We start from the raw sequence: 72,089 nt of genomic DNA, 5'->3' as shown, positions 1-72,089 counted from the left end.
ATGTGTACAATTATTAATTGAAACTTATAACAACATGAGTAAACAATCTACTCAGGTTAGTAGAAATATTGAAGAATAAGACCTCAATAAGGCCCCCGAGGCATTTACAATGCAAGCCAAACCTAAGGTCCCTAATCAGCCACTTCTAGTGATTCCGAGAGTCACCCTAATGAGAGTTAAATCGCATCTCCACCTCTCCGTTCTCTTCTCTATTTTTTTAAGTGTTATGCGACTGGTGAAAAAACATCACTATAGTAAGGACTTCAAAACATAGATCCAAATCATCACAAACCGTCGAACCAACTATATCCCGAACCCATCATTTGAAGCATTCGCCGAGAAAAGTACTCCTTCAATTTCTTCTCTTCTTCTTCTCATCATCTTCAAACACCGAAATTGCATGCTGCTATAACGCGAGAGTTCCCAACATACTAATCTAGACCGGTCAGGAGAAAAATCTATCCATCAACAAGTTGTATAAAACTCCAACAGTAATGTATCTGTCATAAAAGAAATCGATTTATTTGCTTCCTTCGAATTGTAGAAGATTAGTATTATCGCACAAAAAGTTTATAACCTAATAACCCACACTGTTCATCTCCCAACCACTGAATCTTGACCATTCAAACCATGAAAATCTAGCCATTAATAACCCACCAATGCTAATCTCGACCTCCCAGCAATCCTAGACAAAATCGTCCCTCTGCAAGTTCAGAATCCCCAACTATTGATCCTTAAAACAATCACCTTGAATAATCTAATAAAAAATCAACCCTATTTATCATGTGAACAGCCTGATCGTGTACCTGATGAACAATATTTAAATCCTAAACTTTCATACATGTTCATAACGTTAAGACTAAGAGCAATGACCTTAAACTACTTAACATTTTGTGAGAGAATTGAAAATTCCTTTTATAGCAAGGAGATCTCAGTTCTATGTCTTATTTTTATGTGTGAGGCACATACGTGAGATGTGGGAGCTGGTGATAGGGAGAAATTTGGGGGGCAATGTTTGTCCAGTGTGTGCACACTACGTACGTTAGGCATGAACATTTGAGTCCAAGTTCGAGTTCGAGTTCAATTAGAGTTCAGCTTGTTCCAGCATCATAAATTTATGAGTAGTCGTATGCACTTTCACATCTTATTTATCCATATTTCTGAATATTAGTTTTATTTTCAATTATAAAATCACAGTGTACATGCTTACATGTTGTTGTTTATTTTCAATTTAAAAAATATGCGAGTTACTTCTTGATTTTTTCAGAAAGTTCAAAAGTTAATATCTCAAGTTATTTTAGTATTAGAGAAAAATGAAATTTCAAATCTATTGATTATATATCTGCATTCCATATGTAAAAAATCAGGTTATGCTGCCTATTATGTAAATGTATAAACTGAGGGTTTTTTTAAAATAAAATTACTGAAAATAAGGATTTAAATATGATTTTTATCATCTTAATTAAGCTAAGGACTGCCTCGCATGAAAATCTCAAGTTTCACGTATTTGTTTGTCCGAAAATCTAGCTACGATGCTTTACACTTGAAATCCTATTCTGGAACTTGAAATTATGATTTTTCAAGGGCTTTTGTGTAATTTTTTTAAAATAACATATTTAATATTTTTATTTTTATGTTTTATTACTAATAATTCAAGCTTGCCACTTAGACGCTCGATTTGGTTCCCTAAAAGATATATATGCGATTATTTTGGAAACTATATTGGAATTGTTAAATATGTTGTATATTATAAAATATGTGATTCATGAAATGTCTCAGGAGATATTGATTAGATATTAAATCACTACTGTCGACCATATTGGAAAGGATATGATTCATAAAAAGTGATCATTTCTCTATCACAGACCCTTTGGACGAGTGAGTATGTTAGGATTACAAAATGTTCTCGTTGTCAAGTTCGGTTGGAATTATGTATTTACTCGACCATTCTGAATGGTTCCTTACTAGTGTGCCCTTTGGATGGGCACGTCTGAGTGAAAAAGGGCTCCATTTTCAGGCCAAAAGTTCTCTTTAGATAGGCGAACAGTATATAAAAAAGTTCACATTACCAAGTTAGGCATTATGATAGTAAGTGCTAGTTAACATCAGTAATGCCAATCTGGTGGTTTTAATGATTAATGGTATTGACGAAGTTGATTCATATTCACTTGCCATTACATTTATTATTTTATTAGAAAGCATGCATGATTCTAAACACATGATTTACATTCCAGTCTTTAATACTCTTATTTCGAAGAATATCTTTTTTATACGATTTTTTAAATTATTTTTAAGTGTAGTAAATTAAATAAGGTTATCTCACTAGGCTTTTAAGCTCATCCATTATTGTGGATATTAAATTTCAAAATGCATAGTATAGTTAGGGAATAATGTAGAGCAGAGCACTGGTCATCTATCTAAATTTACTTCCTTTTCCAGTTTAAAACAGTTAAAAAGAAAATGTGTTTAGTAAAAGAGTGGATAAAATTTTGGATTATTATAGTAATGTTTTGAATATTTTATTTTAATATATGTATTTTATGAAAGTATGATTTAATGTTAGGTAATCTTTACGGAATTGTGGATGTGAATGCTTAAATTATAAGTCATGACTTAGAATGCAAGATCAAAGTTTGGAAAATCTGAATAACATATTTCACTGTGTGGTAGTTGTGAACAAATGACAATGAGGTTTGGGGGAGATTACAGACAATCATAATGAGGTTTGGGATGATATGATTTGAACAGCAATGGGAGCTTACGCAAGCAGTAGAGAGAAGAGATTATGTACCTTCATTTCTTAGGAAAATGCACACTTCTAATTCAAAAATGAGATTTGAGGAAAATGTATGATTTTTAGTAATTTGAATTTTTTTTTCATATTTTCTCAATTTTGGAGTTTTAGAAGTTTAGCCATTTTAGAAATTGTTTATAATCAATTTAGGAATCCTCTGGTAAGGTTTATCTGGACTTTCTATTTTTTGTAAATTAGGCTTTAAAAGAGTTTTCTATAATTAGGATGTTAGTCTCTAAAAGAATTTTACTATTTTCTATAATTTGAATATTACTATTTCTGATAATTTCAAATTAAGATGTACGAGTGATATAATCGAGAAATCATACACACATTAGTCAATAAAATAACTAGATTTGCTCTTATTTTCTTGTGGACTCAAGAATTCTCCTTGTGGATTCAAAGTTTTAATCATTAAAAGTCTCACATATTATTTCACACTTCTTCTTACGTGAGTTAGTATCAGAGCAAAGCTTTTCCTTTGTTCAATAGCATCTAACGATGGTGTGGGCAACATTCCCATAAACAATGCTCCAGGGAACAATCTTATGATAACGACGTTATTTGAAGACTTCTAATAGAAAAAAATTGCAAACCATGCAAGGACTACAAGCAACAATTGACTATTTGGCAATGATGAATTAATCTAAGCATATTCAATTTCTAATCAGATAGTTTAAAATTCAAATGCCAATAACCAACAGAGTACCATAGAAGGTTTGTATCCACCATGTTGACTTAATAAAATCAGTTTAATAGTTATCCATAGTTCTACTCTCAACACTCATCAATCCCCAAAATGAGCTGCGCTCCGGCCCAATCCTGCTGACATCCATCTTGCTAATATGCTCCGCCAAACTCCTTGTAGTACGCTCGCTCTTGGTCATCATCAGCACCGACAACATCCAATGCATGCTGCTCTAGGTTACCTGCATCTATATCGGGTTTTGGTTGGTGTTTTAGAACACCGTCCTAGAGTGGGAGTGAGTGATCAACTTAGTGGTACCGTTAGCAATAGGCATCGAATTATCATACATAGGATACATTTAATGAATAGCGAACAACATAGAATCCTAAACACAATTATTAATATAAATATATGATTATGATATTATGCATGCTCCTCGCCATAAACCATCACTCCCTCAAACGACGACATTTGACGTTCGCAATGAAACAACACTCCTTCAAAAGCGACCTCGACTGCATAATTGCCACAAATATAATGCAATGTCGTGAAATATGTTAGCCTGGTTGATTAGTTAAGTTCGTTCATCTAGCAAGTTGGGAAAATCAGAATACCCTTAGTAGAGTTATTGCCTTAACCCGATCGTGCGGCTCAAGAGTCGTGGCCATGTAGCTCTCGCGACTCTCAGCCCTATCTTTGGGTCGTCAATTCCAAAAAGTAATATAAACATAGAAAAAATAGGTTGAGACTTAAATGTCCTACTCGCAGTCACTATAGGGAGGTCATCACCCCAACACCGGCCGACAGCACAGGTACAGTGTCTCGTACCACCGTTCCCAGCTCACGAGTTCAAGCGCTCAATGGACACTGTGAGGAGGCTCGTCACCCCAGCATAGGCCGACAATACGTGTATAGTGTCCCATACCACCATCCCCGGCTCATGAGACTTTATAGCCCGTAAATCATAGTTAATAATGAGCGCAATGGTCTTAGGGTACCTCGAGTTCCTACAGACGTGATCAAACAAGGATCATCGACTAGTAGTCAATGTGCCCCAACAGGGCTGAACCATAACTAATCGGCCTGAGAACGTAGTCTCGCGTAGTTCAACTACAGCCAACAACCTATAGTTCAACTATTCAGGCCAGATTACTCGTGGACAGATCCAACAAAAGGGGTCACCTGAGCAATTCCAAGTAATCGGCTCATCTATAAGGGTTTATGCAATAATACACAACATATATTGTCAAACTTAGAGATAGTTCACTCATGGTAGTATTAAATCAGCAATTTAAGTACATGGATAACAATATATCAAGTTTCGCTAACCCATACGGGTCATGTTCACCATGTTCCAACATATACAACCATAAGGGCAACCATGCACTGATATACAACAACTAGCCTTCCATGAGTTAACATAAGTCACATAATACAGCTATAAATCGAGGAAATCAAGCAAGTGGTTTAATGAATCAGCAATGTGACAACATTTCATGCTTTTACTCTTAGCACAATTGACATGTAACAACAATTCAACCAACAATCAGGAATTTACAACAATGCATATCAATGTTAAAGCACAGTTAGACCAGATCGGGAGACTAACAACCAACTAATATAGATTTGGGGAAAGTTAGATATTTGTACCCTATATGAGCATGTAGATGCACAAGTCATAGATTTGGGGTATTAGGTTCTAATCCCCTTCATTAATTTTAGCAATTTCTTGTTCATTAATCTAATTGTGCTGCCCAAATAAAAATTCAGCAACATGCATTAACAATGCACCACACGCATTCATTAAACCTATACTCTACGCGATAATCAACTACTTAAAGGTAATGGTCCTCACCTAAACTTAGCTAGAGATTGCTAAGATGATTCTAGCGACGCCAGGTTTGCAAGCTCGAGGTGTCAGGGCCTTACATTACATCGGATGGACATGGATCACATGCATGTTGCAGAAATTATAAAAATAGTGTGAGAATCCCTATATTACCTTAGATGAGTTGGAATTTCTCTTCAAACGGCGGAGAACAACCAGAATTTTTCGGCGGAGGAGGAGAGCGGATGCCGGAATTCATGAATTTCGACCACTGGGGTCACATGCAAGTGAGGTGCCCCCAAAATCTCTCTCCTCTACTCTCTGTCTCTCTCTCTCTCAACTACTAGAAATGAGGTTTGAGAGAGGAGGCTGGACTTTTATATGTCTAGATTTATTTCAATTGACCCTAAGTTTTAAGAAATACTTCCCATGTCCCTGTTGGACCCAAATCTAGTTGTTGGGGCTGTCCTGATGGCCCCTTAGCCCATCTGATATATGAGATAGCTGCCCTATGACCCGATAAAGGGTTGGGCAAAGTTTGATCGCAAACAGATGCAGGGTTTTGCTGCAACGGCCCGATTTGAGATTAACGATCACCGTTCCACGATCAATGGCCAGATTTTGTAGATGCAGGCCGAGAATTATTTCAACATTCGGTGTGAATTTAGAAGGATCTTCATACTCAAGTAACGGGGTTTTAAGGGCAAATTTCATAATTTTATTTTTTTAGGCCAGGCGACTTGCAGCTATCAAGCGCCAGTAGGGCAGTGCCGGAAGATGGTTTCTAGGTATTTCTAGGGCTTGGCGTCCGCGTGGGACCACAAGCCTAGCGAGCCCAAAGGTCTGACATAGTTTCGAGATTTTTAGATCTTCCTCGGGCGATACACGACCTGTACGGACAGTCGCCGAATATAAAGGGGCTACCTAGCTCTATGGCCCACGCTTGACCTGAGCACAACTTGATTTGATCTTATTAGTGGTTAAGTTTGACATTAATTAGTCCATAGCAGGCCCACATGTGCGACTGAATTATCCGATCCTACGTCAGTTTGCACGTGCGCCTCAAGACACTATTCCCTCTTTGGACGAGGTGTTACAATCTACCCCTCTTACAAAAAAATTGTCCTTAAAATTTTTACCTGCTCGTATTGCTTAAGAAGTTTGGGGTAGTGTTTGTGAACTTCGGCTTTTGTTTCCCAAATAGCTTCTTTTCTCCGTGGTGCCTCCATAATACCTTCACTAGCGGAATCACCTTGTTTCGCGAAACTTGTTTCTTCTTGTCCAAAATCTTTGTGGGCTTAAGGACATACGTGGCATTGTCCTTGAGTTCCATGTGTTCCCACTGAATAATGTGTGAGGGATCCGGAATGTACTTCTTAAGCATGGAGACGCGAAATACATTATGCATGCCAGCGAGGGGAGTAGGTAAAGCTAGACGATACGCAACCAGTCTTATCCGATCCAAGATCTGAAAAGGGCGGATATATTGTGGGGTAAGTTTTCCTTTCTTACCAAAACGTAGAACTCCCTTCATTGGCGAGATCTTCAGAAATACATGGTCTCCTACCTCGAATTTCAAATCTCTTCACCTTGTATCCTCATAATCGTTGCCTGATAATTTCGATCTTTTCAGTAGTCGTCTGTACTATTTCAGGTCCCAACAAACTTTTCTAGCCAACTTCAGCCCAGCATTATGAGCTCAGCACGGGCGTCCGTATAAGGCTTTATAGGGTGTCATGCCAATGCTAGCTTGGAAACTATTGTTATATGCAAACTCAGCATAAGGGAGACACCCATCCCAACTATCCAAGAAGTCAAATGTACACGCTCTCAACATATCTTCTTGTATTCGGTTCACCTGTTTTGTCTGTCCATCAGTCTTAGGGTGAAAAGTAGTGCAAAACTTCAACTTCACTCCCATGGCATCTTGCATTCGAGTCCAGAGCATTGAAGTAAATCGTGTGTGTCAGTCCGACATAATTTTCAAAAGGAACATCATGAAGTCGAACTATCTCTTTGATATATAATCTGGCTAAGTCGTCTGCAGAGTAAGAAGTTCGAATAGGGAGGAAGTGAGCCGATTTAGTCAACTGGTCTACAATCACCCAAATTGAATCATGCCCTTTCTTCGTTCTAGGCAAACCTGAAATGAAATCCATGGAAATGTAGTCTCATTTCCATTTAGTAAGTAACATGGGCTGTAGAAGACCTGGCGGTCGACGATGTTCTGTCTTGACTTGTTGACAAGTAAGGCACCAAGATACAAAGCCAGCTATCTCTCTTTTCATAGTGTCTCACCAGTAATTGCGCTTGAGGTCATGGTACATCTTGGTGCTTCTGGGGTGAATGGCTAGCTTGGGAGTTATGGGCCTCAGCTAGCAGCGTTTCCTTCAGCTTAGGATGATCTGAGACATAGAGATGGCCTTGAAAGTGTAGGCCTCCATCAGTGCATATTCTCCATTCAGAATCACTTTGAATGGCCGCAAGTTCTCTCATTTTTAATAACAATTCATCGCCCCTTTGGGCCTTAATGATCTGACTGTCGATCATAGGTTGGGCGTGAACATGTGCAATGACTTCATATGGTTCTTCTATTCTTAGTTTCAGCTTCGAACTCTTGCACAAACTCTATCATATTTCACTCTTCTACCATTAGTAGAGCCGCAAATTCGACAGCCTTCTTTCGGCTCAAGGCATCTACCACTAGATTGGCTTTACCAGGATGGTATGAAACCTCAAATTTGAAGTCTTTTAAGGTCTCCATCCATTATCGTTGCCTCATATTTAAATCTCTCTAGGTGAAGATGTACTTGAGGCTCTTGTGGTTACATAAGAGTTCAAATTCTTCCCCATACGGATAGTGTCTCCATATCTTCAAGGAAAATATGACCGCGGCTAGTTCGAGGTCATGTGTGGGGTAATTTTCTTTATGTTTCCTCAACTGCCGAGAAGCATAAGTAATAACTCTGTCCTTCTGCATAAGGATGCAGCCTAGACCTATGCGAGATGCATCGATGAAAATTGTGTACTTAACCCCTTGTTTAGGCAGAACAAGAACTGGGGCCGAAGTTAACCTTTCATTCAACTCCTTGAAGGCCACTTCTACCTTTTCATTCCAAGCAAACTTGAGGTCCTTTTAGGTAAGCTGGGATAATGGTCGGGCGATCTTTGAAAAATCTTTGATGAATTGGCAGTAGTATCCCTCCAATCCCAAGAAGCTTCTAACTTCTATAACTGAGCTCGGCCACTTCCAGTCCTGTATTGCTGCCACTTTGACTAAATCCATAGAGATGCCTTCTTTAAACACCTTGTGGCCCAAAAATTTCACTTCTTCTTTCCAAGAGTCGCATTTTTGAAACTGAGCGTACAGCTTGTTTCGTTTGAGCGTCTCTAGGACCGCTCGCAGATGTTCTTCGTGTTCCTTGTGACTCTTAGAATAAATTAAAATGTCATCTATGAACATGATGACAAACTAATACAGGAATATGGCCTGAAGACTCTATTCATTAGGTCCATGAACATAGCTGGCGCATTTGTGAGTCTAAAAGGCATAACCAAGTACTCATAGTGCCCAAAGTTGGTCCTGAATGCCGTCTTTGGCACATCTTCAGGTCTAATCTGCAGTTGATGGTATCCGGATTGTAGGTCGATCTTTGAGAAGTATTGAGCACCTCTCAATTGGTCGAACAGATCATTAATTCGAGGCATGGGGTATTTGTTCTTTATGGTGACCTGATTCAACCTTTGGTAGTCAATACACAAACGTAGGGAGCCATCTGTCTTTCTCACGAATATAACTGGGGCTCCCCATGGAGACACATTGGGTCAGATAAAACCTGCTTCCAACAATCCATCGTTTTAAAGTCGAAGCTTTTCCATTTCATACGGAGGCATTTGATAGGTTGGGAGAGAAATGGGCGTAGTGCCCGGCACCAAATCAATGGTGAAGTCAATCTCCCACCAGAGAGGAAGTCCCGAAATGTTCTTGAATACATCAACGAAGTCGTTCACTATGAGGGTGCAAATTAATGAAATATCTTCACGACCTTCTTCTAGCAAAGCATAATAGAGGACTCGTTGTGGGTTGCTAACATGTACTATAAACGTGAAGGGAGAGCTACTGTCTTCATATATGGTCATCGTTCGGTCCTCCCAATCGATTTCGGCTCTCATTGCGGAGAGGCAATTCATTCCCAGAATTATGTCATAGTGGAAGATCTTCGTGACTATGAGATCCACGTGTATCCTCTTTCTTCCAAAGTCTATGGGACATCCTCGGCAGACGGATGTAGCTTCGGTGAATGTTCTGGCTGCCACTATAATTCTTACCCCTGACATGGGAGTAGTTGGTAGGCCTAGACTCTTGATAGTTGTGGACGATATAAGTGAAGTTGTGGACCCAGTGTCCACAAGAAGAAATACCAGAGTACCTTGAACATGGGTTGTGACCTTAAACGTTGCAGTAGTCGTGGCTGCATCAATGCCCTCTGTCGTCAAAGCATGAACTAGTGCTTAGTGAGGTCGGTTGGGTTGATATGTAGGCCGAGATGGCGGCCTAATCTGAGGAGTTGGCTACCTACGTGGTTGTTAAGATGGGCCGGCTACCTACGTGGCTGCTGAGACGGGCCTGCGGCATGTTGAGGAGGTGCAGGTGATGCTAACTTCAGCGGACGGCTCACTCGCTGAGGGAGTACATACCCATGATCTCTCATTCTCGAAAAACAGTAGGCCTCTGAATGACCCACCTTCCGACAATACCCACATACTCGGTCAGGACGAGCGTGCGTAGGTGGTAGAGGCATGTGCTGGGGAGGCGGATTGGGTGACACTCTTCTTCCTGATGAGGACGATGATTGTCCTCTGGTTCTTCCTCTGGACTTGGCTTGTATATATGCCCGAGAAACCCTTTCGCCATCCTGCAATGACCGCAAGGACATTTCCACCAAATCTGCATAAGTCTGAATATTCGCACAACACATTTTTGTGCGAATCCCGACTCTTAAACCCTCAGCAAAACGCCTCATGCGGGTCTCTTCGTTGGCCACAATCTTCGGAGCATAATGAGATAATTAGGTGAACCGGTTTTCATATTCGGCCACCGACATAACTCCCTGCTGGAGGATCAAGAATTCATTTTCCTTTTCTATACAGTAGGTTCGCGGGAAGTATTTTTGGAAGAACCGCGTCTCGAAGTCCTCTCATGTCCACATAAAATTTTCAGGGACCGTTCTCAACACACTGTCCCACTAAACATCAGCTTCCTTCTTGAACAGGTACGATATCAACTACACCTGCTCGTCTTCCGAGCAATGAAGAGGCCGGATTGCTTTTATAACCCGGTTTAGCCAACTCTCGGCCTCCTTGGGTCTGTGAGTACCGGCAAAAGTAAGCGGTCTTAACCTTTGGAAGCGCTCGAAAAGATTGTGCGGCTGACGTTCCGACTTGGCCCGGCGATGACACATTCATATGATGGGCCATTGCTCCCACTAAGGTATGTAATGACTATTATTGTTGTTGCATCACGTGCAACATCTGCTCCATAGTGCCCCCAACTGGGGCGATCTGGTGAGTAGAGGTCTCGCCTTGGCTTGATGACACCCCAGGAAGTTGGTTCGACATCTCATCGTCCATATCAAGTTGACTGGCTCCGCCCTAACTAGGAGGCAGTTCATTTGGGGCGAGTCGCTCATGGTCGTCTCTCCCGCCTAAGGTCAAACGGACAAGACGGCTATCGCCTTGGGTCTCATTGTCCTGAAAGATAGTTTCTTAACGTTTAGGCACCAAACATCTGTGGACATATTATACAGTATTTATGGAGTTAGAGCAATATCATTTGGGCATCATTAGTTCTCCAAACATTCAACACATCACTTAATAAAAGTAGATTCATGCATTTCATTAGATAAAATTTGTCACTGTTACATATGCATGGCATTATATGTACAATGACATGGGATGCATAATTAATAACAAAATAGAAAAACTCCAACATTCACAACCCAAACAACCAAACTAAGCCTATCCAAGGCTATTACAAAAAGAGAAAACAAACACATACTACACTCCTAATCCTCCAACTCCAGTGAAGGTGGAGGTGCTCCCTTATCCTGTATGCAGCACAGGAGGGCCTTCAGAGTGCAAGACATCTTCTTGAATTTCTTTTTCAAATATTCCTGGTTCTCCACCACCTTGGCCAAGGTTTCCTGCTTGCTATGGATGGCAGGAGGCTCCCAATCGGAATCCCGAGCATCCACTTCCTCTTCTTGCTCTTCATCCTCACTTTCCTCCTCTTCAGTTTCTTTCTCTATTTTGTCCCCCAGCTCCTCTAGTTGGGCCATACGCTGCTTGGGGCCCATCTTCATATTGTTAAATGTGTTTTCGTTTATGGAGCGGATAGGGGCAAGATCATCCATGTGCAGTCTAAACCTAAAATTATGGGCAATTTTGCAAATCAGTCGGCTAAATGGGAGGGACTGATCCTCCCGAATAGATTGCACCGCCTTCACGATCTAGGTTAAGACAGGAGTGGGCAGGCACTCCTTATCTCCATGTCCTGCCCGGTATAGGAAGTCCACTATGAATCTAGTGCACTCCGTGCAATTGCTCGACCTGGGATACACGTTATACATGCATATAAGGTGGAGCAGGCGATAGTCAGGGGTTATGTGTGTCGTTTTGAGGCTGTTCTCTCACCTCCATTCAGCGGGTCGGCCGCATAGTAAACGTGTGCGGTGATCTCTCTCCTGCCTCTCAGTGAGATTAGTCTCACTAACATGAACAATGCCACGCTCCACTCCCATGATGAGGGCAATGACATCTACATCAACCATGGCTTCCTATTTGCCTAGGGGGATGATAAACTAGAGAGGTTTAAGGGTTGGTTCCTTCATATGTGCGTAAAAGGTTCGCACAAAGCCCCCACTAACATGAGAGTTTCCCTCAAATACAAGACCTTAACCATTTGCCAAAAGGTGGTCGATCACTAGATATTCTCCAAATAACTTCTCATCCACATGAGCTTCAAAAACAACCTTGCGTTGATGAAACTTACCGAGCTCAATGCCTACCGGTAGAGATCTTGCTATAGGGATTTGGGGATCAAGGTCCCACTTCGACCTTCACTCGGTGCTCGAACTCGCACTGGCACCCATCTTCTTCTTGGATTCTCTTGGACGACTAGGCCTGGTTTCATTCGGGGTCGCTCGCTTCTTTCCCATGAGAGAAAGGATCATAGAGATAAATAAAATGGAGGTCACCACCTCGAAGAAAGCCATAGAGGTGAGAACACTTTGAGGATGGAATGTATTTGAAGGAATGAGAGTTGTAAGACCTAAAAAGGAGAGTTTTGTGCTCAAATGAGTGAGAATAAGGGAGTGTAAGGGAGATTTAAGATGATTGGGGTTGAAAGTGGGTTAGGAATGAAGCATGTAAGGAAGAAAATGATCCTACGAGCTTGAAAATGGAGATTTAGGAGTGAGGAGGGGTTTAGGAGAGATTTGGAGGGGTGAAAAGGATTTGAAAATGGAAAAAGGGGTTAAAAAGGGATAAAGGAACTAGCAAAGGGGACCCTCACATGTGAGAGGGACCCCACATGACTGGGCCAGCGGCGATGCCCTACCATCAGGGCGGTGCCGCTGTGCCCCTTTGGAACTGGCGGCGGTGCGCCGCTGATTTGGTGGTGCCACTGAGCCTCTCTAGAGGTGTTGGCAGTGCCGTCGCCATTCAGAGGTGGCCACGCCCCTGGGATTTGTGTTTTCACTCTGTGGGACCCCCTGGACCCCATTAAATGAATTAGTTTGACTTCTGCATTGAAGATGGTCCACGTACTACCGTCCAAGAGCTGTTTTCTGCCTAAACAGGTTCCTAGACCGAGTGCACTGACTCAGATGATTTTGATTTGTTACAGGCAAGTCCTAGATTTATTCTACTTAAGGTTAAACTGATCCCACGCTTAGTGAAACCTGTTAGATTCATAAACCAGGCTAAGGAAGTCCCTCGAGTTACTCGGGCAGCTCGAATTTGTGTTGCTTGTTCTGGTCAGTTCAGGCCTTCGAATCTCTAATTAGAAGTGATTTAGATCACTTTATCTATCCCAAATTTTTTTTCTTAGTACCTTAACTAGGTTACAAAGGTCGATTTCGCCATTTAGGCGAAATCCTGGGATCCTAATATTGATTCTAAATTCTCGTCACTCCCTCCTAAATTAGAGTGCGTCGTGTTGAACCTGTTACCCTAGGCCAAGCTTAATCCAAATCATGCTCTGATACCAAACTGTAGCACCCCAAAATTTAAGGACCTAGTAGCTACTTAGCTCCCGAATTTGTGAGTGCCACGTGTGCAATAATGAGTCACAAATGCATATAGTTAATCCACTATTAGTAAGCAATGATGAATTAATCTATGCATATTCAACTTATAATAAGATAGTTTAGAATTCAAATGCCACTAACCAACAGAGTACCATAGAAGGTTTGTATCCACTACATTAACTTAATAAAATTAGTTTAACAATTATCCATAGTTTTACTCTTAACACTCATCAATCCCCAAAATGACCTGGGCTCTGGCCCAGTCCCACTGACATCCATCTTACTAATATACTTCGCCAAACTTCAGGTAGTACACTCGCTCCTCTTCGTTGTCGGCACGGACAGCATCCAATGCTTGCTGCTCTAGGGTACCTACATTTATATCAGGTTCTGGTTGGTGTTTTAGAACATCGTCCCAAAATGAGAGTGAGTGATCAACTTAGTGGTACCATTAGCAATAGGCATTGAATTATTATGCATAGGATACATTTAATGAACAGCAAACAACATAGAATCCTAAACACTGTTATTAATGCAAATGTATGATTATGATATGATGCATTCTCCTCACCAAAAACCAACACTCCCTCAAGCGACGACATCTGACGTTCACAATGAAACAACACTCCCTCAAAAGCGACCTCGACTGCATAATCGCCACAAATATAATTCAATGTCGTGAAATATGTTAGATTGGTTGATTAGTTAAGTTCGTTCATCCAGCAGGTTGGGAAAACCGGAATACCCTTAGTGGAGTTATTGCCTTAACCCGTTCGCGCAGCTCAAGGGTTGTGGCCATGTGGCTCTCGCAACCCTTAGCCCTCTCTTAGGGTCGTCAATCCCGAAAGTAGTATAAATATAGACGAAACAAGTTAAGACTAAATGTCCTACTCACAGTCACTGTAGGAAGGTCGTCACCGTAACACAGGCCGACAGCATCGATACAGTGTCCCATATCACCGTTCCCGGCTCAAGAGTCCAAGAGCTCAATGGACATTACGGGGAGGCATGTAACCCCAGCGTAAGCCAACAGCACAGGCATAGTGTCCCATGCCACCATCCCCGGCTCATGAGACTTTATGGGCCGTAAATCATAGTTAACAATGGGCGCAACGGTCTTAGGGTATTTCGGGTTCATACAAGCATGATCAACAAGGTTAACATACAAGGATGGTCGACTATTAGTCAATCTTCCCCAACGGGCTGAACCATAACTAATCGGCTTGAGAACGTAGTCTTGCATTATCCAACTATGGCCAACAACCTATAGTAAAACTATTCGACGCAGATTACTCACGGGCAAATCCAATAAAAAGGGTCGCCTGAGCAATTCCAGGTAATCGGCCCATCCATAAGGGTTTATGCAATAATACACAACATGTATTATCAAACTCAGAGATAGTTCACTCATGGTAGGAATAATCAGCAATTTAAGTACATAGACAGCAATATATCAAGTTCCGCTAACTCATACGGGTCATGTTCACCATGTTCCAACATATACAATCATAAGGGCAACCATGCACTAATATACAACAACTAGCCTTCCATGAGTTAACATAAGTCACATAATACAGCTATAAATCGAGGAAATCAAGCAAGTAGTTCAACAAATCAGCAATGTGACAACATTCCACGCCTTTACTCCTAGCAAAATTGACATGTAACAATAATTCAACCGACAATTAGGAATTTACAATAATGCATATCATTGTTAAAGCATAGTTAGCACCAGATTAGGAGATTAACAACCAACTAACATAGATTTGAGGAAATTTAGAAATTTGTACTCTACATGAGCATGCAGATGCACAAGTCACAGATTTGGGGTATTAGGTTATAATCTTCTTCATTAATTTCAGCAATTTCTAGTTCATTAATCTAATTATGCAGCCCAAATGAAAATTCAGCAACATGCACTAACAATGCACCATACACATTCACTAAACCTATACTAGGCACGATAATCGACTACCTAAAGGTAATGGTCCTCACCTAAACTTAGCTGGAGATTACTGAGATGATTCTAGCGACGTCGGGTCCGCAAGCTCGAGGTGTCGGGGCCTTACATTGCATCGTATGGACATAGATCACATGCATGTTGTAGAAATTATGAAAATGGTGTGAGAATCCCTATATTTCCTTAGATGGGTTGGAATTTCTCTTACATTGACGAAGAACAACCAAGATTTTCCGGCGGAGGAGGGGAGAGGACGCCAAAATTCATGAATTTCGGCCATTAGGGTCACATGCAAGTGAGGTGCCCCCAAAATCTCTCTCCTCTACTCTCTCTCTCTCTCTCTCTCTCTCTCTCTCTCTCTCAGCTGCTAAAAATGGGGTTTGAGAGAGGAGGCTGGACTTTTATATATCCAGATTTATTTCAATTGGCCCTAAGTTTCAAGAAATGCTTCCTATGGCCCTGTTGGACCCAAATCTAGCTGTTGGGATTGTCCTGATGCCCCCCTGGCCTATCTAATACATGGGATAGGTGCCCCATAACCCAATGAAGGATTAGGAAAAGTTTGATCGCAAATGGATGCCGGTTTTTGCCGCAGCGGCCCGATTTGCGATTAATGATCACCGTTTCACGATCAACGGCCAGATTTTGTAGGTGCGGGCCGGGAATTATTTTTAACCTTCAGTGTGAATTTAGAAGAGATCCGACAGTTGGAACGCCCGGATATGCATACTCAAGTAGCGGGGTTATAAGGGTAAATTTTGGAATTTTATTTCTTTAGGCCAAGCGACTTGCAGCTAGCAAGCATCAACAGGGCAGCACCGTTAGATGGTTTCTGGGTATTTTCAGGGCCTAGCGTCCGTGTGGGACCCCAAGCCCAGTAAGCCCAAAGGTCTGACAAAGTTTCAGGATTTTTATATCTTCCTTGGGCGATACACGACCCATACGGACAATCACCGAATATAAATGGGCTATGTGACTATACGGCCCGTGCTCGACCCGAGCACGGCTTGATTTGATCTCATTAGTGGTTAAGCTTAACATTAATTAGTTCATAGTAGGCCCACACGTGCACTAAATTATCCGACCCTACGTCAGTTCGCACGTGCGCCTCAGGACACTGTTCCCTTTTTGGACAGGGCGTTATAATTAATCAACTGTAACGTTTAATCCAGGCATCGTCACAGAACACGGCCTATTAATCTTTATGTCATAATGGTTTTAGGGTCAACCGATTTGCTTTGTAAGTCTCATAATTCCATTTTCAGAAAAACACGTGCTTTTAGTTCAAAATTGTGATTTTAGAAAATTTCACTATTTTTAGTAATTCTAATTTTTATCATATTTTTTTTCTTTTTGAAGGTTTATGATTTTCTTCTTTTTAGAAATTTCTTGTAATTATGCTAGTAATCCTCTAATAAGTTTTATCTGAACTTTTTATTTTTTTGGTAAATTAAGCTTTAGAAGAGTTTTGCTAGAATTAGGATACTAGTCTTTAAAAGAACTTTTCTATTTTGAGTAATTTTAAATTATGACATATTTGTTTCTTTATTAGTGGTGTAATTGAGAAATCATACGCACATTGTTCATTGACACACCCAAATGTTCTCTTATTTTCTTGTAGAGTTAAAAGTTCTCCTTCTAAATTAAATACCCAAATGTTCTCTTATTTTCTTGTAGAGTTAAAAGTTCTCCTTTTAAATTTAAGGTTTTAATAACTTAAGGAAGACAAGTGACCTTTCTCTTATCACTTTACACTCTTCCCCTGCATCATACTTAAAATCTAAACACCCACCTAAAGAAAATATGTAGCAGAATTAAACCTAGAAGTGCATTGGGTTTGGTCTAATTCAGGTTAGCCCAAGCCTGACCCATTTAATAGACAGGCCAAGAAATCTGACCCTAACCTAACCAGTAAAACCTTATGTCCTGATCCAATCCACTTAAAAATTCTTGAGCCTGACCCGGCCTAACCCATTTAGTTGTATTCAGGTTATGTGCAACTGACCCACCCAATCTGACCTAGGATGCCAAGTGTGCTCAGCTGCAAATTGTTACTGCTTCCTTATACCTAAAGGTGTGTTGTTAGGTTAGATCATCAGGTCCGGTAATTTACTCCGGCCATCGATGCAATATATGGATGGGTTAGGTCAGGTTAGGGTGGTAAATCTGAGCCTTATTTAAATCAAGTTGTGTTTTACATAGGATCTCGGTTCGGGTCTTGTACAACAACTCTCCTTGCGTACCATGCAGAGGCTTTATCTATAACTTTCCTTGCACTATTCTGCCAAAAAAAAAAAGAAAAAAAAGAAATGAAATAGCTTTCCAACGAGGAGAATGCTCAACAAGAATCTATATTATATAGGGAAATAGAAATTAGCTGAAAACAACATTGGCCCACTGGCCCACAAATAGATAAATGGATCTGGTCAGGATCATCTTAGCTTACACTCAACCAGACCTAACCCAAGCTTATCTGATTTGCGCCTGCACCTGACCCGTTTTCCACAAATGTGACTGTTATGATCATCTGATCAAAAGGCCACGGTGACCTAACACAGCCCACATATATTCCAGGTGCCCGCCAAACCAATCAAGATAATCAAATTAAAATTGGTTCGCTGAATAACGTGATGATCCGGTCCCTGGTCACACCCTTTGAAGTTCCTATGCCATCTCCATGCTGGAAGATACATTGAGCCGTACGTGCCATGTTCAAGACCATGTCTACAAATGTTTTGGGAAGAGAGCTTCTCAAACACTCCTCATTCAATCCCTTCCATGCATCACTCATCAAGCCCTTGATGTATCCTTGCGCGCTCTTGTGGGATCCACCCTTTTCTTTCATGCGGCATTGTATGGCCTTCGGTACATCCCCTCTCTTCATCTCAGCCTTCAATTTCAAAAAACATGACTGATGAGCCCTATCTATCAGACCACCTCTTGGATGGACCACAACTTAAAAAATGCACCATCGAAATGATCTATGAGCATCTGAGCCGTAGACTGGTTTTGGATGGTAATCAAAAGTTACAGGCAACCATAGAAAGATGGTCCATTGGTTTGATGGTAAAGATCATTCAATGGGAATGTCAATTTATTGATTGGTGATGATTGATACATGCACTGGGAGAGGATTTCTAAATATTCCACGCGTATGGATCCCTACAAATTTACACGTGAGCTTAATTGCAAATATGAAACACGTGAGTGAGATCTGAGCTTTCCATAAGGTTGGAAATGATGATTATAATTTTTTTTTCACCTAACCATTCATTTGTTTTGGTATGCTGTGGCCCACCTAAGGTGTGATGGCCTTATAGTTCTACTAGAAGATTTAAACAGTGGATCTCACATGATGTAAAGATCAGATATCACACACGTGCTACCTTGTAACACATGTATTAGATCTGGACCATTTATAATTGGGTGGTTGGAGAAAAGGTTCAATTAACCAAGGACAACATCTTACGGGTAGAATGCCTCCAGACGGAGCGTAGGATCATCCACCCACTGTATTTCTGGCATATGGGCTTAAACATATAAAGGCCAGATCTTACACATCCGTGCCGTATACCTTTCCATGTGCACATATACATATATGTATGTATCCAAGCCGCTGTGTAAATACAAGCCACGTACCTCAGAAGTTCCCAGGTCATCGCTAAGCCGAGTAACCAGTGATGACCAATAAATCAGATCTGAGCCGTCCGTAAACTGATCAATCAACTCTTTGGTCATTGGGCACCCTTGAAGAAAATAGGCATGAACCATGGCCACTGGGCCACCCACAGATATCCAACCGTTCATCAAGTATTCATCAAGGGTTGGCGTGTATCCATTACTGAACCACTTTGCTTCCACTAAGTATGCTTTACATAAATTTTGCCACTGAATTAAACAAGAATAGAAGATGATTAATTCGATAAGTAAAATTTAAAAGGAAATGAAATGTTTGAAATTTGAGAAACAATCTCATCCTATATATATATATATATATATATATATATATATATATATATATATATATATATATATAATATTGGATAGATCACTTTGTTGGTGCTCACATGGATCACTTTTTGTGCTAAATCTTCGGATTTATCAGATCCTCTTAACCCTCCCATCCATGGCTTGAAAATGGATGGCTGTAAAAGAGAAGGCCATCTTATGGATGGAAATGATTACCGTATCAGTGTGACTAATGGACTGTCCGGAAAAATGGTTTGGATGGTCCAAGTATATATCCTGATGCAACTGGAGCATTATAAAATGAAAGAAAAGTGAAATGGTACATCTCTCTACCTCTTTTTTAATGAATGGTAAGACGTTGCATCCATGATCTTTTAAGGTTTCATACGTAATTTCGTTTGCGAAGTTGTATAACGCCAGGTAACATATCTTCATATAGTCTGGAAGGACATCCAAATCCCTGGTGTCCCACCTGAAAAAAATGAAAACCATCAGTCGGTTAGGATCATTTGATGAGCTTGATTCTTGGGCAGTGGACCGTTGATGAATGGATGTATAAGTGTGTGATATTATAAAGCCCCTTTTACCATCCAACGGTCAACAATCCACTTGCCTTTCGATCCAATCCCTCCAATATATATATATGTGTGTGTGTGTGTGTGTGTATTTTATTTTTTATTTTTTATTTTTATTTTTTGAACTTTCTCGCCACACCCCACACACGCACGTACTCACACATTAGATAAGATGCAGAATAAAAGGAAGCAATGTCTCCCGGAGCACAAAAGGTGGGACCCAAATTTAAGTGATCAAAGCCGTTTCATTAAGTGCATCAATGGACGGTATAGATGCTCGAAACATTGAGTTTCAGTCTATACTCAATGTACGGGGCCTTTCCTACTTAATAAAATAAATAAGGATGGTCTTACCTTTCAACTGCCTCTGTAAAGAGTTCAAGTTCATCTAGTGATCCATACACATCGTACATATCATCTATCACCGTTAAAATCGAAACGAGTTTGGTGATAGCTATCCTGCACTTTGAAAACTGGGGCTCTGAAGAAATCCTCATCGCCCACACGTAATTCTCCACCAATCGATCCCTTGAAAATGGAAGCTTCTCGGCCAGACCCAGCTCCCTCCACCACCTGATGAATCATAAAAAATCATATTCCGCAATGTACCGAACCATTTTTTTTCCTACCATCGTTTTCTTTTGAGAAAAATACCACTGTGGACGCCAACTTTTATCCAGCGTCTTTTATGAAGAATCCAAAACTTACCTTCCCAACTTAGACCTTCCACGTACTGCCGGAACATTTGAAGACAAAATACCCCTGCTTACGCTACCTATAGCTACGTTATATCCGTAGCCATGGGTGTACCGAAACAATAAATCACTTTGCAAAGCAGGGGTATGTTCGTCCTCAAATGCTCTGTTCGTACGTGCAAGTCTAAGTTGGGAACGTAAGTTTTGGATTCTTCATAAAAGATGCTGGATAAAAGGTACGGTCCACACTGGTAATTTTCTCTTTTCTTTTTCAAGCTACCAGAAATGATCCAGTGTAATCAGGTGCACAATTGCCAGCGTATACGATTACTAAAGACGCTCTATCTAACCGTCCAAATGTCTGAATGCAGCTAGGACCACTGGATCATGTCCAAATCACTGATAGATAGGATTGTTGGTATCTGGGGTGAGAGGGTTACCTTGATAACTCCTTGAGATCATGCTGGTGTTTGGATTGGACAAGGTTGAAATCCAACTTGGCTAGTTCTAGCAAAACCAAACTCTTTCCATTCTCTCTCTCATGCACATCTATGTAGTGTTTTGCTTCTAGCCTTGGCATCCTCCAATGCATGGGAATCTCAAATGCATGTTGCACTTGCACCGTTAGATCACTGTTCATGCTCCCCATCAAGCCCTTGAGATGCCTTTTGCTATATTCCTCAGCTTCATCTAACACTACTTATCCATGCATTCCAAGGAATGAAGCTTCATACAAACTCAGTAGCCCTTTTGCATCTTGCCTCGCGCGTGCATGCTTTGAATTTCCCCTCCTTGTCCTTATATTTGTTAAAGTTGTCTGTTTTTTTTTTTTTTTTTGACAAACACATATCGAAGTTACAAGAGAAAATTTTTGATACTCTAGTGCTTTGTGATGAATGATACACAGTCACTTAGAAATAAGTCACAAATTGCAAACGTGGATCCAAGTAATTAAAATTTAACTGTCCAAATTTTGATTGCCAGTTTAGATGTAACGAAAAAAGAAAACTATGCTTCTGTTTTTTAAGTGCCAGTTTAGACGTATCACCATCACCGAGTGTTGCAGGAAGATAATTAGCACCGTGTATCCGTTTAACATGGTGGTGATGATGCTTGCTGATGGAGGCGACCGATTACAATACTGATTGATTCCAGTTCCATGGCTTGGTGGTAGACAGGCTATATATATATATATATATATATATATATATATATATATATATATATATATATATGGGAAAAGGTACTATGCGCTCGACCTCACGAGTCCGTCCCATGGGGTCGAGCTGTGTGGGCCCCACCGTGATGCGTTTCGAAGATCTACTCCATCAGTCAGATGCACCATTCCATCATGGGCCTAGATCTCAAAAATCAAGTCAATACGTGACTTTTGTGGGCCACACCACATACAAAAGTGGGGAGGGGCCGTGCACCATTAAAACAATCATAATCATTTTTTGGGCCCACCGAGATGTGGTTTGCAAATCCAGCCCTTCCATTATGTGTGTCCCACTTGGATGAGGGTTCAGACCAACTTTCAGGAGCATTCAAAACTCAGGTAGGCCCCACCAAGTGCTTTTATATGTTTTAACGGTGTCTTCACATGATTTTAGATGGTATGGCCCACTTGAGTTCTTTATACGGCTGATTTTTGGGATATCCCATAATTTAGAGGGGACCCATCAAATGCACGGTGTTGATGGTCAACACGCATCACGGTGGGGCCCACACAGCTCGACCTCACGGGAGCTTATCGTAAGGTCGAGCACATAGTACCTTTTCATATATATATATATATATATATATATATATATATATATATATATATATATATATATATACACATATTTGAATGAGTAATGCCCACCTTTTCACGTGAGCACCCGTGCGAACATTCGCACACGTATCTTAGGCACAAAATTTGAACGGTCCACGTGATGTGTCACCCTTTGAAACTTCATTAGCCAAATTTTCAGTCTGATCCAAAACTTTAGTGGGCCATACTAAAGAAAAATGCAAATTAATGAAGGAATTTTTTTTTCTTTTTTCCATGGCCCACTAGAGTTTTCTATCAGGCTTAAAGTTGGGCTTATATGGTTTCAAGGGTGCCGCATCACATTGACTGTTCAGATTTTATGCCTAAGACACGTGTGCAGAGGTGTGCACAAGTGCTCACATAAGAAGGTGCAGGTGAGCATTCCTCTCTCTCTCTCTCTCTCTCTCTCTCTCTCTCTCTCTCGATATATATATATATATATATATATATTAAACTGCTTGATTTCATTTCAAAACTATTAACAATTTACATTCGGACTAACTAGGACAACAAAAAAAACAACATTTGAGCCAACCTATCATGACAAACACCGAGAAGGAAAAATTGAAAAAACTGGAAAAGGGCAAAGAAACTTGCTGCTTACTGCTCCCTAACCGACCCCAGATCCATCTTGTCCAGGAAAAGAAGCCCCCTAACCTCAGGTGGAAGGGTAACGAGCTGAGAAAACCTGGAGGAAGACTGACTAGCATTGCCCAATCGGGCCATAGCATCCGCCAGATTGTTGCCTTCTCTAAAGATATAAACAAAACTCACCTGCCCCATGCCTTTCGGTCTCTCAATCCTACGGAGCCAGTAGGTCCATTTCTAGCCAGGGTTCAAGATACCATTCAACACTCCCACAACCAGTTGGGAGTCTGATTCAACCAGGATTTTTGAGTGACCAGAGATAAGACAATGGGAGAGGCCATCATGGATGGCATGCAGCTCTGCAATTGTGTTAGAACCTTTGGCGCCATACCCAACCAAAAAAGCAAAGAGAAACTCACCTTTATCTCCCCCACAGACACCACCGCCACCTGATTTACCTGGGTTTCCTTTAGACGAACCATCTACGTTGATCTTAACCCATCCCGGTAACGGCTTCAACCATTTAACCATTGAGAGCTGCTTGGAGGGAGAGTGAATCCGCGCTGAATTCTGAGTCAAAAACATCAATGAAGGATACACTACTGACCTAGATGAAGCAAAAACAGAGCAAACAAAATTGGGATTGCTGTTGTGGGCTATCCACCATCTGACCTGGGCGGAAGTAGACACTGGCCTGCCATCAAAGATAACAGCGTTTCTGGCCTTCCATATAATTCCCAGATGATCAAACAGGGGACTAGCTTCTAGATCGAGTGGAACCACATTCCAGAAACGGGAGCACTCCAACATTGCGTTAGGCGGGCCTCCATAAACAGGGCCGGAATTAATGTGATCCCTTACATGGAGCCGAAATGGCCCCACACCTCGTGCGCCAGCTTGCTTCCCAGGAAAAGATGGTGAAAGGATTCCACCGAGGAGGACTGATTATCCATGTCCCCACAGCAAACGCACTTGGATGATAAATGGACCCCTTTAGCTTGGATGGCGCCATCAATTGGAACTGCGGCCTGCAGAACTTTCCACACAAACAGAGAGATTCTAGGGGGAAGGTTGGCATGCTATACCCACCTACCCCACCTTTTCCTCGGCCAGGAAGATGTACAAATACCCCATGCCGATTTGACGGAGAAAACACCAAAGGGGATTAAGGGCCAGAAGGGGGTGTTTGGGCCCTCAAAGACACAAAAACCTGTAAGGAAAATGAAATTTATCAACTCCTGCGGGAGCATATTGAAGACCGTAGATGGAGGGCGAGGGCCGTTGACATTCAAAAATTGGGAGACCTTCATAGGCTGTAATACCGCAGGAACATGATACGAGAGAAGTTGCTAAATTGGGCCAAGTCCCGTCCAGTTGTCATGCCAAAGATTACATTGACCCTCTCCAAGTTTCCATTGAACCTAGGAATCCATCACAGGGAAACAATTTCTGATTTTCTTCCATAGGGGGGACGCGAAACTGGAAAAGCGGGGAGGGCCAACTGGGGACAGCTTACGGTCGTGTTTGACATGTAAGAACTCTGTTTAGTGGGCCTTACTGATCAACGGTCTGAATTGTCATTCAGTTGGACTGGATGATTAAGTAGAACAGTGGGCCCCACTTCAGGTGATGCACTGCGCAGTTTATCTGCGTAGCTTTGCATACTATGGCTGGAATGCTATAACTGTCTTACGCAGATAATAATTTGAGTTGTACTAGGATGCTACAATGTGGAGCATGGGAGAGAGTTGTGATGGGTTTCAAACTCCCACTCCACAGACTCTATAAAAGAGAGCTGGGTCCCCGATCCTACACCATGGCAGAAATTCGAGTCCTATCTTGTGAATTGCAGAAAGGGTGTGAAGGAGAGGAAGATCCTAAGCTCTACAGGAATTCTGGTATTCTTATCCGGCTTCCATGGCGGCGTCCCATCTAGGTAAGCCATCTGAACCCCTGATCGCCATGTCCCTTGCACAGACAGATTCGTGGGCCTATTCCGCATATAGATTAATTCCCACAGTTGGTATCAGAGACATCTGTGCATAGGTATGGTTGATCTCATATATCAATTAGGGCCTTCAAATTTGAAACCCATACAGCAATTAGGGCTTTCGAATTCAAATTCCATATCAGATCAGTATCAGGGATTTTCGAATCCCTGAATCCAGAAACAGTATAAATTAGGGATTTCGAATCCAAATACCAAATTGGGAACTTCGAAACTAAAACCCTAAATCCAGTTAATTAGGGAGTATTTGAAACCCTGATTCAGTTAATTAGAGATTTTCAAATCCCTCAATCCAGAAACATTTAATTAGGGTATCCCATCCAGATTCGAATTAGGGATTTCAAATCTCAAATTCGAATATTGGGGATCCAGATCTCAAAACCCTAAATCGTGAAAAAATTAGGGATTTCAGATTCGGAATCCCCAAATCCGTTAATTAGGGATTCTCAAATCCAAATCCAGCATAACGAATTAGGGATTTCAAATTCCCAAATCCAGATGCCAATTGGAATTTCAGAACCCATCTTCCCCAGATTTAGGTGTGGAAATCGTATCTTATGGGCTACTTACCTCTGACATCGAGGAGCGACAGCCATTATTGACCCTCGGATCAGCAGACGAAGGTCATGGCTCGCTGTTCCCTATCTTCCCTGCTTCAGGAGCCATTGACAGCGTTTTCAGGTCCCACCTTCATTGCCGACAACCATGGAAGCTGTTTCCGTAGCTTCTCTGTCCGATTTTTGCGTCGGGACTGCCGGAGAACAAGACGGGATCATGAAAGATGTTGGTGGCTGATCTTCTTGGCTGTCTGCTCGTACAGCTGCGGTAGCCGAAGATTTCATCTCCTTCTATTCAGCTGTTGCGTGCGACAGATAAAAAAAGGCCGAAATTTTTTTCTCCTCTTTTCCCTCTTGCGGCAGACGATAGGTCGTGAATCGACCTATATTATATCGGATCAATAGACCCGGTTACAATCCATTCGGATCTGTACCCGCAAATAATAAGCTGACCGATTCTCCTTTGCTGGGCCTGATGAATTGATGGGCCAAATCTGGGCCCACTCCCCTGTTTTTGGGCCTAGTCTTATATAAGATTTATAGGCCCGATTTTCATTACCATTGATGGGCCACACATGTATATGATTGACATTGGAGTTTACACTCTAAACATTGATTAATTGATCTAAACCATCCATGATGTATTCTATAGGCATTTTATAAAACATTCACTAGGTGGGGATCAAGGGTGTGTATACACTATCGTCGAATTAAACGGATTGTTGATTATTACCGTCCACCTTATGATAATCTAATTATGAGTGCCTTAAGGATGATGTATAGATCATTCAGATTAAATCCTGATATAGCCCCTATTTAGGCCCATTACCCATCCTTAATAGTCTTACAAAGACCATTGGATCATAGAAAGCGAAACATATCTGACAGTTTCTCTCTATAGTTCATCTATTTTCCAATGATCAAAACCGACCATCTTGTGGGCCATATCAGAATAATTTAGATATAATCCATTGAGAGGCAGGATTATAATAGCAATCCTAAAGTCTATATTTGTAGTTTTGGATTCGGTTGTGTTAGCCACCATAGTGACCTCAATCAATGAAAAATTTACAAGTACATACTTATAACATTGGGATAATAAGGATTGCATACAGTTGCGTTCACTTTTTCATGTGTACGGTAACGAAAACACAGACGATTACCGCTTGACAGTCATGAACAAGTGAAGTAAATGGTGCTGATAATATAAAGCTGAAAGACTCATCTCACCCACAGGTGTTGAGTGTCTCAGATTTACATTACTTACATCACTTAGTTTCATGTTCAGGAGAATCACTAGCATATTGTTATTCCCTCCCACAGGAGGAATGATGATGATGTAACAGATTCTTACTAGGATGAGATGGTTAGGCCCATCGTCATCTAGATGATTCAGTTGATGCCTCCCTTAACAACTGAATTGATTAACTTTGCCTGATATTTGTTTACATTCACTAAATTGCTTTGTGAAATTATAAACTAATGTGAGTATACATGCATCCCTTTTATTTCAGTCTCAATTCCAACTAACCAGAATCAAGTCTCTACCCTTAATGGATCTAATTACGCTCAATGGAAGAACGTCATTGAAGTTGTACTAGGCTGTCTTCAATTAGATCTTGCCTTGATAACACCAGAACCGCCAAAGCCATCTGATAATGCCATTGAAGCTGAATATAATATATGGGTTACATGGTTTATATCAAATGATACATGCCTGAAAGTCATTAAGTATTCAATTTCTGAATCGATAAAGGGTGCCATGCCAGAAACAGATAAGGCCAAAGTTTTCCTGACTGAAATGGGAAAACGATTCAAGAAATCTGATAAATCTGAAGTAGGCATTCTTCTAAATAAATTGACTCGTTCGTCCTATGATGGAAAAGGCAACATCCGTGAATATATTGTAGAGCAGATCGAAGTTGTTTCTAAGATTCGTACTCTAGGGCTTGTACTCACTGATGATCAACTGGTTCATTTGATCATGAACAACCTACCTCCCCAATTCGGTACGTTCCTGGTAAACTATAACACTCTGAAGGACATGTGGACATTGGATGAACTCATCACTCAGTGCGTCCAAGAAGAAGACAGGATTAGATAGATGATAAAAGCTTAAAATGTTAATATGGTGACTTCAGGACAAGGGCATGGGCAAGGGAATAAAGGTAGAAGGAAGAGGAAACAAGGTTCTAATAATGGATTCTCTGGTCCTCCATCTGGAAACCATGAGAATTAATCTGGAAATGGATCTAAACGCAAACGGGTTAAAGGCAAAGAGTGCTTCTTTTGTAAAAAGACGGGTCATCTAAAGAAAGACTGCGAAGGTTTTAAGGATTGGCTCATAAAGAAAGGTAATCATTCTGTTCTTGTCTGTTTTGAATCTAATCTGACCGATGTGTCAGTGGATTCCTGGTGATTCACATATGCACTTCTATGCAGGAATTACTACAGGCCAAGCCACCAACTGATGCAGAGCGTTCAGTATACGTAGGCAATGGTGTCAAAGTTGACGTGGAGGCAATAGGAGTCTATAGGCTTAAGTTGAAGTCTGATCATTTTTTGAATTTAGTAAATACATTCTGTGTGCCGTCTATAAGGCGCAATTTAGTTTCAATTTCCTGTTTAAATAAGTTGGGATATTCGTTCCACTTTGGAAATAAAAGTTTTAGTATTTACTTTAATTCGATTAAAGTTGGAACCGGCTCTTTAGTAAACAACTTATATCAGTTAGACTTGATTGTCTCTCATGTTTATAATATTAATACCTTGCATGGAAATGTAGTGGGATCCAAGCGAAGACTAGACTATGAGAATTTCTCCATGTTGTGGCACAGGCGGCTATGCCATATATCTCGTGAGAGATTAGACAAGCTTGTGCGAGAAGGAATTTTATATTCTCTAGACTTCTTTGACTATAAAGTATGCATTGATTGCATAAAAGGGAAACAGATTAGAACGAGAAAGAAAGGTGCAACTAGGAGTGTAGAGCTATTAGAGGTTATACATACAGATATCTGCGGACCATTTCCTATAGCTTCATGGAGTGGCCACAAATATTTCATTACCTTTATAGATGACTACTCTCGCTTTGGGTACCTATACCTTATCAGTGAGAAATCAGATGCCCTGGATGCTTTTAAAATCTATAAGGCCGGGGTTGAAAATCAACTTGATAAGAGAATTAAAGTTGTCAGATCTGACCGTGGTGGTGAATACTATGACAGATATGACGAATCAAGACGCAATTCAGGGTCATTCGCTAAATACCTGCAGGATTGCGGCATTGTTGCTCAGTACACTATGCCTGGTACTCCAGAGCATAATGGAGTTGTTGAGAGACGTAATCGCACCCTTATGGATATTGTGCGAAGTATGGTCAGCAATTCAACATTGTCAGAATCTCTGTGGGGTGATGCGATCAAAACTGCAGTTCATATATTAAACAGGGTTCCCAACAAAGCAGTAAGCAAAACTCCTTTTGAGTTGTGGAATGGAAGAAAACTAAGTCTCCGATATCTACATGTTTGAGGCTGTTTTACTGAGGCCAAAATTTATAACCTGCATGAAAAGAAGCTTGATCTTAGAACCATAAGTTGTTTCTTCATTGGATACCCAGAAAGATCAAAAGGCTATCGATTCTACTGTCCTTCCCACTCCATCAAGACTGTTGAGACCGTGAATGCCAGATTCATTGAAGATACTAAAAATAGTGGGAGCACGAACATAAGAAATTTTGTATTTGAGGAACAATTGACTATAACTCCTGTCATAGTCAATCCAGATCACGTGAACATTAATAATGTAGTCGATTCTGCAATAACTGCAGAGCACCACGTAGAACCTCGTATACAAACCACTGATGAGGAAAATCAAGATCAGACCCAACAAGCTAAACCATTAAGAAGATCTGAAAGAGAGAGAAGACCTGTAAATCGAGACGATTACATCGTATACTTACAGAAACACGACTTTGACATAGGGGTGGAAAAGGATCCTGAATCCTTTACACAAGTCAAACAAAGTGCTGATCCTTCTCGTTAGTTTGATGCTATGAGAGATGAGTTGAAATCTATGCAGGACAATAAAGTATGAGATCTTGTAGAGTTACCTATTGGAATAAGGCCGATTGGTTCTAAATGGATATTTAAAACCAAAAGGGACTCCAAGGATAATGTCGAAAGGTATAAAGCCCGACTTGTTGCTAAGGGTTTTAACTAGCGTGAAAGCATTGACTTTAAAGAGACTTTCTCATCGGTATCCAAGAAAGACTCATTCAGGATCATAATGGCTCTTGTAGCTCATATGGATTTAAAGTTACATCAGATGGATGTAAAGACTGCATTTCTCAATGGGGATCTGAATGAAAATGTGTACATGTTGCAACCCGAAGGTTTTGTAGCTACTGGCTCAGAACATTTGGTTTGCAAACTTAAGAAGTCCATTTATGGGTTGAAATAGGCATCGCGACAGTGGTACCTTAAGTTTCATGAAGTAATTTATTCATATGGCTTTGTAGAAAATACTACAGATGAATGTATCTACATTAAAACCAGTGGGAGTAAGTTCGTTATGATGATTTTGTATGTTAATGACATTCTGTTAGCTAGTAGTGATACCAGGATGTTGAGCGACACCAAGAAATTCTTATCTCAAAGGTTTGAAATGAAAGACTTTGGTGTAGCTTCTTACGTCATTGGCATTGAGATTCACCGTGACAGAACACTTGGACTGCTCAGCTTGTCACAAAGGGCCTATATTACTAGGGTACTCGAAAGGTATGGCATGCAAAATTGTGCTTCAGGAAAGTCGCTCATTATGAAGGGCGATAAATTTAGTTTATTTCAGTGTCCAAAGAATGATTTAGAAAAGAATCGAATAAAAGAATTTTCATATGCATCAGTAGTAGGGAGTATCATGTATGCTCAAGTCTATACGGGACCGGACATTGCCTTTGTCACTAGAATGTTGGGAAGATATCTATCTAATCCAGAAATGCAACATTGGATAGTTGCAAAGAAAGTATTACAGTATCTTCAGAGAACGAAAGACTTCGGACTCACATACAAAGATCTGATCAATTGGAGTTGATCAGATATTCAGATGCAGACTTCGTAAGCTACGTTGATACTAAAAAGTCTACTTCAGGATACATCTTCATGATGGTGGGAGGAGCTGTGTCGTGGAAAAGCGTGAAACAATCCACCACAGCCTCATCGACTATGGAAGCTGAATTTATTGCCTGTCATGAGGCATCTAATCAGGCACTATGGTTACAGAGTTTCTTCTCAGGTTTGCGGGTACTGGAGCATATCCCGAAACCATTGAGAATATTTTGTGATAATTTGGCTGCTTTTCTTTCTCTAGTAACAACAAGCATTCGTCAAGGTCAAGACATATCGACATCAAGTATCTTGTTGTAAAGGAAAGGGTTCAGAATCATCAAGTGTCCGTAGAATTCATCGGCAATAAGCGGATGATTGCAGATCCGCTCACTAAAGGGCTCCCTATCACGCCATTTCAAGAGCATGTAACATCCATGAGAGTCATTGATCCCACAGATGTTTTCAGTTAGTGGGAGTTGAGCATATTTTGATTTTCACAAACACTTAGAGATCTCATTTTATATAGTTTGTTTGAATGATTTTGATATAAAGATTTATTTCTGTTTATTTATATATATGCGCAAATTTTAAGTAAGTAGAACTATAGTTGTGTCTCGTTAGAGACATGAAAAAGCTTCAGGACCTCTTAAGGATAGGCACATATTATCACACTAAAGTATGTAATCCTTATACCACATTTCCTAGTTCGTGATTTATGTCGTTAAGATTAAAAGTATTTGTGATCGCGCTTATACTCACTTCGCCTAAATTAAATGTTGTGATGACTACCACGTTTCGATACTGACTATCTTAATGAACCAGATTAAATAGCATTACTCATACTGTCCAACTGTTTCATTGGTTAACCATTTAGATATTTTCTTAAAGGATCAAAACTTGCTTTCAAAATTATTCTATATAACTATCATTGACGTTGCTCAATGCGGCCTAAGTGGGAGAATGTAAGAACTCTGTTTAGTGGGCCTTACTAATCAACGGTCTGGATTGTCATTCAGTTGGACTGGATGATTGAGTAGAACAGTGGGCCCCACTTCAGGTGATGCGTTGCGCAGTTTATCTGCGTAGCTTTGCGTACTAGGGCTGGAATGCTATAACTGTCTTACGCAGACAGTAATTTGAGTTGTACTAGGATGCTACAATGTGGAGCATGGGAGAGAGAGTTGTGATGGGTTTCAAACTCCCTCTCCAAGGCTCTATAAAAGAGAGCTGGGTCCCCGATCCTACACCACGGCAGAAATTCGAGTCCCATCTTGTGAATTGCAGAAAGTGTGTGAAGGAGAGGAAGATCCTAAGCTCTACAGGAATTCTGGTATTCTGGTATTCTTATCCGGCTTCCATGGCGGCGTCCCATCTAGGTAAGCCATCTGAACCCCTGATCGCCATGTCCCTTGCACAGACATCCATGGGCCTATTCCACATATAGATTAAGTCCCACATGACATACATAAATTCACTCCACAGGCTGCCCATCTTCCTAAATTTAATTGCCCAAGCCATTTTCAGGGAGAAAGCCTTCATTACTTTTGAAAATTTTCTGAAACCGAGACCCCCTTCCTCTTTGGGTAATGTAATCAAGCCCCAGCTTTTCCAATGCAACTTCCTCTTTCCATCATTCCATCCCCAAAAGAAATTAGCAATGCAACAATCCATGGATTTGAAGACCTGGGTAGGCAAGTGGGCAGTTGCCAAGGAGTGAACCAGAATGCTCCCGAACACATGCTTCACTAGAACCGCCCTACCGGCTTGAGAGAGGCACCTAGACTACCACCCCCTGATGCGGCTATCAATGCGATCAATTATATGTTGCAATGTGGTGGCTTTCAACCTACCAGCAGCCATAGAGACCCCAAGATAGGAAAAAGGGACCGACGCCTTTGCAATGTCGAGAGCTCTCTTAATGGCTCTGACCCTTGGGGTTGGGAACTTGTCCGCAAAAAAAAAGGAGCTTTTGTGCAGGTTTATTCTCTGACTTGAGGACGCTTGATAGGAGTCCAAAAACCCCTTGGTAACTTGAAGCGACGAGATCTCTCGTTGAGGAAGAGGAGGGTATCATTCGCATATAGGAGATGATATATATATATATATATATATATATATATATATATATATATATATATATAGATATAGATAGATATAGATATATGGTTGGGTTTGTTAACCCATTCAGGTGGGCCCCACGGTTAATCTGTATGTAAAATCCACTCCGTACATCAGATGCAACATCCCGCGTAGGCATAGGGTCCAAAAATCTGCACCATTCATGATTAAGGTGAGCTCCACCTTGGTCTATTTTCCAAACAAAGATAGTTTTAGGCTAGTTCATTGATTGTGTAGTGAGGCACTCACCACCCTTTACACTGTGTGAAAACTTTGTGGTGCCCACCATGATGTATATGTTTTATCCATGCCACCCATCTATTTTTTTTCAGATCATTTTAGGTTTGAGACCAAAATTGAAGTATATTCAAAGTTTAAGTGGACCACACCATAGGAGACATTGGGAATTGAATGAATGCATTGAAAACTTATTGGGACCCACAGAAGTATTGATTCAAGCTGATATTTGTGTATTCCATTTATCCAGTTCCCTGTGAGCTTATTAACAGGTTGGATAAGAAATAAACAAGTGTGGGTCCTAGAAAAGTTTCAACACCGAACTCATTATCCTCATTACCTTCTTTGATATGGTCCACTTGAGCTTTGGATATGCTTCAATTTTGAGTTCATGCCCTAAAATGTGCTGATAAAATGTACGAACGGTGTGGATAAATCACATATATCAAGATGGGCCCCATAGAATCTCACATCACATGGTGAAAGGTTCACGAAGCCTCACATATATCAAGATGGGCCCACTGTCATGCATTTCCAAAATCCCCTCGGACCATCAGGTGAATGGCTTAAATTTAGGTCTATAAAAGAAAAACTGGCCCTAAAATTGATACAGGTGGACCACAAGGTTAGAAATAGTGTATAAAATGGCAATTACCCTCCAAACTATTTTCCTTTAGTATGGCCCACCCATATAACGGATGGGCTTGAGTTTTGGGCCAGTGGCCTAAATTTAGTGTGGCATCTATTACTTTGAATGGATGGCAAATAAACATTACGATGGACCCTAGGAAGTTTTTAATTGTGGGGATTCAATCCCCACTGTTTCCAGTGGTGTGGTCCTGCTAAAATTTGGATATCTACTTCAATTTCAGTGCAATGCCCTGAAATGAGCTAGCAAAACGGATGGTTGGAGTGGATATTTAACACATACATCACGGTGGGTCCACGTTTACGGCTGAACCAAACTGCACTACTAAACAAAGGTACTGATGACACAAAATCTTGAGGATCGTAACCACGTTTTGAAGACGTTACTTTATCCTCAACGGACCTCAACCACGCTTAAGATCAGATCACGTAATTTCCTTTGAATTGCCAACCTCCATCGTATGTGAGACTACTAATTTTTGGACCCATTATTGAGACAATAGATAATGTGGGATATATATATATATATATATATATATATATATGAGAAATGCTCACACATTGTGACACTGCGGTTTGGTCCAACCAGCCGGCATTTAATGAGAAAAAATTTCTCTCAAGTACCATACAAGTTCTCATTAATTAATGCTAATTAATGTTAAGAGAGAGGGCGTTTGCTCCACCGTAGCTTTTTTCGCGAGGTCTTTTGAAAATAATCTCTAGCTTGGGTGGGCCCCACTTTGGTGTTAATGTAAAAATCCACCCTGACCATCACCTGTGTCACCCCATGTTAGACCTAGGAACCAAAAATCAATTCCATCCATGGTTCAAGTAGACCGCACAATTGGAAATAGTCTGCAAAAATAAGCTCACTTTCCAAAATGATTCCTTTGATGAGGTGTGCTTAAATGAAGTATGGCCGTGATTTTTGAGTTCTACATGTACCCTTTGGTATGGCATTCAATGATTGGAGTGGATTTCACTTACCCATAACTGTGGGTCCTGTAAAAATCAAAAGTAGAGGTCTCGAGGAGTAGAATAAGATGACACATCGGAAGGTCCTAGTGGCCTACCTAGATCAAAAAGTCAGTACGATATTTTGTCTCGAGACGTAGAATGAGATGACACATCCGACGGTCCTAGTGGATCTCACATGCACATCACTACATCACGATGGGCCAGTAAAAATAAGGTTAGGCGTCCTGCCGCTAAATTTCTTGGGCTCCGTTACAAGAACAAGGGCCGTATTTTAAATTTTTTTTTTTTTTTTTAAAAGAGCTTGAGTATTAAGTGCAGCCTTTCCTCATGCACCACAGTTCGGCGCTGGTCATGCTGCCCACCTTGATGTAGGTATTATATATCCAGGCTGTCCATTGGTTTTTTTCAGCTCATTTTAGAACATTAATAAAATAATAATAATAATAATAATAATAATAATAATAAAGCAATTAGACATCTAAGTGGTCCACATCATAGGAAATAGTGGATATTGAACTCTTGCCATTAAAAATTTCCTAGGGCCCACCGGAATTTTTACATGGCATCGGTCACAAAGACCTTGATGAAGTAAAATAAAAATAAAAAACGAATTTGCTTGATCCAAAACTTTTGGACCACAAAAAGTTTTTAATGACCACTAACCACAGTTTCTGTAGTGTGGTCCATCTGAGAATTTTATCTACTTTATTTTTAGAATCATGTCCTATCATGAGCTGAAAATACGGATGTAGGGCATGAATATACAGTATCGTATATCAAGGTAAGCCCAGGGTCAGGGATGCACAGTAATGCCTGAGAACAAGTTGCACCTAAATTCTTTTTTTATTTTTTATTTGAAAAACACACCTTTTCTCTCGAAATCCCAAAGAAGTTTAATAGCGTAAGATAGAGCCAACCTTGATTTTTGATATGGCCCACCGTGTCATGTATGTAAAATCGACTCCCACCGTCAGATGTGCAATCTCATTGTAAGTCTAGAGCCAAAATATAAGGCAGACTTATAAGACAGGTGAGCCACACCAATATAAAAGTTGAAGTAGAGATGTCCACCTTTGATTTTTATAGGACCCCAATCATGATTGTGTGACATCCACTCCAACCATTAGATGAGACAGAAAAGGCTAGGTGACGGACTTAAAAATAAGATCAACGTGTGATTCAAGTGGGCCTCATCAAACGAACCATTTTGGAGGGTGAGATTTTTCAGCACGATGTTTCTGATTGTGCGGTCCACCTGAACCACCAATGGGGTTAATTTTCAGTCCCTAAGTCTAATATGGTCAAGTGTATTTTACATTAGCACCTATTTTACATTAGCACTACAATAGGGCTCACCCAAGCCAATGACCATTTTGAAACACGTGTTTCAAAGGTAACGTGAAGCAAAGTCCTGCCTCTCTTTTAACATTAATTAGCATTAATTAATTCAAAGTAGTTGAACCGTCTATATATATATATATATATATATATATATATATATATATATATATATATATATATATATATATATATATATATATATATATGTGGGAAGAGGTATTATGCGCTCAACCTCACGAGTCTGTCCCATGAGGTCAAGCTGTGTGGGCCCCACCGTGATGTGTCTCGAACATCTACCCCATCAGTCAGATGCACCATTCTATCGTGGGCCTAGGTCTCAAAAATCAAGTCAATCAGTGACTTGTGTGGGCCACACCACATACAGAAGTGGGGAGAGGCCGTGCACCATTAAAACATCTCTGTGCACCATTAAACCACAGAGATGTGGTTTGCAAATCCAGCCCATCCATTATGTGTGTCCCACTTGGATGAGGGTTCAGACCAAGTTTCAGCAGCATTCAAAACTCAAGTGGGCCCCACCAAGTGCTTTTATATGTTTTAACGGTGTCTTCACTTGATTTTAGATAGTATGACCCACTTGAGTTCCGTATACGGCTGATTTTTGGAATATCCCATAATTTAGAGGGGACCCATCAAATGCACGGTGTTGATGGTCGACACGCATCATGGTGGGGCCCACACAGCTCGACCTCACGGGAGCTTATCGTGAGGTCAAGCGCATAGTACCTTTTCCCTATATATATATATATATATATATATATATATATATAACCAAGGGATGAATTTGATTTTCAGCTCATAAGCCTAACATGGGGTGACACAAGTGATAGTCAGGGTGAATTTTTACATTAATATGAAAGTGGGGCTCACCCAAGCTGGGGGTTATTTTCAAAAGACCTCGCAAAAAGTTACGTGGAGGCCCCATCTCTTAACATTAATTAGCATTAATTAATGAGAACTTTTATTTTACTTAAAGAGAAATTTTTTCTCATTAAATGCCAAGTAGTTAGAGTGTCCTAGTTGTGTGTTAGCATCTCTCTCTTTTTGTTACCTTTGTCGGTACACCCAACTGTCAATTGAATCTCTCTCTCTCTCTCTCTCTCTCTCTCTCTCTACAGGGAATAGGTTCTATGCTGTCGAGCTCATGGGAACTTCTCATGAGGTTGACTTATGTGGTCCTCACCATGATGTGTGTTGAAAATCTACGCCATCAGTCAGATGCACAATTCCATGGTAGGCCTCAGGCTTAAAAATCAAGTCAATCCATGACTTGTGTAGGCCACACCATGTACAAAAGTTGAGAGGGGTTACCCTTCCATCAAAACATTCATAATCATTTGTTGGGCACGCCAAGATGTTGTTCACAAATCCAGCCCATCCATTATGTGTGTCCCACTTGGATGAGGGATCAGACTAAGTTTCAGATGCATTCAAACTTCAGGTGGGCCCCACCAAAGGCTTTTATATGTTTTAGGCATGTCTTCACATGATTTTAGATGCTATGGCCCACCTGAGTTCCGTATATTTTTGGGATATCCCGTAATTTCAAGGGGACCCATCAAAGGCATGGTGTTGATGTTCGACATACATCATAGTAGGGCCTAAACAACTCTACCTCATGAGAAGTTCCCATGAGGTCGACGCATAGAAACTTTTCATATATATATATATATATATATATATATATATATATATATATATATATATATATATATATATAAGTGGTAAGTTCTGAATCTGCATTGATTTCTGAAATTTAAATCTAGTAACATCAAAAGATAAATATCCGATGCTGGGCATGTTCTTTCTTTTTTAATTTATTTATTTTATTTTTATTTATTTTTTATTTTTTAAAGCTTGTTAGTACATCCACTGTCAATTCACGCTACTCCGTCTGGAATATCATAACCTTACATATCTGACCCAGCATGTTGAATTTGGACCAATGACTTTTTTCTCAACCATTAACTTGATGGCAGCTGTTTAGATGTCTAGGACCATCTGGTCCTTAACATGCTATGGTGACGCAGGGGAGGACGTGAGGTCGAGCACCGTCTTCCTCAAGAGGATAACTATTCCGAATCCACGGAACTTCTCTGGACTCCTCACAGAGACTTCTCGAATTCACGAGGAAAGAAAGCAGAAAATAGAAATAAATTCTAATAAATTCGAAATTGATTGATGAATTATTGATCATTCCATAATGTGTGTCCTTACACCATTAATATAGAAAAAAAAATAAACTAAAATTCGTAATTACCAAAAATAGCAAAATTCTAACTCTAATAAAAATCCTAATTCTAATAAAACTCTTCTAAGGCCTAATTTCTAAAAATAAAAATTGCAAATAAACTTTCTCTAGAAGAGTCCTAGTATAACTAAAATTTATTTCTAAAAGGAAAGAAAATCTAAAACTCTAAAAAATATTAAAAAATCGGAATTACTAAAAATAATAATTTTTTTCTAAAAATTCGTTTTTGAGCTGAAAGCGCACGTTTTCTGACGAAACGGACAGATGCGACCCACTTTGTGGGTCGGTTCACCTCGGATGACCCGTTTCAGTAAAGATTGATAGGTTGCATGCCCCATAACAATACCCGGATCAAAAGTTATGGTTAATTCACCGTCCATCTTCTTTTGTCTCAACCATGCTGGGAACGTATCTGTGATACGTTCTACATCAGACCCCTCCACTTGAAAAAAACTCGTCCTCGAGTTACGCAAGAGACTTGGCACATGAGTCTGAGATAACTTCTGACGCCGATGTTCATTAGCCCTTTTTTTGTACTTGGCATTAAGCTCTTGAGCTGACATAATATACGTACTCATGTTTTCCTTGACTTGACTAATATTGATCAGTTCCTTCACATCTGTCTTCAAGATCTTATATTTTTTCTGATAATGTGGGCAATTAGGTGGACTTGCCCCTGCGATGGGATCAACATAATTTTGCATATCTCGTATGGGAGGTAATTTATTAGGGAGTTCATCGAGCACAACCCCCTTGAACTCCTGCGATACTGGTTCCAAATCCTTTAGGATATTCACAGGCTCCACATATTTTTTCTCTTCAACTACTGCATATATGTCTCCCGTTTCCTCAGATTGTTTAACAAAGGCCTGCTCAGTCATGAGAGATTGTCCCTCCACTTTAGAAGTCTTGAGTTGGCTTACCGTTCCCATAGGGGTCACATGTTTTCCACTGATGAATCCTGTGGTTTGTTGCAACTCCGTTTTGACTTGGTCACCTCTCGCCGACAAATAATAGGAATTCTCTGCATAACCCTTTAATGATTGATTATCTTGCCAATAATTTTGATTTTGTTGGAATAATACCTGATCGTAATTGGTAGGGAAGAATCGCATGCACAATAACTTCTTCATCCGCGACCACATGCGGATTGGCGCCTTCATCCGTCTCATTCGCTCGAGTTGAAGTTGCTCCCACCAATCTGAAGCTCTGCCCGTCAACTTGTAGGCCACGAGTTTAACTTTCTTTTCTTCCATTATGTTCATGTAGTCGAAGAAACGTTCGACTTTAAGCAACCAATCGAGGAAGTCCTTGAAGTAGAGTTGACCATTAAAACTAGGAAAATCGACTTTCATCTTGAATTCTTGGTCCATCCGATCCATCTGATCAATGGCTCGTCTAGGATGCTGTAAAATCATGTCGCTAGATCCCACTTTATTAGAAGTGATCCTGTGGTTCACTGATAGCGTCGCCCTACGATCAATATGATTACGAATTCTAGCAATTGTTGATGGTGGATCACCACCATGAATACGGAGTTGCCCTAGGGCCTCCGCCAAACGATCCGTCATGCGATCGATGGAAGCTTGCAACCCTTGCATGGCTTGTCGATTCTCTCACCATGCTGCTTCGAAAGCTGCCACCGTTAAAGGTAAATTCCCTGGAGCACCGCCCATGGGATTGTTGCTCGACCCGTCGTTAGAAGCCATCAATCCGAGGAGAAACCTCGCTTTGATACCAAACTGACGCAGGGGAGGACGTGAGGTCGAGCACCATCTTCCTCAAGAGGATAACTATTCTGAATTCATGGAATTTCTCTGTACTCCTCACAAAGACTTTTCAAATCCAAAGAAAGAAAGAAAATAGAAATAAATTCTAATAAATTCGTCAATTGATTGATGAATTATTGATCATTCCATAATGTGTGTCCTTACACCATTAATATAGAAAAAAAAATAAACTAAAATTCGTAATTACCAAAAATAGCAAAATTCTAACTCTAATAAAAATCCTAATTCTAATAAAACTCTTCTAAGGCCTAATTTCTAAAAATAAAAATTGCAAATAAACTTTCTCTAGAAGAGTCCTAGTATAACTAAAATTTATTTCTAAAAGGAAAGAAAATCTAAAACTCTAAAAAATATTAAAAAAATCGGAATTACTAAAAATAGTAAATTTTTTTCTAAAAATTCGTTTTTGAGCTGAAAGCGCACGTTTTCTGACGAAACGGACAGATGCGACCCACTTTGCGGGTTGGTTCACCTCGGATGGCCCGTTTCAGTAAAGATTGATAGGTTGCATGCCCCATAACAATACCCGGATCAAAAGTTATGGTTAATTCACTGTCCATCTTCTTTTGTCTCAACCATGCTGGGAACTTATCTGTGATACGTTCTACATCATATGGGGACCATTTTTTGGATGGTGCCGATTGGCATGCATTAGTGCCATGTATATGGCTGCCTGATTTTAATCGATCACGGGTGGGATTTATCTTTTTCTTATAAGCAACCCAGCAAGAGCCTACCTGGGGTGACTTCATAAGCATGCTGTCGTAGAAGTCTAAATCGTAGGGCAGCCGAGCAAAGATCCTAATCGGAGTGGGCCATATAAACATAATCTAGCCCTTCTTTCATCTCCTTCTCGAAATGGTATCCAATTCCAAGTCGTTGGATCAAGTTACTTGAATATAAATCCAACGATCAATCATCAATGAAGAATTCACTAAAAAAGAAACTCACATTTATCAACATTTTCACTGAATATTATATTAGGCAATCGATGAAATAAATGAACTAAGAAAACTATTAGCTCATACATACAATTTAGGTAAGTGGAAAGGGCCTTAATCCAAAGGTTGAAGTGCTCAATTATACTATTGCAATATGTGGGGGATGAATTCTAGCAAACCTCTCCCTATAACTTCTCAATGAAAAATCTAGTTTTCCATGTGTTGTGGATGGGATACATGTGAAGCTCCTTGCTATACACACGCAATGTACCTTGAGTTCAAACCATCTAAATATTGAGACCACCATATTTTACATGAAAAGCATGATCCTAGTTGGTAGATTAGTGAAGTTGTAGTAGACGGTGAAGATGAAGAGTAGTGAATTTTCCAAATAGGATAAACGGATATCTGTCAATCACAAATCAAATTCTTTAATCAACGTGATTCTGAACACACGACATATTTTCATGGGTTCCCACGTGGATTTGAATTTGAGGTGAATATCAATGTCACGTGCAGCAAGGGCGACTAGGGTCCATCAAAACACTTTGCTCATTTGTGCACTCAAAGTTGATCTTCTTAAGCAATTTAAAACCATCTAAGGGACCAAGAGTAGATGGTCCACATCTTAATTTGAAACTTGAAGATCACACCTTGGATGAGGGATGGGTAAATTTTATAGAGAGATGGAAAAAGTATAAAGAAAAGACAAAATTAAAAATAAAATAAAAAGGAAAGAGGGAAGAAAAGAATAAGAGAACTGACTTTAAAAAAACTGTGGCTCTAATATATACCATATAAAAATAAAAAGAGAATAGAGAAAAATATTGTGACAGAGAGCAAATGACTGAGTACATACAAAAGGTGATGATAACTCGATGGAGCATTGAGAATGAACACGTGTGCGGATGCACACACGCATACATGATGTTTGTATATATGCATGCATGAATAGTGAAGGTCTCAATACCAACTGATTGGACTACAAGTTACAGTTCAGTTCATCCTGTGGATAACTTCCAACCTTTTATGTGCGTGCAACATCTAGCCACTGAATAGGTTGCACCTATCATGAGAATTGGTTTTCCTCCTTCTTCTTCTTCTTCTTCTTCTTTTGTAAAAATCAGCCTCTTCCACTCATTGAAGAGACCACATTTGGATTTTGTTATTAATCGATAACTAGATATTATTTTCTATGGTGTGGATCACCTGATAAGTAGACGGGGTTGATTTCTACTATAGGCAATCCTTGTGATAAAGTCAACCTATTCAAAGGGTTGGAGTCACGTGCACTTAATATGTTGGAAGTCATCAGTTGGGTGGATTATAACTAATGGTCAAACCAACTGAAGTATAGACCCTCATCATATAAGTGCATGTCCGACTATGTGGATTTAAAAGGATTTGTGAGTACTTAATTTTAATTTTAATTTTATTTATTTATTTATTTATTTATTTTGTCATTTGGTAGTAAGGATTTTAAGAGATTTTAATTTCTGAAAAAATCTCTCTCTCTCTCTCTCTAGGAAAAGGTTCTATGCAGTCGAGCTCATGGGAACTTCCGAGTCGAGCTATGTAGGCCCCACCATGATGAGTGTCAAACATCAACATTGTTCATTTGATGGGTCCCCTTTAAATTATGGGATATCCTAAAAATCAGCCATATATGGAACTCAGGTGGGCCATACCATCTAAAATCATGTGAAGATATGCCTAAAACATATAAAAGCACTTGGTGGGGCCCACATGAAATTTTGATGTATCTGAAACCTGGCCTGACCCCTCATCCAAGTGGGACACATAATGGATGGGCTGGATTTGTGAACCACATCTCGTTGGGCCCAACAAATGATTGTGAATGTTGTAATGGAGAGTAAGCCATCTCAACTTTTGTATGTGGTGTGGCCTACACAAGATACGGATTGAATTGATTTTTAAGCCCTAGGCCCACCATGGAAGATGTTTGACAGGCATCATGGTGGGTCCACACAGCTCAGCCTCATGGGAAGTTCCCTTGAGCTCGATGTCATAGAACCTTTTTTCCCATCTATATATATATATATATATATATATATATATATATATATATATATATATAGGCTCACACAAGTAGTTGGATAATTCAATTTGGTTCAATTATATTTGCATTAAATAGAAAAATACTTTTCTTTTTTCGCATGTAATAAACCTCATGAGAGGCCACATGACATCAAGTTTTGTTTTACACAAGTACAAATCACATTTATTGTAGAAAAATATTGAACCACCGATTAGGGAAAAATTATATTTTTATATCTTTCACAGGCTTATAAAAGACAGAATTTCTCGCACGTATAGCAATTCACCGGACCATGTCACACTCGTACAAGTATCCCAGTATCCCATCTTCTTTGGAAAAAGTTTCCTCAACATTTTTTCTCTCTTCGTTTAATGCTCTCTCCGCCCTAAACATGGAAATGGATGTGGATTGCTTCCCAAAGCTTTCTCGAAGAACTTCATCAATGGGAAGCTAGGTGGGGGCCACTGTTATCTTTGCCGTGTCTATCAGTTTTGCTGAATCAGGTAGGACATATGAAAAAAGCAAAGTAGATACAAAACTTGTGCGGACTGCATGATCGAAAATTTTGAGAATTGAAAGTTGACCATTTAAACATTCATAAGGCCATTTAAGTTTTGAATCAAGATAGCATTTTTATATTTTCAGATAGTCCTAATGCGAATGATCTTATGAACAGTATGAATGGCCTATAAACATCACGGGTGACCCAGGGAGGTCCGACGAAACGTCAATCCACCGCCCAATTTTATCCAAGTCAACCATCCAATTTGCAAGATTAATTTAGGACATGAACCAAAAGAATGACGGAGATCCAAGGCTCAAGTGGATAGATTGAATGCCCACCATAAAAACTCATTGGGAGCTCTAGAAGTTTTGGGTCAAGCTGATATTTTTGTTTTCCTTTCATCTAGGTCTAAATGACCTTATGTATAGGTTCAATAGAAAATAAACATCATGGTTGCCACTAGGAAGGTTTCAATGTTAGGTGTCAATATCACCACTTCTTCTATAGTGTGGTCCACTTAAGATTTAGATCTGCTTAAGCTTTGAGATCACATCCTAAAATGTGCCATAAAAACAGATGATCGGCATGCATATACAAAATCTTTATCAAAGTGGGCTCCACACGGTAAGTCAAGGTGCTACGGGGTAACACCTAATCCCCCTCTTTTTTAAGAATGTATACTTATGTACAGAAAAAGCGTGATATGAGAGAGGGAGGCCCGACCTTGATTTTTTTACTGGGGACTACCGTGATGTGCATGTGAGATCCACTCTAACCATCGTATGCATAATCTCATTTTAGGTTCGGCACCAAAAACTTAGAATGAAATGTGATTCAAATGGGTCACATTAATGGAACAGTTGAGATGCTATCTAAACATTAAATAGCATTAATTAATCAAGCTAGTTGGACTGTCCATTCATCATTCGGGCCTGGTCGGACCCCTCCCTCGAGCCGAATTTAGGGACCCAAGTCATGGGCACTACAGGACCAGCGGACCGGGCAGCCCGGCCCATTGACACCTGCCACTTGGACGGTATTAATCTGGCACGCGTGCCACGCTCCATCAGAGCCCTTCCGTGAGAGAGAGAGAGAGAGAGAGAGAGAGAGAGAGTGGTGGCGTGCTGAGACTGGAGTGGTCCACCACACAATCCTCAATGGGTAGGCGCCATGTATACGTGTGGGCCATTTGACGATCAGGTCACCCAATTAGTGGCTAGGATATCTCACACGTGTGTCCACTTTGGCATGTCTAAGCTACTAGTGGCATTCCTAATCCTAGAGTCAAATTGACGAGGCGACCTTAATTAATATCTCGTTCGTTGAAATCTTGCTAGTTTCACCCGCGCGTGGGAGCCACTGCTTATGCTCAAGCAGTCACACGTGCCACTACGGGACACGTGTGCTTGATCGGATCTTTCCATCAAGTGGTCTGTACTCGGCACGCGTGACTGAGATGTGTATTTATCGACAAGCGTGTAGAATTAGCTAAACACGATTGGGCAACTCTATCGACTGTTTACATTTTGACCATTCCTTGTACGGCCACTAACGGGAGAGATTCCCAGGTGAACTCTATTTCTGTTTATGGCCATCCAAAGTGGGGCCCACGAATCGGAACGTTGAATTTCATATGCTCACGTGCCACGTGTATTTTTTTTGGGGCCTGCGTATCAACCATCAAGCTCTCCGATGTATCAAAGTCTCTCCTTTTTGGAAACGGATTGGCTACTCCCTCTGCCACCAGCCCCGTGGCTGATGGTCGGTGCTCTGTGGGCCCCACAATGGTGTATGTGTTTCATCCATTTCGTTCATCCATGTTTACAGGTCATTTTAGTGCTTGATACCAAAAATGAGAGAGATATAAGTTTCAGGTGGAACACACCACATGAAAACAATAGTAATTGGACATCCACCATTAAAATCCTTCTAAGGCCCACTGTACTGTTGTTTATTTGACATCTAATCTGTTGATTAGGTCATAAAGGCCCAGATGAATGGAAAAAACAAAAATCAGCTTGATCCAAAACTTCTATAGCCTCCAAAATGTTTTTAATTGTAGAAACTCATTCAACACTGTTTCTTATAATGTGGTCCATTTGAGATTGGGATATATCTCATTTTTGGACTCATACTGTAAAATGATCTATAAAAATATGTGGACGGCATGGATGAAATACATACATCATAGTGGGGCCCACAGCACCGACCATCAGCCATTGGCTGGTGTCAGGGTGAGTAGCCAATCCGTTTCCCTCTGTTTTTGTCTTTTGAACGAAAAGGGAGCGTTGGGGGCGAATTACCTGCACCTGTAGGCACGGCATTTTCGTGCATCCAGATTGTATTCCACACATGTGGCACGTGTGAATTATGACTTGGAGCGGACATCTGGTGGAATCATCAGTTGATTGTCCTGTAATAAAATATTTCTTTGATTAGACTATCCTAACCGTCTGATAAATGGGTCTTTCTTCACTTAATGGTAGCCGTTGCTATTTTTGCCTGTAAGTGTACATCTGTATGTCATTGGTTAAAGGGCTACAATTCTTCAAGCATCGAGTGGGTGGGGATGGCACAGGATCCACTGTGCTGTTTTGCACTCTCCACAATGCAAGTGACGAAGGATGAGTGAATCTGGACCGTTCATTTTATTGTATCTAGCGTGGATTGCCTATCTTTCAAATTTCAAAACGGTCGGACAATCATGAACACTTGTGCCTTACTCTCCCTCATTTTACCGCAATGAATATCGATTAAAAAGCACCGTAGAGGCAGCCCCACATGGGAGTCCGCGTGACATGCATTCTGTCCATTAATTTCTCTTAAAATCAACTAGTTGGACAATGCATTTTGAGCCAACTAGCTGGGCATTTAATTAGAAAAAATTTCTCTTAAATATAATACACACACCTAGTTTGCATTAATTAATGCTAATTAATGTTAAGAGAGGGCGTAAAGATTCTTTACGTTAGCTTCTCAAGAGGTCTTTTGAAAATAATCCTGGCTTGGGTGGGCCCCACTGTAGTGTTAATGTAAAATCTACCCTGACCATTACGTTTTTCACCACATGTTAGACCTTAGAACCGAAAATCAACTCCATCCATGGTTTAAGTGGACCACACAATTGGAAATAGTGAGCAAAAAAAAAAATCTCACCTTTCAAAATAATTCCTTTGATGAGGCACACTTAAATCAAGTATGCCTCTGATTTTTGAGTTCTACGCATAACCTTTGGTATGGCATCTAATTATTGGAATGGATTTCACTTACTCATGACTATAAGTACTGTAAAAATCAAAGGTAGATGTCTCGCCCTCTACTATTCTATTGGTGTGGGCTACTGGGATCAAAAGTAAATCTCATATATTGTCTCAAGACTTATAATGACATGACGCATCTGATGATCGTAGTGGATCTCACATGCACATCACGATGGGGTAATAAAAATAAGGTTAGGAGTTCCTCTTATGCCGTTAAGCTTCTTCTGCTCGGTAACGGTCATATTAGGGAAAAAAGAAAAAAGAGTGGATTAAGTGCGGCCCCTTTCACATGCAACACAGTTCATCTCTAACCATGCCGCCCAACTTGATGTAGGTTTTATATATCGACGCTTACCATTGGTTTTTCACCTCATTTTGGAATATTAATCAGAAAATAAAGCAATTATAAATTTCAAATAGTCCACACCATAGAAAATAGTGGATATTGAACTCTTACCATTAAAAATTTCTTAGGGCCCACCGTAAATTTTTTAATTGGCGCCCAACTTATTTAAAAGGTCACAAAGACCTTGATGAAGTAAAATAAAAATGAAAAACAAAATTTTAATTGATCAAAGACTTTTGGACCACGAAAAAGTTTTTAATGGCCAATCACCACAGTTTCTGTGGTGTGGTCCACCTGAGAATTTTATCTACTTCGATTTTCGATTCATGAACTATCACGAGCTGAAAATATGAATATAGGGCATGGATATATAATAAGTACGTCAAGGTAGGCCCAGGGCTAGGGATGCACGGTACTATGTGAGAAGAGGTTGCACCTAATCCACTCACACCTTATTGGAAACACGCACCTTTTCCATCGGAATCTGAAGAAGTTTAACAGCACTAGACAAAGCCAACCTTGATTTTTGATATGACCCACCGTGTCATGGTTGTAAGATCCACTCCGACCATCAGGTGTACAATCTCATTGTATGCCTAGAGCAAAAATATAAAACAGACCTGTGATTAAGTTGAGCAACACCAATAAAACAGTTGAAATAGAGATGTCCACCTTTGATTTTTACGGGACTCCAATCATGATTACGTGAAATCCATTCCAACCATTAGATGCAACAGCAAAGACTAGGTGAGGAAACCAAAAATAAGATCCACACGTGATTTAATTGGGCCTCATCAAGCTAACCATTTTGGACGGTGAGATTTTTCAGCACACTATTTCCAATTGTGTGGTCCACCTGAACCACCAATGGGGTTGATTTTCAGTACCTACGTCTAACATAGATTGAAACACGTGATGGTCGGGTGGATTTTACATTAGCACCATATTAGGGCCCACCCAAGCCAATGACCATTTTGAAGTACCCCTTTCAAAGGTAACGTGAAATAAAGTCCAATCTCTCTAACATAAATTAACATTAATTAATTCGAACTAGTTGGATCGGTCCAACTAATTGTGTGCGAGCATATATATATATATATATATATATATATATATATATATATATATATATATATATATATGGCAAAAAAAAAAGTATCAGTGATATAAAAAAAAAAGTTATTTATTTATTACTATTATTATTATTTTTTTGTTGCGTTAGCTTGTTAGTACACACCTATGTGTGTCCACACACTCCATGTTAGCCGCCCCCACTAGGGATCGATACGAAGACCTCAAGTGTTGAAACCAGGTATCTCTACTCAGTTTGCAAGTTGCGCTATGGATCTGGGTGTTACCATTGAAGCCTTATTTAGCCTACGATGATGCTTACATGCCATTCAACTGCGTCATAATAATTTCCATCATAATGAGTGGATATAACATAAATATCAACCTTATCCATAATTTTTGAAAGCCTCCTTAGGGTTTTAATGGTGGCCATTTAATTAGACTGATTCTTATCATCCGGCCCACTGTAGTCATAGATCTAACTCATTGTAGGAAACGGATTGGCTGCTCCTCCTGCCACCAGCCAATGGCTAGCTGGTGGTTGGTGCTCCGTGGCCCCCACCATGAGGTGTGTGTTTCATCCATGCTATCCATCTATTTTTCTAGATCATTTTATGGTATGAGACCCAAAAAATGAGATATATCCCAATCTCAAGTGGACCACATTACAGAAAACCAACGTCAACCATTAAAAACTTTTTGGGAGCCATAAAAGTTTTGGATCAAGCTGATCTTTGTTTTTTCCCCTTCATCTAGGCCTGTATGACCTAATCAGCAGATTGGATGTCAAATAAACAGTACAACGGACCTTAGAATGATTTTAATGGTGGATATCCAAGTTAATATTTGGATAGTCAATAAACATTGCAGTGAGTACTATGAATTTTTAATGGTGGGCATTCAACAACCACTATTTCTTGTGTTGTGCTCCACCTGAATTTTGACCTACTTCATTTTTGAGACCATATTTTAAAATCATCTGAAAAAACAAATGGACGATCAGGATGTAGAAAAGCTTGAAGGAGAAAAGCTTAAAGGGTGATGTCACACTCCAAACTCGGTAACCGGACTCACAAAGAACCCGATGGCCGGTTTTGGCCACAATAACCTCCATAGTACCCCATTCTTGGCTCCTGAATCAGGTTTCGATCCTGAGATCCTACAAGGAGGATTTTCATAAGTCATACATCCATTCCAATAAGAGCATACCCAAGATCACAGCAAGTATATCTGAAAAATAACGAAGGCAGGCATCACAAAATCCACTATAATTTTGAGTTTTAATACAATGCTAAAAGGAAATACATCTGATGATAAAAGAAGAAGGAAGAAGATCTGCAACACTGGGGATCCACGACTCAACTTCTATACAAACCCCGCTGCTACGATGCCGACCTAGGATCTCCTGCACGCATCAATCATGCATAAGCTTATAAAAAGCTTAGAGGGTGGTGAAAGTGTGTGACAATAGTGTGCAGAAGAATGATAGGAGATACAGAAGGGAAGTATGATCAATGTCAATGCCATAAGTCTAACCAAGGCTATCATGAATACAATGCAATGAGTATTAGGCGTCATACCAAGGTGATGCATAAAGGGCTTATATAGCCGATGCAAATGCAATGAAAAGTAATGACAGTCCTCATATCTAGTCCACATGTCAACACAGTTCTATCATAATGAATCTACCAGGGTCTAATACACTGAAGAATGATTGCCGCTCTACAAACTCGCATAGTCAAACGAGCGTAGGAGACCTCAGTACCTGCCTGTGGATAGCCAATCACCAACAAGGCTTGACAGTAGTAGACCCATTCACGAACTGGTCGGACTTAGCGTAACAATGCCCTCTCTCACAGGCGGTAAGGCTATACCCCATTCCAACCGACGACACGACAGTGGGAGTCGCGGCCTAAAGGTGTAAGGCCCTCATGTGATCATATTTTTCACCCGGTCACGACGATGGAGCAAATTCTTGGTACCATGAAAGTTTTGAGAATTTCACCCATGGGCATCTTATAAACCCTATATGCTCAAGTAATACATTTGTGGTGTCTATACATATGACTATTCATGAATGTCCCTGTGGCGGCAAGACCCTATTGAAGTAAGAGCGATACTATCATGAAATGTAATGCCAATGCATGAGTCACGCATACAGATCATGCACTAGCTCCAAGCACTCGATGTGCACAAGGGAGAAACTCCATCCCTCTATCATATCAACCCAATGACCACACACAAATGCAATCCAATCATGCAAATGATGCATATGGGTCATGAGGGTGTGCCGTATGGCGATGAAGACTTAGAACATACTCCTCCTTCCCAGGGAGGGAAACAAGCCTAGGTACTTAGACAATTTACCATGGGATCATTATCTAGTGGGGGCCCAATACTTTGGGTTAGCCCACGAGCTAGGAAGGGTCATATAAAAGCCCAAGGGAAGAAACGGTCCTAACAAGAGTATAGGTGGGCCTTCAACCACCTATATCCACCCTATGGGTTTACCTTGGGGCCACCAAGGAGGACATCTAACCTCAACTGGGTCCCAAAAGGTAGCACGCTATTACTTCAGTGAATCAAGGCCCAAGGCCTTAAACAATCCAAGGGCCTAGTGGACAATACACATGACCCGATACATAGGCAATATGGTGGGCCCTCAAACGACGTTTGGGCCCAACCATAAAAGTTACAATCCCACATATTGTAGTGGGCCTAATTGGCAGCCCGGTAACCAAACCTTATGGGCAATTTCTTATGTTTAAAGCAAGTGAATTGGGCCTTACATCTTGGCCTAAGCATGTGGCTAATGTAGCGGGTAACCAAGGGCCCAACCACTTATGTATTTTAGCCCCTTAGCCCATCACAATACCATGGTAAGTATAGGCCCAGAGGTCTAATGGGGCCTAACTTAGAAAGTCCAAGATGAGTGGCCCTACCAAGGCCAACCAACACATTACATATAGGTCCAAATAAAGTTCAATGGAGGTGGGCCTCCAAGCACACATAAATGAGGCCCAAGGACATCTAAGAAGAAGGCAATCTCAAGTGCATAATCCACCCTTAATCTGGTGGGTCATGTTGCCCCAAAACAAACCATTAGAGGCGGCCAGTTTGGGCCTTTTGCTGAAATTTTAGCCCACCCATATTCTGGGCCTGTTGGGGCCCAACAAAAATCGTAAAGGGGTAAGTATAAGTCCCCTGGTGGCCGACATATGTCTCTATGGGTCCCACCAGATGAAGGGACTGATTTAAACACATAAAATAGGTGGACCATGCTGGTCCAGCAGTGGTTCAATGGGCCTGGATGTCCCAAGGGTAGGTAGTCCTATGGGCCTGGGTAATTAGCCCAAAACTCATCCAAATGGGTCCCAAATGGATGCTATTGAAGGGGAAAATAATCACGCCCCCTATGGGCCCCACTTGGATGAACGGTGGGACACAAAATACATCAAGGTGGGCCCACAAGGTGGCCTAGACGGCCAAGCAAGGCTGGACGTCCCAGCCTGGGCATCCCAGCCTGGTGGGACACTACAGGCCGCACCACGGATGGTACAAGGCCCCGATGGCCCTAAAAATTTGCAAGATGGTCCTTCCATAGGTGGGCCACACCTCTATAAAATTTCACTATTTTAAGATGATCAGAAGTATTTTAATTTAATTTATAAATACAATCTATCCAGAAATTCTGTTAAGTGCAGAATTCTGGATAGACCATGATTGAGCACCCAATGGGGTGGGCCTAGGGTGTCCAAAAATTGGGGAAATTAGATTTCAACCTTCCCATATATATATGTAGTATAAGGTAGGGTCCACCAAGGTGACCCACCTGATCAGAAACTATTTTAAAATTTTTAGTTTCCAAATTGCAACCTAGCTGGAATTACAGCAGAAAATCCAGCAAGGTACCCATATTGGCCCACCCTTTTGGGGACCCAAACGAGGTCAATTGAGGATGAAATTTGGCATGCTTATAGGTGGGATAGGTACCTTCAAAAATCTTATTCAACTTGGTACAAAATTTCTCACTAAAAGCCCCAAATCATGGCCTCAAGTTGGCCTAAAAATCTGTCCAGACAGATTGGAACAACAACAAGTAATTGAAGGAAATAAAATATAAATATAATTTGCCATGGGATTTAACCCCAGGAATTTATGTTGTGGACCATCATAGTGGGCCCCACAAATGTCCAGACCTTCCCCATCATCAAATACCCTTTGCATGTGCCCTATTAAGATGAATTTTAGGGCCACAAGTTTAAGGATGGACCGCTATGGGCGTCCAAGCTTCATGGATGTTCTGGATTTTTGTTGACCCACAAGGTGGGCCACACATGTAAGATTAGAATTCTATCATAAAGGAAAAATGAAGAATCAGCCACAAGAGGATGGGCTCCGCCACATTGAGGCCCTCCCCTTCATCAATCACACCATACATTCCATTTATTCATATGTTACAACAAAGATCCACCACATGCATGTCCTAAATTCAAGATCAATGGTTGGGATGTCATCCCAAACATGATTCAAAGGTCAAGATGACCTATCATGTGATGAAATACAAATAATCCTTCATGATGGGGCCCAAAGAGGGAAAAACCCCATGCATGGGCATGCATGCACCAAAGAGGCCATTTGGCCACAACTAAGGGATGATGTAGGATCTCCACCATTGATTGGTGGGTCCTACACTTCCTATATAAAAGAAAAGAGATCTAAGAATATAAAGATGAAAGTTCTAAATCCTAGGAACACACCCACCTATACATTGCTCCAATCTTGGACCTCCTTGCTCCTAGTGCACCAAAGGTGATGGATCAAGGGATGAGATGTGATTTGGAAGGTTAGATTTGGAGGAAAAGAGGGGGTTGGGGCTGGAATGGGGTGGACATCCCACCCTTATATTGCTTGGAAGAAGAAAAATGAGAGGGAGAGAAGAGAGAGGAGTAGAGAGAATGAGAGAGAAATCTCTTTTAAGATAGGTAATGATTGCTTTCTTACCTTAGTTAGAGAGGGGACATGATTACAAGTAGGGAGTTACAACCAAAGTTGTAGGTTTAGTAGGTTAGTAGGCTTGTGGGTGGTATTTAAGGGTAGGTGGTGCGTGAGATGGAACTCTAGGTAGTGTGTGTGGTGTTTGTTGAAAATTACACTAAAAAAGGAGTAGGTCACCTTGAAAAATGTGCTCTTCTCACTAGGTGGGCCACATGATCATGATCAAGGGCTAGAATTGAATTGCCTACATCTTATGATATACACGCCAGATAGATGCACAAGACGCGACATTGGAACCGTAATAATAATGCGAACAAGATGGCATGGGTTTCGGCTCAATCCGAGTCGGGTCTACGTGACCAGACTTAAGGATGAGCACAAACACTATCCAATGGTTGCGGGTAGCCGGGATTTGACCGGTAGGACCGCGGGACCAAGATGAACAAAATGCATATTCATACACACACATGCACACATGCGAACTCGGGTCAAGTCTCACAATCCTCCCCACTAACAAGAAAATTCGTCATCGAAATTGATCAATCTAGGACAAAATGAAAAGTAAAATACCACCATTATATAGCAATCATCAAAAGAGAAGGCAATACAATAAGCATAAATCAATCATCGAACAAATGGGGATAGCGATCTCTAATCTTGGCCTCGTGTTCCCAGCCTCCGAATGATGACCCGACTGCACCTTCACCAAGGGAATGAACTTGGTCCTAAGGACCTATCCTTCTAATCAAGAATACGAATCGGCTACTCAATGTAAGAAGTATCCTCACGGACCTTAAGGGGCTGCCAATCAATCACAGGAATGGTGTCCGACCCACACTTTCACAACATAGAAACAAGTAACACATCATGGATCGTGGACAACTCAGAAGGTAAGGCAAGCCTGTAGGCCATAGCACCCATGCGCTCGGTAATCTTAAAAGGTCCAATGAATCTCGGGGCAAGCTTGCCCTTCACTCCAAATCGAACCATGCCCTTCATAAGTGAGACCTTGAGATATACCATGTCCCCAACTACAAACTCGAGGGGTCGACGCCAATAAACAGCAAAACTCTTCAGCTGGTTCTGAGCTGTGTGCATCCTCTACTTAATAACATCAATAACCTCCGACGTCTACTACACAAGCTCGGGACCTAGGAGACGACGCTCTCCAATCTCGGTCCAATAGCTAGGAGATCTGCATGGTCTGTCATAGAGTGCCTCAAAAGGAGCCATGCCGATAGTCACCTGATAGCTATTATTGTACGCAAACTTGGTGAGGCACAAATGCTCATCCCAACTATCCGAAAAGTCAATCACACAAGCTCTGAGCATATCCTCAAGGATCTGATTGACCCTTTCGGCCTGCCCATCCATTTGCGGATGATAAGCAGTGCTAAGATGCAAAGTTGACGCCATCGCCTGCTGAAAAATCATCCAAAACTGAGACATAAATATGGAGTCTCGGTCAAAAACGATCGAAACTAGAATACCATGCAGTCTCACTATCTACTTAATAAATACTTTTGTAAGTCGATCTATAGTCCACGAAGCACGCATCAGAATGAAATGAGTCGACTTCATAAGACGATCGACAACAACCCAGATGGTGTCATGATCACGCTGAGCCCTCAGCAAACCTGCGATGAAATCCGTCGATACATGATCCCACTTCCATACTAGAACGCTCAACGGCTGCAAGGGACTAGGGGGTCTCTGGTGATCGGCCTTGACACGCTAGCAAGTGTCACACTCGGCCACAAAGCTAGCTATCTGGCACTTCATCCCTGACCAAAAATATTGCCTCCTCATATCACGATACATATTCGTGGAGCCCAGGTGAATAGTAAGTCTCGATCGGTGTGCCTCGGTCATCAGATCACAACGCAACTCTGACATATCCGAGACACAATCTACCTCTAAAGCGTAATCTACCATCGGAACCAATCTGTCAATCTGACTGCTCCATAGATGCGGCCTCTACTCGGTACTCCTGAAGTGACTCGTCCGTCTGCTGAGACTCGATCACCCTATCCACTAAAGAGGGTTGAATCTACAAGCTCGAAAGCTAAACAATGGAAAACTGCAAACTGAACTCAAAGTCAAACTCTAAAACATCCTCGAGCACGTGCACTCTCACACCATCATCTGAGCCACCAGGCCTCGTGACTGACGGCTGAGTGCGTCTGCCACCACGTTTGCTAAAGTCAGCCCACATCCTAGACTAAAACAAATTCAGAGGGTTGGGCTGAGACCACCTTCAACGTGGTGCTAACGGAACCAACTTCTAGGTGGGCCGCACCTTGTTTGAAAGATAGTATGGTGGGCCTCACTTAAATTCTAGTAGGCCACACTTGAGACCAAGACTCAGTGGGTCGCACCATGCAAAATTTGGTGGGCCGCATGTGAGATCTGAGTCCAGTGGGTTGCACCACACACCACGGTGGGCCCCACCATGAATCTCAATGGCTACACCTCGGCCAGCTGTGTGGGCCGCACCACATTCAAAATGGGTGGGCCGCACCACACCCAAAGCGATGGGCCACACGGTGGGCCTCACCATATATAAAGGTGGGCCGCACACTGTTATAAGATAGTCACACCCCATCTAAAGGTTAGGTGCGTTGCACTGCTCGTAGGCCACGTTCCATATTACAGTGGGCCACACCACATGACAGCGGGCCCCACTGCAATCTCAGAGGACCGCACCTTCAAAATGGGCAGGCCACACCACACTTAAAATGCAGTGGGCCTCACTATATATAAAGGTGGGCTGCACCATATACAATCGGGTGGGCTGCACCATATAAACAGATGGGCCGCACCAAAGGTTCAGTGGGCCTCTCCATGGGATGCAGCAGGCCCCCTTGTTGTGGGCCTCACCATACAGTAGGTGGGCCACAAGTTAATATCTAGTGGGCTAAATCTGGCCTAGTATAGGCCCATCTTTAGGGCCACTACTGCACGCTAGTGGGTGGGCTTGGGCTAAGCCTAGTTCTGCTCTTAATTAATAATGGGCTTGGGGCCAAAGCCGGGCCACCGGTTATAACGAGAGCCTAATGGGCCTAGTTACTTTAAGACGGACCCAAATAGCCTTATACATGAGACCTTCCAAACCCCACCAACTTTCTATGTACTTAAAGCTCTAGAATTTATTGTCTAATGCAAACAAACTTCTCTAGGGGACTATTTGAGTAACGTGGACCAGCTAACTTCTCGAGGAAATTCGTATTAAGGGACGTACTACAACTTTTCTGGTGATGATTTTCTTCCCCTTAAGCTTTACACCTTTAAACTGGATTAGGGGTAGTCTCATATAACGGTTGCAAATGATATCCTAGGAGTGGATTATCATTCAACATGCCTGTTTGAGTACATGCTCTTTTGTTTTGTTTAACCATTAATTAGCTATTGTTTATGTACTTTAGAAGTAATAAAATCCTTGAATTATTTCACCACATGTCATAGGGCTGACCATTGGAATTGTTTACTCTACCACATGTTCTTAGTATTCATTAAATTGCTGATTAGTTTAACTTGAAAACATGATTTGGATTTACTAAAATACTCGATTGTTTACTTGAGACATATGCTTTAGAATTTAATAAGTTAGAAATATATGATTCTTGAACTGGTTGCATACATGAGTTTTACTTCAAATATCAAAGCATGCCTGAAACTTCATAAGATTATATTGTTTGTAAGTCATACATTATTTAAAATCTCTCTATGGAATTCCTACTTTAAGAGAGTCCGAGCTTAGGGTGCAACGGAACGAATTGTGATAAAAGTAGACCCTCAACATAGAGGTTATGGTTAGTGGCAATTGAGTTATGAGGTTTACCATCTATAGAGTGATTCCACTTACCTGACTATGGAATGACCCCTTTAAACACTTATTATTGCCGCTGTTTATTCACGATTGAATCATACATATTGTCTCACTTTAACCACCGTATTTAATGTTTTCAACATTTCATTCCTAGTCAGCATATGATGGTAATCCCCATACATGGAAAGTTGATTGGTCATGTGTTGATGGGTTCTAAACACACCCTAAGGCGGTAGACTCATGGGTCGGGGATTGTGGTCATGAGGCACTATGCCCAAGCCATCGGCCTACGCTGGTGACGAGCTCCCGTAGTGACCTTGAGCTTATTTAAATAGTTGATTGTAACTGGACTAATAATGGTTTAGCTAATCATGCATACATGGCTATTGCTATTATACATGATATACCTATTTTGTTTGACTGGATGAGCATTCCCAGGTCGATGATTGCATGGGTGACGAGTCCAATGTCCACACGGATGAGCATCCTCGGGGCGATGATTGCATTTACGCATCCATGCATATAATAAGACTGCATTTACTATATTTTGGGTTGCCTAAATGTTTTATGCTATTTCTTGTCTAGGGTGATGGTGTGTAATCTTGAGGGGATATCACACTAAGCTGGTAATCTTGAGGGGAGATCACACTAAGCTGGCCACTCATTCATCAATGATCAACCGTATAAAGGATACAGGGGCAAATAGACTCGCGGTGGATCCGAAGGTGGCTGCAGTTGAGGAGGAGCCTTACGATGAGGAGCCGTACTAGGAGGCAGCTGCTTATTTTGTATTAAATCAGTAGTCCATTCACTTATATTTATTTCAGTATATTGAGGTCTTGAGGTTTTGTATAAGGGCCCCAGCTGAGTGGCCCAGGATATTATATTACGCTTAGTTCCTTTAATCACACTTTAATCTGGTTTGATTATCAGTTAACACCCAGGTTTTCTAGAAACGAGTCGTATACTCGGGTCCCGAAAACTAGGGCGTTACATAGAAGGAAGTGAATATGATTACATAAAAATATTTGTCAATTAAAAATAATTAACTCTTAGGCTTTCAAGCCAAGTATGTCCAAGTACATAAACTACAAAAGATTCAACTAATTGAGCTAGTAGTCTATAATAAGAGATGTAAAATACATATTGTGTGTGTTACAATTTAAGTGCCTATAGCATACATTTTAATTATGTATTCATATAAATTAAATACATTCAATCACAAGTGAGAATAGACATGCATCTAAATAAGCAATCATAAACACAGCGATGTATAATGGTTTGACTACTTTCCTGCTTCACTTGGTGAACACACTCTCCTCGAGTGTACCAGATTTCACTCTCTTATGAGTTTTCAATAGGTTCACCCCTAACCCTTATAAGCGTACACTCCTTCAGGAGGCCTACACAAGATCTTACAAACATACATTCTCATCAGAGGCCTACACAAGGTTTACATGTGTACACTCCCATGGGAGGTTTACACCAGGACTTAATCAAGTTTGGGTCACAAACTTTATATTCAATCCTACAAAAGAAAAGAATATATGGACTCTAAATTGGTAACCTTATTTATCGGATTGAGCACCATTGATGCATCTTATTTGAGGGCTTCTTCAATCTTGAATTGGCTACTCAATTGCTCCTTAGATATTTGAAGTCGATCTTCTTCCATTTCTTTGAATTGGCTACCTTGCACTTGAAGCTCCAATAAAGCTACCAATGTAATGGGAAGATTGTTGAATCTCCTAAAACTAATGAATGGTTGGTTGCTAAATGGCGATTCACCTATATGGGTATTCTAAAGAATTCATATTAGGATTTACTTATAGATTTAGTGTCTAATATCTAGAAAATGTGAAAGAATATGAACAACTACATAATAGAGCTTGGAATATTCATTGGAGTGATTAATTATAAGAATTGTGTAATGAATCTCTTTGGTTTCAAGTTTAGGAGAGGGATAATGAGTGGGGAATCTCCTAGTCTCTAATTGCACAAAAAATCTATCAACTTGCCCAAGTATCGAATGCCCATTTTATAGAAAAAGTTTTCAATGGCTAATTCAATGGCACTGTTGATAGGATCGAATGAACCATTTGGTTGCTAGAGTAGTTTATTTAATTTTATCAAGGAGATCTTCGATCGTATCGAGTCTTATCAACAGCCTGTCAATAGGATTGATATCCACCCAAAACTGCTGTTTTGGGCTATGAGTTTACAATAACTTAGCACCTCTAAAGCCTATCTAATTATAATCAAATTAATATCCTAAGGCAATAGAATTATCAAACAAAGGTTTACTTATTAAGGAAAAGATCATCTTGATGTTAAGATTATTTTGGACTTAAATGGGTCTAAGGTTAGGGTCACCAAGGCACCTTGATGTACTTGTTTCTTCACTCCTTAATGCTTTTAAGTATTCATGTATCTTTGATCTTTAGCTTCTAAGGGCTCAACTGACTTACTAACACACTGACACATGTGATTGACAAACAAGTGCACTTATAATCTCTCACTTTGTCAATTACATGACAAAAACTAACGAAGTCCTTGTAATGATCTATACCAATGACAAACAAAAATAACTCAAAATATTATGAGATCATTTTATTGAATGAGCCAAAATATGAGACAGATTCGAAAGTCAAGTGGACCACAACACAGGAAACAATGGTAATTATATGGGACCATTGAAAACCTTTTGGGGCCACTGAAGGCTCCGATCAGCTTGATATTTGTGTTTTCCCTTGATCCAAAGCCTAAAATGATTTCCTTATTGTGTAATCAGATTCAGCGTGGAGAAATTCGATGTACTGATTGAAAATCACTTCTGTATGTATGTATTTCTCTTTTTATTTTTTATTTTTTATTTTTTGATGACGTAAGCACCAATGACGTGGACCATCGTTGGAATCTTTTGTGATCCATACTCTTCATCATTAGCATATTGTCCGTTGGAGCTAAGGTCTAAAATATGACATAAATGAATATTTTTAGGCTTTACCATCCGATCAATATTGTTCTACTTAATCATTTTTATATAGCTATATATTTTTCGGGCTAAATGAAGAAATTTTTTCTCTTACTAAATGAATCAAATGTTTCATTTCATTTAGAAAAAGACATCTCTTGATCAATAATATGTGTTATATCCACATGTTTCATCTATTTCACGAGATAATTAAGGCGTGAGCACAAGAATGAGGCAACTCCAGAGCTCAAGTAGACCTCACTACAAAAAGTAGGGTTGTCAACGAGTAGGCCTAAGGTTGGTCTCACCTTGGATTTTCAATTGTTCGGAGCATTGGATTGAACACCTGCCATTGAAAACTTCCTAGAAGCATAGAAATTTTGGATAAAGCTATATTTATGTTTTCCCTTCATCCAGGTCTGCGTATGAACTGATTGAATGACAAATAAATGTCATGGTGGGCTTTAGGAAGGTTCAATGGTGGGCATCATTGTCCCCACTGCTCTATGTGGTGTGGTCCACTTGAGCTTTGGATCAATTTTTTAGGCTATGCCCTCAAAAGATCTCCTAAAATAGATGGATGGATATAACACATACATCGTGGTACCAACAAAACTTGGTTACATCAACATAGCACCAAGGTCGGCACACCATGCAATCCACTTCCATTTGTTTCTTACTGTCAATCTAATGTTTGGTTGAATCTCACAACAAGAACAATTTAATTCGCCATCGGTTGGGGCGGTGCGGAAAATTAGGAATCGGCTTCGATAGTGACCCCATTAGTGCTGAGCTTGGTACAGGTCAGTGTTGGAAAATCTCTACAAACCCCACCATAGGGCATGATGTAACTAAGCCCCAGGTATGTCTTAATTGAAGAAATTCAATCTGGATAGAGAGAAATTGTCACTCAAAGTTTGGAATATAAATCAAATGTAACTTTTGTTCCTGACATTGTCACAAAATGCACAACCTATTAATCTCTACGTAATGATGGTTTCAAGGTTAACTGATCCACTTTGTAGGTCTCGTAACTCCATTTTGCATAAAAACGCATACTTTTAGTTCAAAATTATGATTTTAGAAAATTTTACTATTTTTAGTCATTCTAATTTTTATTGTATTTCTTTCTTTTTAGAGTTTTATGATTTCATTCTTTTTAGAAATTGCTTGTAATTATGCTAGGAATCCTTTAAGAAGGTTTATCTGAACTTTTTATTTTTGGTAATTTAAACTTTAGAAGAGTTTTGCTAGAATTAGGATATTATGCTTTAAAAGAATTTTTCTATTATAGGTAATGTTAACTTAGGACTTATGTTTTTCTTTGTTAGTGGTGTAATCGAGAAATCATGCACATTGTTCAATAAAATACCCAAATGTTCTCTTATTTTCTTATGGACTCAAAAGTTCTTCTTTTGAATTCAAGGTTTTAATAACTTGAGGAACATCGCGATAATACTTATTATTTCACGCTCTTCCCTATATCATACTAATTAAAATCCAAGTACCCATGGTAGGATATTAAACCTAGCAGTTTATTGGGTTTGGTCTAATTTGGGTTAGCCCAAGCCTGAACCATTTAATAAACAGGCTAAGAAACCTGGCCTTAACCTAACCAGTAAAACCTAATGTCCTGATCCAAACTACTTGAAAGTTCTTGAGCGATACAGCGCAACCCATTTAGTTGTATTCAGGTTCTGTGCAATTGACCCACCCAATCTAACCTAGGATGCCAAGTGTGCTCACCTGCAATTTGTTACCGTTTCCTTGTACCGAAAGGTGTGTGGTTAGGTTTGATCATTAGGCCTGATAATTTAGTCTAGCCCGTCGATGCACTATATGGACAGGTTAGGTCAGGTTAGGGTGGTAAATCTGAGCCTTATTTAAATCTAGTTGTGTTTTAGATAGGGTCTCGATTTGGGTCTTTTACAATTCGGATTAGAGGCAACCAGGCTTTATCCATAACATTTCTGGCATTATTTGTAAAAATAAAAAATAAAAAAATACCTTTCCCAACTAGTAGAATGCTCGACAAAAATCTATATTGTGTAGGAAAATAGAAATTAGCTAAAAACAACATTGTCCCCCAAATAGATAAATGGATCTAGTCAGGATGAGTGGTTTGGATGCCTGTAAAGTCCTTAAGTTGCAAAGGGATTACAGGTAATCTGATTATAGGGGTTGTTTAGATGCATATATTTTCCTGGAAAGGCTTTACAGGCTGTAAACATATTACAGCTTTCCATTGTAATCTAAACCTATTAAAAGCCATGTTTCATATTATAAGTAAAGTCTTTATGGCTAAAATGGCATTATACATGTTAGAACACAATGGTTAATATATATTCATGATATGTGAAGCCCACCATAATGTTTACAGTGCATCCAATCTATTCATCATGTACTCCCTCAATGCTTTCCTATAGCCCTAGAAAAATAGTTCGTCCATTATCAAATGAACCACACGAGAAATGGATGGGGCATCTACCATTAAAAACTTCTAGATTGCTTTTGGGGCCCACTGTGATGAGTGGAAGACATCTAAGTGCGCATGCTTCAATGCCCTCTTAGGGCCCTATAAAAACTCATATGTTTCTTACGTGATTTTTGCATATTTTGAAAAGTTCACCGCCTAAGCTCTCAGGTATGAATACCTAGACTTTATTCATTCTAAACACTTTTCACGCTAGCCAAACATACAATCTATTTACTTGTTAATAGATTAATTAATGCTTAAAAGCCAATCGGAATAACATGTAAACCGATTAGGTGTAATGTGTTTACAAAATAATAATAATAAATTACAGGCATCCAAACGACCCTTAGCTTACATTACTCATCAACCAGACCTAACCCAAGCTTATCTGATTTGCGCCTGCACCTGACCCATTTTCCACCAATGTGACTGTTATGATCATCTGATCAAAAGGCCACGGTGACCCAACACAGCCCACCTATATTCCACGTGCCCGCCAAACCAATCAAGATAATCAAATTGAAATTGGTTCGTTGAATAATGTGATGATCCGGTCCCTGGTCACACCCTTTGAAGTTCCTATGCCATCTCCATGCTGGAAGATGCATTGAGCCGTACGTGCCATGTTCAAGACCATCTCTACAAATGTTTTGGGAAGAGAACTTTTCAAACACTCCTCATTCAATCTCTTCCATGCATCACTCATCAAGCCCTTGATGTGTCCTCGCGCACTCTTTTGGGGTTCTCCAGTTTCATTCATACGGCATTGGATCGCCTTCGGTACATCCCCTCTCTTCATCTCAGCCTTCAATTTCAAAACACATGACTAATGAGCCCTGTCTATCAGACCACCTCTTGGATGGGCCACATCTTAAAAAGTGCACCATCAAAATGATCTTTAAGCATCCGAGCCGTAGCCTGGTTTTACATGGTAATCAAAGGTTACAGGACAACCATAGAAAGATGGTCCATTGGTTGGATGGTAAAGATCATTCAATAAATGCTGTTTTTGAGTTATGATCCATCTAATTCCACACACGTGTAGATCCCTACAAATTCACACGTGGGCTGAATTGCAAATATGAAACACGTGAGTGAGATCTGAGCTTTCCATAAGGTTGGAAATGATGCTTACATCTTCAGACTAGAAAATACTAAAATTTCAATCTTTAGGTGGGTCACAGCATAGAAAATAAATTCACGGTTATAATTTTTTCCCCTAACCATTCATTTGTTTTGGTATGCTATGGGCCACCTAAGGTGTGATGGCCTTATAGTTCTACCAGAAGATTTAAACACCGGATCTCACATGATGTAAAGATCAGATATCACACACATGCCACCTTGTCACACATGTATTAGATCTGGACCATTTATTCTGGGTAGTTGGAGAAAAGGTTCAATCAACCAAGGACAACATCTAACGGGTAGAATGCCTCTAGACATAGCGTAGGATCATCCACCCATCGTATTTCTGGCATATGGCCCACCCATGGTAGGGCTTAAACAGATAAAGGTCAGATCTTACACATCTGTGCCATATTCGTTCCCACGTGCACATATACTTATATGTGTGTATCCAAGCCACTGTGTAAAAACAAGCCACGTACCTCAGAAGTTCCCAGGTCATCGCTAAGCCGAGTAACTAGTGATGACCAATAAATTAGATCTGAGCCGTCCATAAACTGATCAATCAACTCTTTGGTGATTGGGCACCCTTGAAGGAAGTAGGCATGAACCATGGCCACTGGGCCACCCACAGATATCCAACCGTTCATCAAGTATTCATCAAGGGTTGGCGTGTACCCATTACTAAACCACTTTGCTTCCACTAAGTATGCTTTACATAAATTTTGCCACTGGATTAAACAAGATTAGAAGATGATTAGTTAGATAAGTAAAATTTAGAAGGAAATGAAATGTTTGAAAATTGAGAAACGATCTCATGCTCTCATAGCATTGTAGGCTAGCTTCAGTGCCTAGGATTGCAAATGGGAAGTTTGGTTTCTTTTTTTTTCTTTTTTTTTTTAAAAAAAAATAATTAATTTAATTACAAACTCACGCCCACACACACCACAATGGTACTCGAAACTCATGACCTCATGTCTTGAAACTCTTGTAAGTCTACCACTGAGCCATGAGTATGGACCCAAACGAATCATGTTGACAAAGCAGTTAATGAGTTCGAACCCAAAATTAGACCCAAGGGGTGGCTCTGGATCCAATGGTTATTAAATCGGTTCCTTTTGTGTGCTCCCAAAATCAACTGAATCCAAACTGACCCAGCCTAGGCTCAGTTTTTAAATGGTTATTTTTTGAGTCATATTAAAATAGATTATTTTTTTCCTAAAGGTATGACCCCTGAGGAGCCCATATAGATATTTGTGACAAATCCACGCCGTTCATCTATTTTGAAACACCACAATAGAACAGGATTCTAAAATCGGGCAGATCCAAAACTCATGTGAGCCAAACCACACGAAACAGAAGAGATTGAACGTGTGAGCCAAACCACACGAAACAGTGGAGATTGAACGATGTGGCAGTGACAGAAACTTCGTATAAGGATAATATTTGTTCCTACAGTTTATCTGAGTGGCAGTAATTCTATGAACCGTTTGGATGGCATATAAACATCATGGTCAGATCCAGGAAGGTTTCAACAGTGGAGTTTGTTGTTCCCACTGTTTCGTGTGGTATGGCCCACCTGAGTTTTGAATCTACCTGATTTTTAGAATCCTGTCCTATTGTCGTCTTTCAAAACAGATGGACGAAGTGGATTTGTCAGGGATATCTCTGTGGACCTCACTGACGCAAGGATGAACGTGATGAGGATAACTACTCCGAATCCACGGAGCTTCTCTGGACTCCTCACATAGACTTCTCGAATCCACGAGGAAAGAAAGCAGAAAATAGAAATAAATTCTAATAAATTCGAAATTGATTAATTGATGATTAAAAACAAGTTTACAACCCTTTAAATAGGGCTACCAAGCAATGGGAAAGAAATTAGAATCAAACTACAACTCAAACTCTTAGAATCCACGACTTACTATAAATAGTAAACTTACTATTTATAGACCGTCGTGATGTCTACTTGTGCGCAAGGTTTTCGGCCAAAAATAGTAAGTGTCCTATTTGGCTTCACCAAACCGTTCTCCTAATTATTCTAAGCTCTTTTCACATTGGGCGCAACTCCTAAAGCCCGACGGATGAAGAGTTATAATCAGACTAAAACTTACTATTTATAGTAAAAACGAAATTAAAACAGGGAAATGACCGTCAATCTAGGGGTTTTTTGCAATTTCGGGCTGCGCAACCCGGCGTAGCGGGTTGGTTGGCTTCAGTAGCTCGTTTTACTCTAAAATCATATATTTTATGTCAGATAACTCATTCCGGATTGCAAGATACGCCCGATTTAAGGTTCGATGGTCTGGATCACTTCTGTCGTCGACCGGGCCTTTTCTGATCCATCTTGGCCATGTAATTGTCCGCAACCCGCTCTACATCACTCACACAGCCCTGGACACAGGCAATCCGCTCTTGATGGAAGCTATTTATAAAATCCGTTTTTAAAAACATTTTTTTAAGACTTAGAAACACCTTTTTTTGGACAAAAATGCCCTTGAACCTTTTTTTTTAAATACTTGGACTGTTTCAAATATTTAATTAAGTATTTGAAAAAAATAAAAATAGATAATAAAAAAATCCCTCCTGAGCTTGACTACACTAATGGTTCACAACCTTTCCAAAATGGGTTGCCCACGTGCTACTTGACCCACATTTCGTTGCTTATAATGAAAATTCATACTGATATGATATGACTATTCCAACCATCCAATCAGTCACCACTAAACGAGTGGCCAGGATCATTTATATAAAAATTGGGTCAAAAAAAAGAATTGGATAGATCAATGTGTTGGGGCTCACATGGATCGCATCTTATTCTAAATCTTTGGATTTATCAGATCCTCTTAACCCTCTCATCCATGGTTTGAAAATGGATGGCCATCTTATGGATGGAAATGATCACCATATCAGTGTGACTAATGGACTATCCAGAAAAATGGTTTGGATGGTCCAAGTATCCAGCTTATGCAACTAGAGCATTATAAAATGAAAGAAAAGTGAAATGATACATCTCACTAGCTACCTCTTTTTTAATGAATGGTAAGACGTTGCATCCATGATCTTTTAAGATGTCATAGGCAATTTCGTTTGCAAAGTTGTATAACGCTAGGAAACATATCTTCATATAGTCTGGAAGGACATCCACATCCTTAATGTCCCACCTGGCAAAAAAATAAAAAACGTCAGTCGGTTAGGATCATTTGATGAGCTTTGATTCTTGGGCAGTGGACCATCTGCATTAGCCCCCAGTTTGCAAGGTAAGGATCGAGTACATGGCTGCTAAATACCGTAGATGAATGACTGTATAAGTGTGCATGTGAATAAAACCCCTTTTACAATCCAACGGTCAACCATCCACTTGCCTTTGGATCCAGTTCGTCCAATGATATAGGTATTATATGATGCTCAATAGAAGGAAGCAATGTCTCCCTGAACACAACAGGTGGGACCCAAATTTAAGTGATCAAAGTCGTTTATTTGGTGGGCCCTATTAAGGTGGTGCCCGAAATTCTCCTTTTGACCAATCTCAAGTGCATCAATGGACGGTAGAGATGTTCGAAACATTGAGTGTCAGTACTGTATAGTACTCTATGTAGGGGGCCTTTACTACTTAAAAATAAAAAAAATTTTAAAAAAAATAATAAGGATGGTCATACCTCTCAACTGCATCTGTAAAGAGTTCAAGTTCATCTAGTGATCCATACACGTCGTACATGTCATCTATCACCGTTAAAATCGAAACAAGTTTGGTGATAGCTATCCTGAACTTTGAAAACTGGGGTTCTGAAGTAATCCCCATCGCCCACACGTAGTTCTCCACCAATCGATCCCTTGAAAATGGAAGCTTCTCAGCCAAACCCAGCTCTCTCCACCACCTGATGAATTATAAAAACCATACTCTGCAATTATACTAGGATCACTGGATCATGTCCCAATCACTGATGGGATTTGGGGTGAGAGGGCTACCTTGATAACTCCTTGAGATCATGCTGGTGTTTGGATTGGACAAGGTTGAAATCCAACTTGGCTAGTTCTAGCAAAACCATACTCTTCCCATTCTCTCTATCACACACATCTATGTAGTGTTTGGCTTCTAGCCTTGGCATCCTCCAGTGCATGGGAATCTCAAATGCATGTTGCACTTGCACCCTTAGATCACTGTCCATGATCCCCATCAAGCCGTTGAGATGCCTTCTACTAAATTCCATGGCTTCATCTAACACTACTTCTCCATGCACTCCAAGGTATGAAGCTTCATACAAACTCAGTAGCCCTTTTGCATCTTGCCTAATGCATGCTTTGAATTTACCCTCCTTGACCTTATATTCGTTAAAAATGTCTGTTTTTTTTTTTTTTGTACAAACACAAATCAAAGTTACATGAGAATAAAATTTGACAGTGTGTGTGTGTGGAGTCCATTTGAGTTGTTTTGAAAACCTTTTAGCCAGTTGTTTTGAAAACATTACTTTATCCTCAACGGACTGCAACTGCCATCATATGTGAGACCAATTTTTGGACCCATTGATACAGTAGATAATGTGGTATATATATTGTCTCAATGGATGGCCACACATATGTTTGTGTGTGTGTGGGAAAAGGTTCTATACAGTCGAGCTCATGAGAACTCCCCATGAGGTCGAGCTGTGTGGGCCCCACCATGATGTATGTCGAACATCAACACCGTGCATTTGATGGGTCTCTTTTAAATTATGGGATATCCCAAAAATTAGCCATATACGGAAATCCGGTGGGCCATACCATCTAAAATCATGTGAAGACATGCCTAAAACATATAAAAGCACTTGGTGGGGCCCACATAAAATTTGGATGCATCTGAAACTTGGTCTGACCCCTAATCCAAGTGGGACACACATAATGGATGGGCTGGATTTGTGAACCACATCTCGATGGGCCCAAAATAGGATTATGAATGTTTTAATGGAGGGTAACCTCTCTCAACTTTTGTACGTGGTGTTGTCCACAAAAGTCATGGATTGACTTGATTTTTAAGCCCTAGGCCCAATATGGAATTGTGCATCTCACTGATGGGATAGATGTTTGACATACATCATGGTGGGGCCCACGCAGCCTGACCTCACAAAGAGTTCCCATGAGCTCGACCGTATAGAACCTTTTCCCACACACACAGAATATATATATATATATATATATATATATAAGCAACGTGGTTGGTTATGTGCATATGATTTGCTGGAAATAGTCAGAAAATGAGACTTGCCGGAATATCATGACCATAAATTTGGACCAATGACTTTTTTCTCAACCTTTAACTTGATGGCAGCTGTTTAGATGGCTACGACCATCTGGTCCTTAATACGCTATGGGGACCATTTTTTGGATGGTGCCGATTGGCATGCATTAGTGCCATGTATATGGCTACCTGATTTTAATTGATCATGGGTGGGATTTATCTTTTTCTTATAAGCAACCAAGCAAAAACCGTACCTGGGGTGACTTCATAAGCATGTTGTCGTAGAAGTCGAAATCGTAGGGCAGCCGAGCAAAGATCATAATCGGAGTGGGCCATATAAACATAATCTAGCCCTTCCTTCATCTCCTTCTCGAAATGGTATCCAATTCCAAGTCGTTGGATCAAGTCAATGAGCTTTAGCCGATCGGATGGCTCTACAGTCGCTTTGATCAACCGTTTGATTTCAATCTTCAATTCTTCAAGGCGGGCCACAAAGCGTCGGTCCTACAAAAATGCACCATGTTAGTAAGGACCCAGCTCAGGCCTATTGACCACACAAGCTTAAACCAACTTACTGTGTAGGGGCTTGTTAAAGACTCGATTAGCTGGGGACACCAAATCGTAGGGTGATAATTCGCTGATCTTCGCAAGATCTCCTGCGACATGCATGGTTTAGATCTAACTGTTGATCTTGCTAGTGGGGTCCATTTGGATCTCCATCTGATTTGGAACCGTTGAAGTTGGAAAGGCTTGGGGACGATGACTGAAGAGAACGGTGGGGATTGAACAAGAAAATCCATTTGTGATGAGACAATGGTAAGAGATTGAGGTAGAGTGCCAATGCTTATATGGTATGCCTGATGTCGTTAGTGCGCGTCCTTTTCCACACATTTATTATTTTATTTTGCTACTCGGGACTTTCTAAGCCCATACGCGTATGCAAGGCACCTCATCTACACGTCACCAAATGTACCAGCATTTTTGTTTTATACGCATGGCCAACCACATGGAATCATCTCTCATTGATTTACAGCACATGTTTGTGCTGCAAACTAGAAATCCAGCATAAACATGTGCCATAAAAATAATGTAAAATAATGAGAGATGATTCCATGCAGTCGGTGAAGCGTATAAAGCAATAATGCTGCAATTATTAAACGCGGAAAACACATGCAATTATTTGCAGTGAATTATTAAACGCGGAAAACACATGCAATTATTTGCAGTGAATTATTAAACGCGGAAAACACATGCAATTATTAAAGGTTTGCAAAGGCCTTACTTTTACAGGATAGTAACAGATCTAGCAACAAGCTGATGTTAGATTGCAGTGAAATTTAACAAAAGGCAAGCTTCGTATCTCTGTGTCCTTATGGCTAATGTGGTCAGAATAAAACTATTGTTATTATAAACAATAAAACATGTGTCACATGTCTTGCACACGTGATAGAGTTAACTATTTATCAGAGTAGCTAGCCTCATCATTGAAAATGTGTATCAAGTCAAACACAAATATCTCAACAAGAGATGGATTCAACTGATACGTTATGACATTCTTAAAAAAAAAAAAAAAAAAAAAAAAAAATTAAAAAAAAAAAAAATTAAAAAAAAAAAATTAGAAGAAGGAAGAAGAAGAACAAGAAAAAAAAGCCACCGAAGTTCTTATGGCTGAAGCCGGTTAAAGAGTAAATTAACAACAACACATGATTGACTGAATTTTACAATGAAATACATATGTTTGTACGAAGAAAGAGATAACTATTACCAACACAATGTTCTAAGAAGAATTTTTGTCCATGTAAGTGGAACATAATATGCGCGTAACCAATGGTCAACTCATGACAAACGACTAGTACACGCAAGGTTATATGATAAGCCACACCTATTTCCATATCAGCAAACATATGTAACTATGAAGATCTCTCTTCAGCCACATCCTCGAAACTCTATAAATAAGAGAAAGATTGAAGAGCTTCGAGCCCTCACCATCCCAACACAAATCAAATTTACAGTGTAATGTTACTTATCATATCTTTGTATTTTAGCTTATGAGTAATGTAATCCAACATGTTTACACTGCTGCATTGGATCGATAGACTTTATCATAGGAGTAGTGTAATCTCCTTTGCCTATGTTGATATGTTGGACCGACCTGACTTACGAGTAATATAATTCATTTCCATCTATGCCAAGCACTAGATTGCAAGGAATTTTTTTCCCTTTTTAGTAGTCAGAATCCCTTCTTCTATGCCAAGGTCATAAGACTAAGGAAGACTAATTAGCTCTCGGACCTCATCATCTGTGCCATTGAAGTTAGTTCGCAGAGGATTATCTTTGTAAGTTTCATTTATTTTTCATTTCATTAATATAATTTAGTTCATTCTACTCTGGCATTGCGCAAATCGAATTATCTCTCCTATTATGGGGAGAAAAAGTCATTTCAAATGAAAGGCAAACAATTTTCTTCGCAAATTGCCTAATTTAATTTACAAGTGGGTGGATAGACGGACGAACTACTTCAGTTCTTGGCCATAGATGACTACTCATAATCTCTTTGTTTATGTTGATACTTTGGGTCATATGTGTTTGATTTACATTTAGTTGTAATAAACTTTGGCACACTCGACACAATACAATGTACCAATGTTCGAATTTCAATCCAAACAGTACCAAAAAAGAAATATAAAAAAATGTTCAGACTAAAGCCTTCACACTTTGCATATGACAACAAGAATGATGACCAGGATGGCCCACCTAATGGGCCCTACCATTGATGGCTCATTTTTCAAGAACCACATTGATTGGACCAAACAAATGCCAACCACTAACTTTTCATCGTCTTTTGAAAGGTTGTCAATGGGATGTCTATGGTCCTGCAATTTGTGTGATTTTTGAACCATTAGCCATCCATTTCATAAATCATTTAGTGGATGGTCCTAACGGGCCATTCTATGTTTATATCATATATCTAGATGCCGGCCATCTTATACACTTTGAAATAAGGTATTGTT

The 72,089-nt window shown here is 40.3% G+C and overlaps 2 protein-coding genes across 2 annotated transcripts; both read right to left on the bottom strand.

Moving 5' to 3' along the window:
- Positions 1-17,933: 17,933 nt before the first annotated feature.
- On the bottom strand, positions 17,934-41,149 carry LOC131221637 (trans-ocimene synthase, chloroplastic-like). The gene is made up of 6 exons (XM_058216929.1): positions 41,014-41,149; positions 21,259-21,635; positions 20,478-20,696; positions 19,882-20,020; positions 19,219-19,467; positions 17,934-18,469 (listed from the first exon to the last, which is right to left on the bottom strand). Exons 2-6 carry the CDS (start codon positions 21,465-21,467, stop codon positions 18,179-18,181), a joined length of 1,107 nt encoding a protein of 368 aa, XP_058072912.1. The 5' UTR covers positions 21,468-21,635; positions 41,014-41,149; the 3' UTR covers positions 17,934-18,178.
- A 21,955-nt stretch (positions 41,150-63,104) lies between these two features.
- On the bottom strand, positions 63,105-69,879 carry LOC131221635 (trans-ocimene synthase, chloroplastic-like). Its single transcript, XM_058216926.1, has 7 exons — positions 69,654-69,879; positions 69,333-69,582; positions 67,833-68,205; positions 67,523-67,741; positions 66,889-67,027; positions 64,346-64,594; positions 63,105-63,540 (listed from the first exon to the last, which is right to left on the bottom strand). Exons 1-7 carry the CDS (start codon positions 69,876-69,878, stop codon positions 63,250-63,252), a joined length of 1,746 nt encoding a protein of 581 aa, XP_058072909.1. The 5' UTR covers position 69,879; the 3' UTR covers positions 63,105-63,249.
- Between the last annotated feature and the right edge of the window lie 2,210 nt (positions 69,880-72,089).

This window comes from Magnolia sinica, chromosome 12, assembly GCF_029962835.1.
Source record: "Magnolia sinica isolate HGM2019 chromosome 12, MsV1, whole genome shotgun sequence".
Taxonomy (NCBI): Eukaryota; Viridiplantae; Streptophyta; class Magnoliopsida; order Magnoliales; family Magnoliaceae; genus Magnolia; species Magnolia sinica.
The sequence above is the reverse complement of the archived record's forward strand: the minus strand, read 5'-3'. Positions and strand labels throughout refer to the sequence as shown.

Excerpts from the sequence above, each read along its gene's own strand:
- LOC131221637 (XM_058216929.1), bottom strand. The coding sequence starts at position 21,467 with ATGGGGAGCATGAACAGTGATCTAACGGTGCAAGTGCAACATGCATTT. Across the intron at positions 20,697-21,258 it reads GATCTCAAGGAGTTATCAAG|GTGGTGGAGGGAGCTGGGTC; the intron begins GTAACCCTCTCA and ends ATGATTCATCAG. Across the intron at positions 18,470-19,218 it reads ATGACCTGGGAACTTCTGAG|GCTGAGATGAAGAGAGGGGA; the intron begins GTACGTGGCTTG and ends TTGAAATTGAAG.
- LOC131221635 (XM_058216926.1), bottom strand. The coding sequence starts at position 69,878 with ATGGATTTTCTTGTTCAATCCCCACCGTTCTCTTCAGTCATCGTCCCC. Across the intron at positions 68,206-69,332 it reads TGCTTATGAAGTCACCCCAG|ACATTTTTAACGAATATAAG; the intron begins GTACGGTTTTTG and ends AAAAAAAAACAG. Across the intron at positions 67,028-67,522 it reads TTTACAGATGCAGTTGAGAG|GTGGGACATTAAGGATGTGG; the intron begins GTATGACCATCC and ends TTTTTTTGCCAG.